The sequence below is a fragment of the Oncorhynchus keta genome, chromosome 31 (assembly GCF_023373465.1).
Source record: "Oncorhynchus keta strain PuntledgeMale-10-30-2019 chromosome 31, Oket_V2, whole genome shotgun sequence".
Lineage (NCBI taxonomy): Eukaryota > Metazoa > Chordata > Actinopteri > Salmoniformes > Salmonidae > Oncorhynchus > Oncorhynchus keta.
This window is the reverse complement of record NC_068451.1, coordinates 858,942-915,288: the sequence shown is the minus strand read 5'-3', so window position 1 is coordinate 915,288 and position 56,347 is coordinate 858,942. Positions and strand designations below refer to the sequence as shown.

The 56,347-nt window shown below is 41.2% G+C and overlaps 1 pseudogene; it reads left to right on the top strand.

The window, feature by feature from the left end:
• The first annotated feature begins 13,812 nt into the window (after window positions 1–13,812).
• Window positions 13,813–39,897, top strand: LOC118364169 (triadin-like; annotated as a pseudogene).
• The last annotated feature ends 16,450 nt before the right edge of the window (window positions 39,898–56,347 follow it).

Here is a 56,347-nt window from a genome sequence, read left to right as displayed (position 1 = left end):
AGAAAAATACAATCATTTGTGTGTTATTAGTTTAAGCACACTGTTTGTGTTTATTGTTGTCAGATCGAATTTTATGACCAATTTATGCAGAAATCCAGGTAATTCCAAAGGGTTCACATCATTTTTCATGCCACTGTATAGACACTACCATTCAAAAGTTTAGGGTCACTTAGAAATGTCCTTGTTTTCCATGAAAACATACATGAAATGTGTTGAAAAATGAATTGGAAATATAGCAAAGACGTTGACAATAATTGCGTCCTTCAAACTTAGCTTTTGTCAAAGAATCCTCCATTTGCAGCAATTACAGCCTTGCAGACATTCTAGTTCTCAATTTGTTGGATTGGCTTGATGGGCACATACAGTAAAGCTGTTCCTACAACAGCTCAATAGGGTTGAGATCCGGTGACTGTGCTGGCCACTCCATTATAGACAGAATACCAGCTGACTGCTTCTTCCCTAAATAGTTATTGCATAGTTTGGAGCTGTTGTAGGAGGAAATTGGCTCCAATTATGCACCGTCCACAGGGTATGGCATGGCAAAATGTAGAGATCCCTTTTACCCTGTACAAATCTCACACTTTACCACCACCAAAGCACCCCCAGACCATCACATTACCTCCACCATGCATGACAGCACTCCTCCAAGCACTCCTCCAGCATCTTTTCATTTTTTTCTGCATCTCACAAATGTTCTTCTTTGTCATCCGAACACCTCAAACTTATATTAGCTTGTCCATAACACATTTTTCCAATCTTCCTCTGTCCAGTGTCTGTGTTATTTTGCCCATATTAATCTTTTTTTATTAGCCAATGTGAGATATGGCTTTTTCTTTGCAACTCTGACGAGAAGACCAGCATCCCAGAGTCGCCTCTTCACTGTTGACATTGAGACTGGTGTTTTTCGGGTACTATTTAATAAAGCTTGCCAGTTGAGAACTTGTGAGGCGTCTGTTTCTCAAACTAGACACTCTAATGTGCTTGTCCTCTTGCTCAGTTGTGCACCCGGGCCTCCCACATCAAATTCTATTGGTCACATACACGTGGTTAGCAGATGTTAATGCGAGAGTAGCGAAAAACTTGTGCTTCTAGTTTCGACCGTGCAGTAAAATCTAATGAGTAATCAAACAATTTCACAACTACAGTGTAAAGGAATGAATAAGAATATGTACATATAAATACCGTGGAAGTCGGAAGTTTACATACACTAAGGTTGGATAAAACTCGTTTTTCAACAACTCCACAAATATCTTGTTAACAAACTATAGTTTGGGAAGTCAGTTAGGACATCTACTTTGTGCATGACACAAGTAATGTAATTACATTTTTCCAACAATTGTTTACAAACAGATTATTTAACTAATCATTCACTGTATCACAATTGTAGTGGGTCAGACGTTTACATACACTAAGTTGACTGTGCCTTTAAACAGCTTGGAAAAATCCATAAAATGTCATGGCTTTAGAATTTCCTGATAGGCTATTGACATAATTTGAGCCAATTGGAGGTGTACCTTTGGATGTATTTCAAGGCCTACCTTCAAACTCAGTGCCTCTTTGCTTGACATCATGGGAAAAACAAAAGAAATCAGCCAAGACCTCAGAAAAACAATGGTAGACCTCCACAAGTCTGGTTTATCCTTGAGTACCACGTTCCTCTGTAAAAACAATAGTACAGAAGTATAAACACCATAGGACCACGCAGCAGTCATACCGCTCAGGAAGGAGACGCGTTCTGTCTCCTAGAGATGAACGAACTTTGGTGTGAAAAGTGCAAATCAATCCCAGGCCAACCGCAAAGGACCTTGTGAAGATGCTGGAGGAAACAGGTACAAAAGTGTATATCCACAATAAAACGAGTCCTATATCGATATAACCTGAAAGGCCGGTCAGCAAGGAAGAAGCCAGTCCTCCAAAACCGCCATAGAAAAGTCAAACTATGGTTTGCAACCGCACATGGGGACAAAGATCGTACTTTTTGGAGAAATGTCCTCTGGTCTGATGAAACAAAAATAGAAATGTTTGGCCATAATGACCATCGTTATGTTTGGAGGAAAAAGGGGGAGGCTTGCTAGCCGAAGAACACCATCCCAACTGTGAAGCACGGGGGTGGCAGCATCATGTTGTGGGGGTGATTTGCTGCAGGAGGGGCTGGTGCACTTCACAAAATAGATGGCATCATGAGGGAGGTAAATTATGTGGATATATTGAAGCAACATCTCAAGACATCAATCAGGAAGTTAAAGCTTGGAAGACTCATTTGTGACCAAATGGACAATGACCCCAAGCATACTTCCAAAGTTGTGGCAAAATGACTTATGGACAACAAAGTCCAGGTATTGGAGTGGCCATCAAAGCCTTGACCTTAACCCTATAGAAAATTTGTGGCCAGAACTGAAAAAGCGTGTGCGAGCAAGGGGGCCTACAAACCCGACTCAGTTACACCAGCTCTGTCAGAAGGAATGGGCCAAAATTCACCCAACTTATTGTGGGAAGCTTGTGGAAGGCTACCCGAAACATTTGACCCAAGTTAAACAATTTAAAGGCAATGCTACCAAATACACTCAATTAGTATGTAAACTTCTGACCCACTGGGAATGTGATGAAAGAAATAAACGATTAAATAAATAATTCTCCCTACTATTATTCTGACATTTCACATTCTTAAAAAAACGTGGTGATCCTAACTGACCTAAGAAAGGGAATTTTTACTAGGATTAAATGTCAGGAATTGTGAAACTGAGTTTAAATGTATTTGGCTAAGGTGTATGTAAACTTCTGACTTCAACTGTATATCTAATGCAAATAACTTTACTTGGCAAAGGAGGGTAAATAGGGGGCAGTTCGAGTTTACCCTCTACTATGTGTGGTCACAGTTCAAAAGGCTGACATCCCCCTAATTAAATGGCTATGGGTTCCTAAGGTTTAGCAGTGCAGGCTACTCATTGAAATTTATATTGCAAGTTGCAACATTGACTGTGGCTTCGATTTGAACATAGTTTGAAGAAATAAACAGGTCATGAAATTAAATTTACATTGGGATGTATGCTATGTATTAATTCCCTCAATACAATAGACTGGAATTGGCTTGACCACAGACAACTTCTCCCATGACAGTGATCAACACTTTGTGTGAAGCGGTTTAGAGAGAGGCATTTCTTTAACAAAGCAACTGGATTCAGGTTAAAGTAAAGACAAATATTTCAAAAATGGTCTGAGGCCAGGGTAAGTCAATCTAAGGTAAAATCCTCTAAAACTACTAATTTGCATGACAGAAAAGGTTTGTAAAGAACACTAAAGTTGTAAAGAACACTGTAAAGATACAACCCCATCTCACACAACTTTGTCAAAATAGTCCTCTTGATAAGAAACCCAACACCAGAGCAACATCTGCACAATAAAGGGACTCCAACTTTCCCCCATAGTAAATTCATGGGAACACTAGAAAACACTCCAACTTGTGTGTACTATCTACTAGTTTGTTTTTTGCAGCTGTCAGAGCTGTGGAGATTGTTAAAGTGGAGGTGTGTCACCACATGAATAGCGCCCTACATGCCATATTCAATGATGTATATAAACACTGGACTGCTATTGGCTACAGTATTTCAATTAATGTTTTTAGGACAAAATTACATTTAAGTATTTTTCTTGTTGTAGTGGGGACAGTAACAGTCAAACTTTATCTAAAAATGTGTTTAGCTCATATAATATAATTTCAAATAATGCATTAAGGTGTCTAATAGAATTTTGTAATTCCTCTTTTTTAATTGGCAGTGGGGGAAGAACGGCAGTGGTAGAACATCAACAGACAAAAGCATAAAGCCTTTCTGATTGGCCGTGTTGGTATGTCCTCTATCACCACATTCTTCAAGAAGGTAGAGCCTTCCCAAGAAGAATATGATTTAGCTGTGCGGGAGGGTGTCCTTGCATACCACACTATGCGACACAATCATAGTTACAGATCTATGGACTGCACAGCACAACTGACACGAAAGCTTTATGAGCCGAAGTTTACATGTGTTAGGACAAAATGTGACGCCACAGTGAGTGGCACCATGGGCAACTACTTTGGTAACACACGACCTAGACCAGGTTGAATTTGTGACCCTGGCCATTGATGTGTCCAATCATGGACATTTAAAGCTGCTGCCAATAGTAGTCAGATATTGTAAGATATATGGTGGCAACACATCTGTGGAAACAAAACTGCTTGATTTTGTTGAATTGAAAGGAGAAACAGCAGAGGAGATTGCAGCTGAGGTCCTGGTGGTCATCCAAAAATGTAACCTGCAAAACAAAGTCGTGGCATTCTCTGCCGACAACACAAATACCAACTTTGGAGGACTGAATAGGCTGGGGAGGGTCAATGTCCATATCAAAGTTTAAAATGCTCTGCAGGGGGAGGTGATTGGCTTAGGTTGTCCTGCCCACATCATTCATAACACAGCCAGAACAGCTTTGGATATGATTCCCCTTGATGTTGAGTACCTGCTCACAAAGATATTTTCACTGTCAAAGTAGAAAGACTGAAGAGCTTTCGTGAGTTTGTTGGCCAGGAGTACCATAACATTTTAGGACACAGCAATGTTCGCTGGCTGTCCATGCTTCCTGCTCTAGAAAGAGTGCTGTAAAGGAATGTGCCATTGAAATCCTTTTTTCTTTCTGAAGACAAATGCCCTGTTGTCCTGCGAACAATGTTCGAAGATCCACTGACTGAACTTTAGCTTGACTTTGTCCATGGAAACTTGACCGTTATTCAGTGACACGATCAAGATGCTTGAAGGCCAGGACCGCTGTGCTGTGGAGTCAGCTGCAATTCTGAGAAACAGAGGCAAAATTGACTGCAAGACGTGACGACAACTTCATTCCAGTTTTGGTCAGAGGACTTCTGAGAGAGCAAGAGGGAAATGGTTCAATGTCTAAAGAGAGCTTTCTCAAACCATCCCAATCATTCTTCACTACGGCTGTGAACTACTTGCAGGCATTGGGGAAAGCACACAGATAATCTAAAATATTTACATTGTCTTCTTTTAAAAAGGAAACCTCAGCGTGAAGAGATCCAGAAGGTAGCAGCCACACTGCAGGAAAAGTGCCCCAATGTGACCATCAATGAGGATGCATTGTGTGACGAGGTTACTGGCTTGCAAGAGTTCCTAAAGGGGGGGGGGGAATCGCTTGAAGAATGGAAAACATCGGAGACACCGCTTAGTCAGAGATGGAGCACGGTGGTTACCCACTTCAAAGAGAATGACATCCCACACACTAACCTGGCTAAAATAGCATCTGTTGTCATGTGCTTACCTGGAAGTAATGCACCAGTCGAGAGCGTGTTCGCCAAAATGAATGATATATGGACATCAGCAAGAAATAGGTTCACTGTTCCTACCATCAAGGCCATGCTTATTGTGAAGACAAACTTCAACCTCCCCTGCCAGGAGTTCATGGAGAAGCTGGCCAAGACAAAGCAATGCTGAATATGATACATTCTTCTGAGAAATATACAGATTAGGTTGGTATAGTTGGTAACTACATAATATAATCTCATCATCTTATTTCTTTATTATGTTAAATATTTCACATAAATTGAAAAAGACAAGTCTTTCTTTTCTGCTCTTATTCTACCCAGACTACCAGGACCACTGAATGGCTGTTCAGATCAGACAGTTCTGTCTTGTCTCTAGTGTTTCTGTAATATAGTTGTTTTCTCTATCAGTGTGCCTCTATCAGTGTACATGTTGTTATTACCATACATGAGATCCCCACATTGTAGCCTGTACATTTTAATAAATTCACTGATCATGTACTCTACCTTGGCAAATAAATGTGCAGTTCAGGTATGAATGTCTTTGAGATTATTTTTGAGTCATATCCAATACCAGGAGTATCAACTACCAGTCTTTGAATGACTCTGTGTTTGCATGTATGTATTACAATTATACACTTCAACAGGGTTTACCAATCTTGGTCCTGGGACATCAATGGTTACACATTGAAACTAGTAGACTAGAAACGGGTTTTAAATAGTTAAAAGCTGATTTGTAATTCATATATACAAAAAACAGTACACTACACTTCCTATGCATTATGTAAATAGTCTAAAACCCGGTTCATCTCAATATCTAATGCCCTTCATCTGCATTGATCTGATAAACACAGGATAGGTGTAGTATTTCATCAAACTAGACATAATTTCAACCAGTAGAGAATGTAAAATGCTTTATTGAAAAGCTCATTATCCAAGTGTTATAAATACATGCATTATAAATATTATAAATTGTAATATTATAAATACAAGTTCAATCTGTACTTCAATGCACATCTGTTGTGCATTATAAAAACAGGAAGAAAGAGGTGGCGGGAGAGGTGTAAAAGACAAAGGGAAAGAGGTCAAACATAAGAGCAGGGAAGGCAGCATATGATTAATGAATCACAGTGCTACCTAAATATTCTCAGTTCATCACAATTACATAACCTTTGGGCTGTCGAGAGATACTCATCTTAAAAGCGGGTGAGATGGCGATGATAGGACTGGGGATTGGCATCTCCATCTGCCTCTGCAGACGAGAGACAGATGGAGAGAGCATGTTTAAGCCTTGCTTTTATTCTAACTGACCTTGGATCATTAACTCTGGGACTACTTTATCTATATTTCAATGTAAAGCATCTCTTTAATAACACTTCCTGTTGATCTGACCAAGTGACCACTCACCTCTGATCATGCTGAGCCCTCCATGTAGCCAGTTCAAATGCAGGAGGGGTTCACCGACACAGCTGATATAACCTAGAGGATTTAGAGAGAAGAAGAGAAAGGGATGAAGTGAAGGAGAGTGACTTATTGAGAAAACAAGGTAGATAAAAGCGACAGTTTTCAACAGGAATCCTGGTGTGGCCTCACCTGGATCACCACACTAAGTGGCTGCAGAGTACTTTATGCTGAAAAACAATCTAGCGTAGTTATAGAAGTAATGAAGTGTCTTACTATTCTCCATGGTTGGCCCTCTTGCCTATTCTTTGAATGTGGAAGAAGCAACAGTTATACACCCGAGTCTGCTTACTGCACAACACCATCCATCAATCAGATTGATACATGAGTGTGGGGGTTATAGGGTGTCTAATTGTAAAAAAAAAGAAATCAATATGGGTGATTTAAAACAGCCTGTTTTGTTTTTGTACAGACATCATACCCTTAGCTAAACAGCACCCTCACCTGAGAAGTAGAAATCAAAAGGGAGAGCAACTGTGAATTCAATAACTGCAATTGACATAGCTAAGTAAATGGAAGAATACTCTCATTGCAATTTGAATGGCTCTTAAAAGAGCCGTTGGTTGTGCATAGTATAGTCTATGGTGTTGCCAGGGAACAGCACCCTCTTCAAAGAATTAGGATGGATGGATTGCTTCTCTTGTTGCGTTGTTGGACCCAATCCTTAACATCCCGCAGAGCAGCAGACTTCTACTCTGGCACACGGCGGCAAGCTGCAGATCCTCTCCTGGTCCTCGAGTCCATCCTCATTAAGTTATGCAGGACACAGGTAGCCTTCACACACCTGAATTCCCCCATGAGGCAGTCCCAGATGGCCCTGGTCACCCAACCTTGCAGTGACCTATATGTTAACTGTAGGCAATCGTTTTGAAGGAATCTCCAGTTACAAGGTCTCTGTAGTCTACATGGTTCTAAATTGAGCAGCTGCTGAACAATGAGCTCCTGTATATATTGAGATTTAAATGTTTTTTTAGAGTGAAGTACATCGAAAAAATCAAGAGAACTGCAAGACTCAATAGAAGACAAAACAAGGAACAAACCAAAAAAGACAGGCTTTTGAAAAATTAACTATTTTTCATAAAATTGTACAGTTATCTTAGCTAGCTGAATTGCTAGCAGAATTGTTTACTTGTTGCTAAGCAGTTGCTCGGGACTCTCCTGGAAGAAGCTAGCTAGCTCACAAAGAATAACAACAAAAATATCTAGTTAACAGAAGAAAGGAAGACAAAATAAGGACAAAAGAAGGACAGAAGAAAAAGGAAAAGAAAGAGGACAACAAAGTGAAACAGTCAGCACTTCTATTGCAACTTCGTATTTCGTCGTCCTAACGTAGTCTACACTGCTATCTGCCCAGCAGCTAGCCAGCTAGCAAACGTCCACCGTCTACCGAATAGCAGCACTGTAGAAACTATTACACTCAACTGAACGACTTGATTAGTGTAGTGTTAGCTAGCTACATAGTTGTCTTTGCTGTCTTCGTATCCAAGATAATTGTGTAGTTTAGAGCGTGTAGTCTTAGAGTGATTCTTAATTTACCGAGGTTAGCTAGCCAGCTATTTGTCGTCCTTAACGTAGGAGACACTGCTAGCTAGCCAACAGCTAGCCAACGTCTACTGAATAGAACTTCCGCACTCAACAACCCGGTCGCATTCCGCTTCGCTCCACAGGTAGTATCACATTTTCATTTCATTTCATTACAGCACAACGGTTTGATTTGTTTGATCGTAGCTAGCTACATAGCTAGCTACATAGCCGTCTGTGTATCAAAGATAATTGTGTAGTCTAGAGCGATTTTCTAGGTTAGCTAGCCAGCTATTGTCGTTCTTTTAACGCAACGTAACGTAATCAACACTGCTAGCTAGCCAGCTAGCCCCGAATAGCAGCACTGTAGAAACTATTACACTCAACGGAACGACTTGATTAGTGTAGTGTCAACAACGCAGCCACTGCCAGCTAGCCTACAAAGTCAACAACGTAGCCACTGCCAGCTAGCCTACTAGTACTGTATCATTTTAATCATTTTAGTCAATAAGATTCTTGCTACGTAAGCTTAACTTTCTGAACATTCGAGACGTGTAGTCCACTTGTCATTCCAATCTCCTTGCATTAGCGTAGCCTCTTCTGTAGCCTGTCAACTATGTGTCTGTCTATCCCTGTTATCTCCTCTCTGCACAGACCATACAAACGCTCCACACCGCGTGGCCGCGGCCACCCTAATCTGGTGGTCCCAGCGCGCCCACGACCCACTGCCGATCTGCGGCCAACAAGGCAGAGTTCATCTCAGCCTATGCCTCCCTCCAGTCCCTCGACTTCTTGGCACTGACGGAAACATGGATCACCACAGATAACACTGCTACTCCTACTGCTCTCTCTTCGTCCGCCCACGTGTTCTCGCACACCCCGAGAGCTTCTGGTCAGCGGGGTGGTGGCACCGGGATCCTCATCTCTCCCAAGTGGTCATTCTCTCTTTCTCCCCTTACCCATCTGTCTATCGCCTCCTTTGAATTTCATGCTGTCACAGTTACCAGCCCTTTCAAGCTTAACATCCTTATCATTTATCGCCCTCCAGGTCCCCTCGGAGAGTTCATCAATGAGCTTGATGTCTTGATAAGCTCCTTTCCTGAGGACGGCTCACCTCTCACAGTTCTGGGCGACTTTAACCTCCCCACGTCTACCTTTGACTCATTCCTCTCTGCCTCCTTCTTTCCACTCCTTTCCTCTTTTGACCTCACCCTCTCACCTTCCCCCTACTCACAAGGCAGGCAATACGCTCGACCTCATCTTTACTAGATGCTGTTCTTCCACTAACCTCATTGCAACTCCCCTCCAAGTCTCCGACCACTACCTTGTATCCTTTTCCCTCTCGCTCTCATCCAACACTTCCCACACTGCCCCTACTCGGATGGTATCGCGCCGTCCCAACCTTCGCTCTCTCTCCCCCGCTACTCTCTCCTCTTCCATCCTATCATCTCTTCCCTCTGCTCAAACCTTCTCCAACCTATCTCCTGATTCTGCCTCCTCAACCCTCCTCTCTTCCCTTTCTGCATCCTTTGACTATCTATGTCCCCTATCTTCCAGGCCGGCTCGGTCCCCCTCCCGCTCCGTGGCTCGACGACTCATTGCGAGCTCACAGAACAGGGCTCCGGGCAGCCGAGCGGAAATGGAGGAAAACTCGCCTCCCTGCGGACCTGGCATCCTTTCGCTCCCTCCTCTCTACATTTTCCTCCTCTGTCTCTGCTGCTAAAGCCACTTTCTACCACTCTAAATTCCAAGCATCTGCCTCTAACCCTAGGAAGCTCTTTGCCACCTTCTCCTCCCTCCTGAATCCTCCTCCCCCTCCCCCCTCCTCCCTCTCTGCAGATGACTTCGTCAACCATTTTGAAAAGAAGGTCGACGACATCCGATCCTCGTTTGCTAAGTCAAACGACACCGCTGGTTCTGCTCACACTGCCCTACCCTGTGCTCTGACCTCTTTCTCCCCTCTCTCTCCAGATGAAATCTCGCGTCTTGTGACGGCCGGCCGCCCAACAACCTGCCCGCTCGACCCTATCCCCTCCTCTCTTCTCCAGACCATTTCCGGAGACCTTCTCCCTTACCTCACCTCGCTCATCAACTCATCCCTGACCGCTGGCTACGTCCCTTCCGTCTTCAAGAGAGCGAGAGTTGCACCCCTTCTGAAAAAACCTACACTCGATCCCTCCGATGTCAACAACTACAGACCAGTATCCCTTCTTTCTTTTCTCTCCAAAACTCTTGAACGTGCCGTCCTTGGCCAGCTCTCCCGCTATCTCTCTCAGAATGACCTTCTTGATCCAAATCAGTCAGGTTTCAAGACTAGTCATTCAACTGAGACTGCTCTTCTCTGTATCACGGAGGCGCTCCGCACTGCTAAAGCTAACTCTCTCTCCTCTGCTCTCATCCTTCTAGACCTATCGGCTGCTTTCGATACTGTGAACCATCAGATCCTCCTCTCCACCCTCTCCGAGTTGGGCATCTCCGGCGCGGCCCACGCTTGGATTGCGTCCTACCTGACAGGTCGCTCCTACCAGGTGGCGTGGCGAGAATCTGTCTCCTCACCACGCGCTCTCACCGCTGGTGTCCCCCAGGGCTCTGTTCTAGGCCCTCTCCTATTCTCGCTATACACCAAGTCACTTGGCTCTGTCATAACCTCACATGGTCTCTCCTATCATTGCTATGCAGACGACACACAATTAATCTTCTCCTTTCCCCCTTCTGATGACCAGGTGGCGAATCGCATCTCTGCATGTCTGGCAGACATATCAGTGTGGATGACGGATCACCACCTCAAGCTGAACCTCGGCAAGACGGAGCTGCTCTTCCTCCCGGGAAGGACTGCCCGTTCCATGATCTCGCCATCACGGTTGACAACTCCATTGTGTCCTCCTCCCAGAGCGCTAAGAACCTTGGCGTGATCCTGGACAACACCCTGTCGTTCTCAACTAACATCAAGGCGGTGGCCCGTTCCTGTAGGTTCATGCTCTACAACATCCGCAGAGTACGACCCTGCCTCACACAGGAAGCGGCGCAGGTCCTAATCCAGGCACTTGTCATCTCCCGTCTGGATTACTGCAACTCGCTGTTGGCTGGGCTCCCTGCCTGTGCCATTAAACCCCTACAACTCATCCAGAACGCCGCAGCCCGTCTGGTGTTCAACCTTCCCAAGTTCTCTCACGTCACCCCGCTCCTCCGCTCTCTCCACTGGCTTCCAGTTGAAGCTCGCATCCGCTACAAGACCATGGTGCTTGCCTACGGAGCTGTGAGGGGAACGGCACCTCAGTACCTCCAGGCTCTGATCAGGCCCTACACCCAAACAAGGGCACTGCGTTCATCCACCTCTGGCCTGCTCGCCTCCCTACCACTGAGGAAGTACAGTTCCCGCTCAGCCCAGTCAAAACTGTTCGCTGCTCTGGCCCCCAATGGTGGAACAAACTCCCTCACGACGCCAGGACAGCGGAGTCAATCACCACCTTCCGGAGACACCTGAAACCCCACCTCTTTAAGGAATACCTAGGATAGGATAAAGTAATCCTTCTCTCCCCCCTTAAAAGATTTAGATGCACTATTGTAAAGTGGCTGTTCCACTGGATGTCATAAGGTGAATGCACCAATTTGTAAGTCGCTCTGGATAAGAGCGTCTGCTAAATGACTTAAATGTAAATGTAAATGTAGTAATATGGAAGACAATGTAATTATTAGACTTTTACATCACCGGGTCATTGTGGATTACTAAAGTATAATATCCTTTATAACAACTCATGAAAACAATGGATATCAAGATGCATGGGCACACATGTGCATGTATAGCATGTGACAATAACAGGATCATATCAAAGAATGAATAAATTAATACATAAATACCACTTGAAGCTATGTAGACAGGCTTTCATAACTCTCTTTATCTGAGGACAGAAAACCTCACAAGAAACAGACTTCATTAATAGTCAAATTATACCATACTGAATATTATGTTACTATTATCTCTGTCCTCACTTCTAGGGACAGGAACTACACAAAAGTACCTGCCCTATCCAGAATAGCCTACTCTCTCACTTTGACAGTTGGGGCTGCTATCCCTTCACCCTCCATGGTTGTTAGCTAGCTACCAACAAATGCATTTTGAGTTCGTTTTTTGCAGTGATAAATACATCAAGATACCGAGCTAATATGAGGTTAGGTAGCTGTTGATATTTAATTCACTTGGCTAGCTATCTATCTATACAGTATGTGACGTGACGTTGGCTGGATAGCTAGCTAGCCAACTAGCTAGTTCATTTAGCAGCTCGTTTGAGTGAGCCTGCACTGTTGCTAGTTAGCTAATAATACGTCGTTTAAAAAAACAAAAACATTTTTGAAATGTATTTACTTACTTGAATTGGTTCTCCCAGCCATGTAGACAATCGGAAACAGGGCAGCAAAGTTTGTTTGTCACCAGAGCGTTTTAGAGGATATTACTATTGAGCTATGTACCCATGTAATAACCAGAACTTCATACAAACTTGCTATTCTGAATTCTTGACGTACAATCGAAAAGCAGCTATATGCTGTCACAATGGGCGACCTAAAAGCGGCACACGGCAATTTACCACTATCTAGTATACATGTACCGTTAGGCCTACTTGTAGCTAGCATTTCAGTTAATGTTAGTTACTTCTATGTCTTGAGACTGCTAGCTAACAATAAACGGACAGGGAGTATTCCAGACCCCCCTAAAAGTGGCTTAGCCCCCCTATTCATGAATATCTAGTGACGTCCCTGGTTGGGGGAGATTGTGCCAAGATGGAGGCGCGGTGGCTTCAAAACAGCGCCCCCTGTCAGTCATCTAATACATATATAAATGATTGCCATATTTCACTGTATTAATCTAACATTAGGCTACATGGTTTACTACTAAGGTATATCATATAACAATTATTTATTATATCTTCAAACTAAAGTGTAGACACACAGAGTGGGGTATTTTACTGTGTGGTTGGATACGCAACTATAGAGAGCAATAGTAATGGGAACATTAATGTTTTTGGGGATAAACGCCAGAAAAAGGTATGTTGTTAACACAGACTTAAGAGATCATATACGTTTTGTTCTGTGAGATAATATCGTCAGCTAACGTCCCTTCCGGTGAATTTTTAAGCATATATGTCATCAAAACAAGCACATAATATCATGACCTTCATGAATTATGAAGGCTTTATGTACTTTATCTCATAGAACAAAACATATAAGATGTGTTATAATCTCAGACCTTTTGACGTTTATCCCAAAATACCAATTATTTCCCAATTCATTTCCCCTATAAGAATTGCTGAACGAACCAGAGTAACTCATTTCAGGTGTTTAGGACTACAAACTGGTGAGCTCTATTGCGCAAGGCCCATTGTCATTTGGGTTCTCTCCAAAGTCCTCTGAAACAGTTTGCATAGCCCACTGTATTAAAGGGCGTTTTGAAGTTATTCAATATTTTTCATATAAAGACGATATTAGTGTCAGACCCATTGCAACGTCTATATTTAGCTGTTGCCATGTGTCTCATGGGCATTTTGACCTGTTGGTCAGACGATCCGACAACTGTCCTTCTGCCTGTAACTTGAGGACACGCCCCTTCGCCGAATGGCATGGATCGCGCCATAACGTAAAGTTCTATCTACGTAGGATGAACATTTACATTTCGTATTTTTTTATTATACAGCATTTTACACACTATATATTATTGTACGTTTAATCCATGCATACACTATGACGCGAGAAGAGGAGTTAATTCGGATTGCAAAAAAACTGGACAAGATGGTGTCTAGAAATAACACGGTGAGAATCTATTTTGACACTTTTTTTTTATGTCGCATGTTTTTCTGTTACCTCGTGCAGTCAAATGTATGAAATCATGTGTAGATGCATGCTTTATTTTGAATTTGCAACGACGTATTCCATTTTATAGTTACCTACATTATTAAAAAGTTTTACATTTCGAGGTTTGGGCTTTAAAAAGTTGTGCACTGTCCCGAGAGGAACAGTTGTTCAAGTAGCAAATGCTGAACAGGTGTTTGGCACAGAATTGTCCAGATTTAGCCTATTAAGCAAGACCGTACGGTATACACACACACTGAATAAAACTACTAATGCAAAAGTGTGAGACTTAAAGCATACTGTTATTCGACAACAACTCCGTGCATGGAACCGAACGTAAACAACGCAAGGTCGTGGCTGTGTGTTGTTAGTATGGGCCAATTGTGAAGTGCTGTTTTCGCGGATTTTAGAATGCAAGTCGTTCACGGATACATTTGAATGAATTTCCTTATTAACAGCGCCTGCTGTAGACTACACAAACACAACTATTTTGACAATTAGGCTACATTACTATTACAATATTTTTACGTAGTTATTGTATCACAGTTTATCGATTGCAATTATGATTAATACAATTGATTACATGTTAATTGTCATTTTAAGTGTGCTCACTTAAAAACCGACTGTAGAAACATGTGCAGCTGCTACAATAGGCCTACTAATTACAGTACAAAATTCTGCCTGCAGCATGAATTTAATAATACTATGCTCCTTAAAAACAGACTGTAGAAAAATGTGCAGCAGCTACAGTAGACCTACTAACTACAGTACAAACCCCGCTTGCAGCATGAATGAAAGAATACTATCCTGCCACCATCACAGGGGTGCAACTTTGGTTTTAGAAGTAGGGGGACGTAACCTGGTGGGGGTCCTCCCTCAGAATGTTTTGGGAATCTAGAGCTCATTTCCTGCATTTCTACACAATCTAATATATCCCTTTTGCGGTCACTTTAATTTTAAGAATATAATATATTTTTAAACACTTCTACATTAATGTGGATGCTACCATGACTATGTATAATCCTAATTGAATAGGGAATAATGATGAGTGAGAAAGTTATAGATGCACAAATATCATACCCCCCAAAAAATAGTAAGAGGGGCATGTCTTGGGGGTATGCTATTTGTGCGTCTAACTTTCTCATGCATCATTATTCACAATTAATTCAGGATTATCCATAATCATGGCAGCATTCACCCAGAAGTATTTAGAAACGTATTCTTATTTAAATAAAAGTGACTCAAATGGGCACAAAATAATCTGAAACAACCAAAATAAACAGAAAATACATCCAACAAATGTGTGGAGTCACAAACTTGATGTCGTCATTGCATGCTATGAATGTTGGGCCAAACTTTTTACTACTTTAATACTACTCAGCACTTTTTGTACATACACCCCCCCATATTGGGACAAATCCCCTTATACTCTACTCTAAACAAAGAACCCTGAGGCACACCACTCCTCCATCCCCCTATCATAGCCATTTCACCAATACCGCCTTCTCTTCTATGAAAATAACCTCAAATGGAAGCTGTCAGTCTGCACTTTAACTTCGTAGTCATTGTTTAATTTTAAATCCAAACTTTTGGAGTATAGAGCCAAAAGAAGAAAAAAATTGTTCAGTCCCAATAATTACGGAGGGTACTATAATTCATATCATGGTATGTAGAGCTCTTTTTACTTGCACACAATATAGCTGGAACGCTCCCTAATGTCCCTAGGGGTCCACGGCTCTGCAGAGCCCCAACCCAACACACCCCACTCAGCTTTAGATCTTAGTGAAAAATGAATTATTGGTTTCAGGTGTGTTAGGCCAAGGCCATTGTCACATCCAAACAAACAGTACGGCAGACCCCCAGGGCCAGGACTGAGCAGCCCAGTAGCTAGGGATTGCCTAAATAGGTATCTCCCCTGATGTGGGCATGTTTTCAATACAGACTCCTTTTGTCATACAGTATTCCATAAAAGTCATTCAGACCTTATGAAAGTTCACAGTATAGCCTTAATCTTGTAAAAAATATAATCTAGTGATACATAACTTAATGGCAATGCATTTCTTAGCCACTATAAATGCTAGGTTACACAGTTTCTTCTGATAAGTCTCAATTATCAACATTTCCAAGCCAACAAAAACAGGGAGAAGAAGACTGTAGAAAGAAAATAACATACTCTATGCCAGAATTCAGCCAGTCTTCACAGAGCATAACATATTCAAATATGTTTCCTTCTGTGTTTTACAACTTGAAGCTTCTGGCTTGTTTGCTGCACAGAGATAATATGTTTATGTTTTAGTTTAATTCATTTGCACCAAAGAAAACAAGTGATAGACAACAATACAGCTGCCCACTGAAGAAAAAGCTTCAAACTGTAACCAGTGCCTGCAACCTGGTTCCGGTTCAGTCAATCTACAACAGCACAGGAATGAAATCATCAACATGTATTGATCACATCTTTACCAATGCTGCAGAAATGTGTTTTTAAGGATTCTTGGAATTTGTTAGTAAAATATATTTTGGGGGATGTCCGAAGTAGGTAAATTTGTTCTTGTACCATTTTGTAAAATAAAATGTGCATCTGCAAAAGTTCACTTCAGTGCCATCACAGACTGGTCTTCCCTGGTTGCCTGACTTTGTTGAGACCCCTGTCACCATTTTGATACTGCTCAGATGAGGCATGACAAACAATTACCTTGGTGTACATTCATACATTGATTCTATTCTTGGATAATATAATGGTTCAATAATTGAAATGATCATTATTCCCAGATCCCAGACTGTAGACTACCCATGAACTCAAGATGGAACTTTGTATCCATTCATTAATTTTGTAGTATATTATAACAATCAATCTGAGCTCCGTAGACTGGTCTTCCCTGGTTGTCTGACCCTGCTGGGACATCTGTCACCATCTGATACTGCTAAGACATGATGAGAATAGTGTTGTGTACTAACTGTGCACCATGACAGTGAAGCTTCTAGAGCTGTTTATTATTGTCAGTGTGAAAAGTAGGGAGTTACAGACAGATCATTAACGAGCCAAGTTAATTTACTTCTGTTGAAACGAGACAAAACAAAAGCTACAAAACATTTCTGCACAACAGCTGTCAGATATTGCTACCTGACAGGTAGCTAGGCTGAACTGGCTGTGGTAGCTACTAGCTAGCTAGATAGCTAGCACACTAGCTAAGTTAGTTCATTCACTTCAGACAGAACTTTAGTCAAGAGGGTATGAAACATTAGCTAACATTACATGTCAGTTACAGTGCTAGCTCAGCTCTGGGAATAAATACTTTTATTCTGTCAAGTCAAACAGCAGTTACCTTGCCAGCTACATCAGTCAAATAAAGAGTAGCCAGTTTCTGCTATGCTTGCTTTTACAACTACGAAAAAAAGCACAACACACACATACAACAGCTGCCTCTGTTCGCATGCTCTGTTGTCTCCGCACGGTCCTAAATCCAGCTGGTTAAAACCACCAAACAGCCTACCTGACCACTCTGAGTTGTCCGCATGGTCCTAAAGCACACCGATGCCGCTTTTTGTATCACAATGCAATGATAAAACTGGGGAGTAACAAAAATGCAATTTCAGAATGAGGGGGGTAATGATCCCCCATCCCCTGTGAAAGTTGCACCCCTGGTACTATATATGTAATGAAAATAAATTATTCTGCTCCTTTCCCTGTTGGCTACAACTTCCAATACCATCATTTCCATGTTTGTGTACATAGGAGGGTGCCCTGGACCTGCTGAATGAACTGAAGAGCTTCAACATGACACTGAAACTTCTGCAGGTAGAGGACCTGCAACAGGAATATCCCACTCACCTGTTATGTATTATTTAGGTGTACAGAAGTTTAATATTTTAGGCTACTTCTACATTCAACATTAAATATTATCAAATGCATGGGGAATACAGTGCAGTCAGTGCAATTTCACACAAACAGGGAATGAATTATATAGTTATGCCTACTCCAAATGATAAGTGTGAACTCGTTATAAAAGTGTAAACTCCTTATTTCAAGGATCACATGCAACAAACCATTCTCTCCGCTGAATAGGAAACGAGAATCGGCATGTCTGTGAATGGAATCAGGAAGCACTGCACAGACGACGAGGTAGTTTCCCTGGCCAAGATCCTCATCAAGGACTGGAAGAGACTGCTGGGTAGGATTGTTGGAGACGCTCCTTTAGAAAGTGGAGCTGTCTGGAGTTGTGTTTTACAGTATGTAGAGACATCATTTTCAACCCTCTTTGCCCCCTAGATGCTGCACGTACTCAGAGTACTGAGAGGCCCAATAAGATGAAGAATGGGGTTGACTCCAACAAATCCACAGGGTCCCCAGTCAGGTCCCCCTTAGAGAAAGACACCAGGTAGGTGCATACACACACACTCACTCACTCAAACCATTGCCTGCGTGTGAAGGCAAAAATGTAAACATAGAAAAGGGGAAGATACGGTATCTGGTGTGGTCTGTGTTTTTGCTCTAGTCACAAGAGGCTGGATGTTTCTGATTCAGAACCTGAATCTGAAAAGGAAGAATACTCTGACAAACGGCAAAAAGAGAAGTACAATGTTGAACACAAAAAAGACGAGAGAGCTGTTGACCTTAAAAAGGAGCGATATGCAGAGGCATTCAAAAACAAACGGCATGCAGAACAATCCAGAAATGGGAAACATACAGAAGATGCCAGAAAAGAAAGACATGTAGAACACTTAGAAGAACCCAAAAAGGAGAGACACTTCGAAAAATCCAGAAAAGAAAGACATTCACCTATACATGACACAAAAAATGAAAGAAATGTGCAAGAACCCAAGAAAGAAATTAACCTCGAAGAACCCAAAAATGAGAGCCACACCGATGAACCGAGAAAGGAAAGACACACAGAGGAACGCAGAAAGGAGATGCCAATGTACGAACCCCCACAAGAGAGACCTGTTGAAAACCACAGACAAGGGTTTGAGAGGTGAGAGGTGCCCCTGTTAATTTGATTCCATACAGTCTAGAGAGGACAAGGGCTGGGCCTCAGGGATGTGTTGTGTTTTCAGGAGAAGCGTCTTGGATGATCTTTACCCCTCTTGTTACTCTCCTCCTCGCCCCCCCCGACCACCCCGTCTTCCTCCCCCTGGCAGACGTATGTCTGGGGAGGTGAATAAAGGGGTGAAAAAAGAGGTGAAGAAGGAGAGAGAGAGGTCAGGATGGAAAGACACTCTGGTGTCAACGCATGGGTCTTTTCTGAGAACACTGTATTACTTTCAGATGCTTTGGTGCACTACTGAATGAGTGGTTTGTACAGATATAAGGGTATAGTTTGAGATGTTTATATTGGAAGCCCTTGAGATGGATTGCACACTAACCTTGTTGTTTATTAACTAACTTGTTCATACAGCATACCACTGGGCACACCATGTAATTTGAACGTGGAAATGTGGGTAATATTTGGTGGAGATGTTGATCAATGCGATTTGAACCTTTATTCACCCACTCAAAAAGTCAGCCGGAAGTGTGTTGAATTGCTAATGCGTTATCGCTATGCTTGCAACCATCTAAAAGCATATCTCAATTCCAATGGGAAAACAATGTTAGATTATTGGTTTAGTTGTCATTTAAATACGTGTTTTATCGGTGTGTTATCAGTGTGCTTTCAACCATTTTAAAAGCACAACAAAGTTCAAAAGGGGAAAATGTCAGGTATTTATACAACAACTTAATGTTTTATCACTGTGCCTCATCTAATTGCACCACCAAATTACCTGAAAGTACATAGTGCACGTGTTCAATGCTGTAGAGATTCTGCACAGATTAATATAGCAATTGGGAAGACCTCTACAGAACTGCAACCTTTGCACACTTTCTATGATTACATAAGAAGACATTTATAGTTACAGTAGGCTAACCTCAACATGTGGCCATAGATGTGCTGCTCATCGTAGCCCTTTCCTGCAGTCAAATGACCTAGTGGCCACATGGGTGGAATGTTATTAATATTTTTCATAATTTCATAATTAATAAACAACTATAATTTATATATCCGGTGTTTCTATGTCAAACGAGTTTGTTATATTTCAGTCTTCTGTGATGTAATATTGGGATGCAAACTAAACATTTTTATACATCTACAGTTGAACTTAGCCAAATACATTTAAAGTCAGTTTTTCACAATTCTTGATATTTAATCCAAGTAAAAATTCCCTGTTTTAGGTCAGTTAGGATCACCACTTTATTTTAAGAATGTGAAATGTCAGAATAATAGTAGAGAGAATGATTTATTTCAGCTTTCATTTCCTTCATCACATTCCCGGTGGGTCAGAAGTTTACATACACTCAATTAGTATTTAGTAGCATTGCCTTTAAATTGTTTAACTTGGGTCAAACTTTTCGGGTAGCCTTCTACAAGCTTCCCACAATATGTTGGGTGACTTTTGGCCCATTCCTCCTGACAGAGCTGGTGTAACTGAGTCAGATTTGTAGGCCTCCTTGCTCACACATGCTTTTTCAGTTCTGCACACAAAGTTTCTATGGGATTGAGGTCAGGGCTTTGTGATGGCCACTCCAACACCTGACTTTGTTGTCCGTAAGCCATTTTGCCACAACTTTGGAAGTAAGGTTGGGGTCATTGTCCATTTGGAAGACCCATTTGCGACCAATCTTTAACTTCCTGACTGATGTCTTGAGATGTTGCTTCAATATATCCACATAATTGTATTTCCTCGTGATGCCATCTATTTTGTGAAGTGCCCCAGTCACTCCTACAGCAAAGCACCCCCACAACATGATGCTGCCACCCACGTGCTTCTCGTTTGGGATGGTGTTCTTCGGCTTGCAAGCATCCCCCTTTTTCCTCCAAACATAACGATGGTCATTATGGCCAAACAGTTCTATCTTTGTTTCATCAGACCAGAGGACATTTCTCCAAAAAGTACAATCTTTGTCCCCATGGGCAGTTGCAAACTGTAGTCTGGCTTTTTTTGCTGAGCGGCCTTTCAGGTTATGTCGATATTGGACTCGTTTTATTCTGGATATGGATACTTTCGTACCTGTTTCTTCCAGCATCTTCACAATGTTCTTTGCTGTTGTTCTGATTGATTTGCACTTATCTCACCAAAGTACGTTTATTTCTAGGAGACAGAATGCATATCCTTCCTGAACGGTGTGACGGCTGGGTGGTCCCATGGTGTTTATACTTGCTTACTATTGTTTGTACAGATGAACCTGGTACCTTCAGGCGTTTGGAAATTGCTCCCAAGGATGAACCAGACTTGACATAATTTTCTGGAATTCAACTTAGTGTATGTAAACTTCTGACCCACTGGAATTGTGATACAGTGAAATAATCTGTCTGTAAACAATTGTTGGAAAAATGACTTGTGTCATGCACAAAGTAGATGCCCTAACTGACTTCTCAAAACTATAGTTTGTTAACAAGAAATTTGTGGAGTGGTTGAAAAATGTTTTAATGACTCCAACCTAAGTGTATGTAAACTTCCACTGAATATATCTGACATGGTACAGGTGTCTTCTTTTTTTTAAAGCCCATAACCATGTGTGTGAGGTGTATACCTTTGTTTCAAAGTAGATTTGAAAGACTGTGTGACCCTGTTTTGCCCACTGCAGTAAAACGGTTGAATAAATACTGTTACTTTAGTTTGTAAAATATCCTTAACTTAACTAGGCTATTTACTGTATTACAAAAATCATATTGAATTGCTTGGTTGTCAACACAATCAAATAACATTTAAAGGATATATAATGCTTGGATAGTTTCATCTGAGCCACTGGCCTAATCCTATTCTTTTAACTTTTTAAATTTTTAATTTAGTTGGAGACAAAATGCCTTAACTTGTCGACAAGTTAATATGCTATTTACTGTATTTCAAAAGTGATATTGAATCGTTTGATTGTCAACTCAACCAAATATCAACATTTGAACATCAACATGTGTATTTTGTGCCACTGACTTTGTCTGGCTTTATTTCCAGTTTGTTTACAAATTAATAATTGTTATGTTGGAATAATTTCTCAATTTCAACCAAGAATCAATGTTAAAGAATACAACTAAATCAGTTTGTGCCCAGTGGGTAGTGACTTGAAGAGTGATTTACCCAGCACCCACTTCTGCATGGTGCACAGTGTGATCATGATAAATTATACATGCTTTCCTTAATCATTCGATTTGTGGTAGTTGTATTAGTTCTGGAAAGAATGATTTTTTTTCTTCTCAGATTTCTTTTGGAATATTTCTATTTCCATTCAGGAGAGATTCTTTAGACACTCTGTCTCCTTCTCATCCTCGTCCCACCCCTCTGTCCAGACGTCCCTCAGTGAAGGTGAAGAAAGAGAGGTCAGAGGGCATGCTGTTTGTAAATAGACTGAGTTGTGTACTATGGTCCATAGTTTGTGTTCGATCATCACCTACCTCTGTTTTATCAGACAGTGAAAACTGCCCTGAAATCCCTGTTTTACTGTTTGTTTTGTTATTCATAGGTTAAACATTATACAGCGAAGTCAAAAACATTGCAACTATGTGCATGTTCTTCCTTTTTTGGTGAAAACTGTCAGCGATACACAGAAAATGACTAAAGTTTTCAGAATCGCAATAGATTATTCAGTCTGTTGGTTTTTCATTTAGGAAAAAAGCTCCTCCTGACCCTAATTCCCCGCTTCCTCCTCTTCATCCTCATCCTTCTATGCCCACTGCAGCAGAGGTCAAGAAGGAGAGGTTAGAGTCAGCTTCTCTTCTGTCATGTCTAGATTTATTTCATAAGACATATTGGACTTTAGTATAAATTGTGCTTCCTGTAATTATACTTGTGCTAAAATGTGTATTTTATTCTACTTTATGTTTGTTTGTATTCTTATATTTTCTTACTTCTTATTGTTGTTGCATTGTCGAGAAGCAACCTTCAAGCAGTGATGAAAAAGTACGTAATTGTCATACTTTAATAGAAAATGACTCAAGTAAAAGTCACCCAGTAAAATACTACTTGAGTAAAAGTCTTAAGTATATTTAAAACCAAATACTTTAAGTATCAAAAGTAAATGTAATTGCAAATATATACTTAAGTATATTTACTTGGGGTGGCAGGTAGCTTAGTGGTTAGAGCGTTGGGCCGGTAACCGAAATGTTGCTAGATCGAATCCCAGAGCTGACGAGATAAAAATCTGTCGTTCTGCCCCTGAACAAGGTAGTTAACCCACTGTTCCCCGGTAGGCCATCATTATAAATAAGAATTTGTTCTTAACTGACTTGCCTAGTTAAATAAATAAAACAGTTATCAAAAGTTGAATTCTACATTATTTGAAATGCTCTTGTATTAAGCAAACCAGACAGCACCAATTTAAATGATTATTATTATGCCAGATACCCAGGGGCACACTCCAACACTCAGACGTGAGGCTATTGTATTTATTGAGTCTGCCGGATCAGAGACCGTACAGATTACATGGGATGTTCTCTTGATACGTGTGTGAATTGGACCATTTTGCTGTCCTGCTAAGCATTCAAAATGTAATTACTTTTGGGTGTCAAGGAAAATGTATGGAGAAAAAAGTGTATCATTTTCTTTAGGAATGTAGTGAAGTAACAGTTGTCAAAATATATAAATAGTTAAAGTACAGATACCCTCAAACTACTTAAGTAGTACTTTAAAGTATTTTTACTTAAGTACTTTACACTACTGCTTACAAGTAAGCCTTTCGTTGGATGCTGCATGTGTATCCCCCATATATGACTAATAAAACTTGAAACATGAGTGTGCTACTATAGTATTGATAGTAATGATGAATAGTGGTGGTGATTGAAAAATAATATTTTACATTTAGAAAAGAGCCTCCGCGGATTTCTGTGGTTAAAAAAGAGCCTCCGGACCCCAATGCTCCATTTGCTCCTCTTCCTCTCCATCTCCATCCTCCCCCTCCTGTGAAGCGCCCGTCAGTGGAAGTCAAAAAGGAGAGGTCGCTGTGATGTTGCATGGTTGTTTTTTTGTGTAGTTACTTTTGAGTGTCCGCAATGTTTGTTCTCTGTGACATTGTTGAACTGCAACTATTGACAGATATGCTTAATGGATTCTATTAATTTCGATACAACGCATTTTTGTTGCCTTTCCTTGTGAAGTTTCAAACATCACTTTCTTTGCTGTTTGCTACCCAGAGAAGAGTCGTCAGATTACAAACCCGTTTCTCTGAAGGTGACGTCATCTGACCATGTGAAAAAAGATAGGTGTGAGATCTGTAAATAAAACTACCTCATTCATGTTGAGTGTGCTCAATTGTGTTTAGCCTTTTCAGTACATGTTTGTAATAAAATGAAAATATAGTATTCAACAGTCAGTTAATAGTTCCTGTTATATAGTGCCTTCGGAAAGTATCCAGACCCTTGACTTTTTAACGTTTTGTTAGGAACTATTTTAAAATCTGTTTTAAATGTTTTATTTATCATCAATCTAGAAATAATGAAGCAAAAACGAGTTTAGAAATGTTTGCTAATTTATTAAGAATAAAAAAATCTCAGTACTTTGTTGAAGCACCTTTGGCCGTGAATACAGCCTCAAGTCTTTAAGGGTATATAACGACAAGCTTTGCATACCTGTATTTGGGAAGTTTCTCCCATTCTTCTCTGCAGATCCTCTCAAACTCTGTCAGGTTGGATGGGGAGCGTTGCTGCACAGCTATTTTCAGGTCTCTCCAGAGACGTTGCAGGTTCAAGTCTGGGCTCTGATGGGCCAAAGGACATTTAAAGACTTGTCCAAAAAAACATCTGGCTTTGTGCCAAGTGTTTGTCCTGTTGGAAGGTGAACCTTCACCCCAGTCTGAGGACCTGAGCGCTCTGGAGCAGTGTATCAAGGATCTCTGTACTTTGCTTGTTTCTTTACCTCGATCCTGACTAGTCTCCCAGTCCCTGCCTCTGGTTGGTGCCAGGTTTCCTCCAGACGTGAGCTATTGGACCATCAGGTTCTTGGTCACCTCCCTGGTCAAGGCCCTTCTCCGACTTCATTGGCCGGGCAGCCAGCTTTAGGAAATAATGAGTCATCGGTGGGTCCAAACTTTTGTACCCTTCCCCTGCTGATCTGTGCCTTGACACAATCCTGTCTGGAGCTTTTCCTTTGACCTCATGCTTGTTTTTGCTCTGACATGCAAATGTCCACATGCATACAAATGTTTCCTGTTGTCCAATCAATTGATTTGTCAGAGGTGGACTCTAATCAAAAAAACATCTCAAGGCATGATCTGGAAACAAGATGCACCTGAGCTCAATTCCAATCCAAAAAGGGTCTGAATACAGATGTAAATGGTATTTTTCAAGTTTGCAAATATGTCTAAAAACCTGTTCTGAAAGGCAGATGTCTGGACTCCTGAGAAATTGTTTGATTTAATCCATTATAGAATAAGTCTGGATGAAACAAAATGAAAAGTCAAGGGGTCTGAATAAAGGCACTGTATTTGTCATGACATTCTGTAAATGCAGAGGATGATAAGGATGTAATTTTGTGAAATTAGATTTAAGATTATTATGACAAAAGTTGCAAAGCACTGCTAACCGTCCTCCATTTGCAGAAAAGACTCCGATAGCAAAGTGCCCAAAAAAACATCTGTTGATGCCAAGAAAGAAAGGTTAGCAAGCCACAGTCCACAGGCCCACATGCAGTGTATAATTATGCATGCACCTATGTGCTTGTTTACATTGAATCCCACTGACATGAGTTGTGGTTGTGTATTTGGTGATATTGGAGAATTTTTTTGTTAACCCCTTCATTGGAGCAGAGGTCTTCATAGGGAAATAATGTGTGTGCATATTTGTCAGTGCTTTCCCACCTTGTCATCTTGTGCTGGTGAGGCTGTTTGATCAAGCATGCCTGCTCCCTGAATGCTGTGTGCTTTTTGCCAATCAGCTATGGTTGCAATACATGCAAATGTTACATGCATACAAATGTTTCCTGTTTCAGAAAGGATTTGTCAGATTCCAAACCAAAACCTGCTAAAAGGCAGAGTCTGGACTCCTCAGATTCCAATCCAAAACGTTCTAAAAGGCAGAGTCTGGACTCCTCAGATTCCAATCCAAAACGTTCTGAAAGGCAGAGTCTGGACTCCTCAGATTCCAATCCAAAACGTTCTAAAAGGCCAAGTCTGGATGACAAGAAAGACAGGTCTGCATAAGCAGGATCATATTCTGTACACAATAATTGGTGGATGTTGTGAACTTCACTCTAAAAACACTTATTGACCTCACTTTTAAACCTGTATGATGTGAACATTGAAGGACAATATATTTTAATGTGTAAAACTCTTTTCTCACACCCAAGGCACTGGAAATAATTATTATACTAAAAGCAGAAAACAATCAATGCTATATACAGGTGTCGTCCGATCCGGTGAACAGAATTATCATAGGTCATACAATAGTCCAGACAGGATAAGATAAAGGTGTGGATGAGCTGCTCAGCTGGAGGCTGTAAAAGTATAGGTCGTAACCTGGCAATGTTCCATAGATGGAAAATGTTTACTTTGGAAACACATTGATGTGGGCCTCTGTCAAAAATCACATCCAGATTGCAAACCTCACTGGAGGGGAGGATCTTGACATCATCAATATTGAGGCTGTAGCTGCCGATTTAGTCTGATGCCAGTGCCAATCAGGACAACCGCTGTCTTTTTGCGGTTTAACTGCAGGAAACTCTGCTGCATCCATACTTTGATGTCCTACAGGCAACTGACGAGGAATGCAGTGGTATTGGAAGTGTTTGTGGAGATATACAGCTGTCATCAGCATAAAAGTTAAAGCCCATTCCACTGTTTCCCAGTGGCAGCATGTAGATCCAAAACAGTAGTTGCCCTAGGACCGAGCCTTCAGGGACCCCCCTGGCGGATCAGTGAGCTTAGGACCTGAACCAGTCCAGGACAGTGTCTGACAGCCCCAGTAGCTTCTCCATGCGGTCTAGCAGAATGGCATGGCTGACCATGTTAAACGCTGCAATGAGGTCCAGCAGTATGAAGATGCTGGCAGCCCCAGAGTCATGAGGAGGTCATTGGTGACCCTTACCAAGGCTGTCTCTGTGTCTGAAACCAGACTGGAAGGGCTCGAGTAGGTTGTGAGTGGCAAGATGTTGTTGGAGTTGGCTAGACATAGCAAGCTCGAGGAGCTTACTCAGGAAGGGCAGGTTTGAGATAGGCCTGTAGTTCTGGAGGTTGTCAGGGTCAGATCCAGGCTTTTTAAGTACTGTTGTGACTGTGGCGAGTTTGAGCTGTGGAGGGACACATCCAGTGGTGAGGGACTTGTTAATGATTTTCTGTGGAAAAAAGGCTCCAGAGCAGGTAACTAGGTCTTGACAGATGAGGTGGGGATAGGGTCAAGTGATCAAGTGGTGAGCCTCATTGTTTTAACCTGCTTGGTTACATCAGCTGCAGTGACTGTGGTGGACATGGAGATCCTTGACTCAGGGGGACTGTGTAGATCAACTACAGGGGCTGGAGAGGACATGATGGTGTCAGATGTTTTCAATTTGGCTTTGGAAGAAACCGGTTTTGATTGCTGAGTTCTGGGGAGGCTGAGTTGTTCACAGGTTTAAGGAGCTTGCTCACAGTAGAGAACAGAACCTGGGAGTTGCCACTGCTGTTGCTGATCAGTTGGGAGTAGTAGTAGTAAAATGGTCAAATGAAAGTAAAAACAGGATATAATTTAAAGCTTTACCTCGTCACTCTCAATATCTAACACTCACTCAGATGAACAGACAGCAGTGTCACAAGGTGACATGTTTTCCTCTCTCTCTCTCGTTGTTGTAGAAAGGACTCCACTGACTCCAAGCCCAGCCATTCTGTGAAACGTCATTCGACTGATTCCAAATCAGACAGGTAGGTACTGGCTCTCATTCAGATTCGATACTATGACTGACACTTCCTCTTGTCATTACTGCTAAATGCCTTAATACGTTGCCATGAGCTACCCAGTGGGCGAAGTACATCCGTCAGCATCTAGTTTGAATTGATATTCGATTTAATAGCCATATAACGTGACATCAATATGAAATCTACATAACAAGCGAAAAGTGGTGGAAAAGTAGTCAATTGTCATACTTAAGTAAATGCTAGTAGATTTATTTTATTTTATGGACAGACGGGTACACTCCAACACTCACATAATTTACAAAATGCAGTATTTGTGTTTAGTTAGTCCGCCAGATCAGAGGCAGTAGGGATGACGACGCATTATGTGTGTGTGTGTGAAGTGTGTGAATTGTACCATCATTCTGTCCTGCCCGAGCAAGTACTTTTTGGTACCAGGGAAAATGTATGTTAAAAGTGCTCATTTTCTTTAGGGATGTAGTGGATTAAGTTGCCAAAAATATACTTAACAAAAATATAAAAGCAACATGTAAAGTGTTGGCCCCATGTTTCATGAGATGAAATAAAAGATCCCAGATATGTTCCATACACACAAAGCTTATTTCCCTCAAAGTTTGTGTGCAAATTGGTTTAGTGAGCATTTCTCCTTTGCCAAGATAATCCATCCTCTTGACATGTGGCATATCAAGAAGTAATGATCATTATATAGGTGCACCTTGTGCTGGGGACAATAGAAGGCCACTCTAAAATATGCAGTTTTGTCACAACACAATGCCACAGATGTCTGAAGTTTTGAGGGAGCGTGCAGTTGGCATGCTGACTGCAGGAATGTCCACCAGTGCTGTTGCCAGATAATTGAATGTTCATGTCTCTACCATAAGCCACCTCAAGTGATTTTAGAGAATTTGGCAGTATAACAAACTAGCCTCACAACCACAGACCAAGTCTCACCATGTGAGCCCAGGACATCCACACCTGTCTTCACCTGCAGGATTGTCTGAGACCAGCCACCCGGACAGCTGATTAAACTGTGGGTTTGCACAACCGAGGAATTACTGCGCAGAAACTGTCTCGGGGAAGCTCATCTGCGTGCTCGTCCTCACCAAGGTCTTCACCTGACTGCAGTTCGGCATCGTAACCAACTTCAGTGGCAAATGCTCACCTTCGATGGTCACTGGCAAGCCGGAGAAGTGTGCCCTTCACGGCTGAATTCTGTTTTCAACTGTACTGGGCAGATGGCATTGGGTGGGCGAGCGGTTTGCTGATTTCAACGTTGTGAACAGAGTGCCCCGTGGTGGGGTTATGGTATGGGCAGGCACAAGCTACGGACAATGAACACAATTGCATTTTATCGATGACCGTGATGAGATCCTGAGGCGTATTGTCATGTCGTTCATCCGCTGCCATCACCTCATGTTTCAGCATGATAATGCACGGCCCCATGTTGCAAGGATCTGTACACAATTCCTGGAAGCTGAAAATGTCCCAGTTCTTCCTTGGCCTACATACTCACCAGACATGTCAACCAATTTGAGCATGTTTGGAATGCTCTGGATCGATGTGTACGAAAGCGGGTTCCATTTCCCGCCAATATCCAGCAACTTCACACAGCCATTTAAGAGTGGGACAACATTCCACAGGCCACAATCAACTCTATGCGAAGGAGATGTGTCTCACTGCATGAAGCAAATTATTGCCACACCAGATACTGAATTGTTTTCTGATCTACTCCCCAACGTTTTTTTAAGGTATATGTGAATGATGGATGCGTATTTGTATTCCTATTCATGTGAAATCCATAGATTAGGGCCTAATTTATCCATTTCAATTGACAGATTTCCTTAGATGAACTAACTCAGTCAAATATTTTTAATTGTTGCATGTTGCATTTATATTTTTTTAAGTGTATAAATAGTCAAGTATAAATACCACCAAACTACTTTATGTACTTAAATATACTTTACTTAAAGAAAAAATCAAAATACAGAAAATTCTGTATTTTGAAAAACGCAGCATCATATGATGCAAAAATGACCATATGAGCTAGATTTCTTAGTTCATTGTTGATCTAGACCCAAAATAGTTTGTCAGCAATCAAGTTTTCAAGATACGTAACTTGAAATATACAACAATCTGGCATCTTGAAATCTTGCTTGCTGACATAAAAACTATTTTGGGTCTACATCAACAATGGACTAAGAAATCTAGCCCGTATGATGGTTTTTGCATCATATGATGCTGCGTTTTGCATCTTTCAAAATACGAAGCTCAATGCATTTGTATTTTGAAAGTTCTGTAACTTGATTTGCTCTATTCTGAAACCAATCTTGCCTGTATGATATGCATTTTGTGTCACATGTTGCAGAACGCAGCATCATATGATGCAAAATGTATCATATGGGCCAGATTTCTGTATTTTGAAAGTTTCATATCTTGAAAAGTATTTTGGGACTATATCAACAATGGACTACTGAAACAAATACTAAGACACATGTTGGGGTACTTTACGCCACTGCAAGCGAGCCATATTGCATTTTTTGTTCAGATTTGGATGAAAAAAGTGTACTTTTTCCACATTTTTGACAAAGTTGTCACATGGATTTGTTTTATTTGTTGAAATTACATTGAATCAATCAGTGGGTAGTAACCCCCTTTTCTCGCTTTCAAATCATTCCTAATTTACTACCTCTCTTTAGGAGGGACTCTGTGGATTCCAAGACTAGCAGCTCACCCTCAGCTAAGAAGCTCTCTAGCGAGACGTAAGAGGGCCCCTTTCTTATGCAGATAGAAAAGCACATTTCCCTTTCTTATTTATTTTACTGCTTCATTAATGCATTTTTTATTTACTTTGCATAATGGAGCACATTAAGATAAGGACGTTAGTTCACTCCATGTCTTTTTCTGTCTGTTTCAGGAAAGAATTTCATAGCTCCAAGTCCTCTCACCCTGGCCCTCTGCAGAGAAAGTCCTCAACGGACAGAATTGAACGGTACCCTTTTTAACTGGAAAATACTATCTACTGTACTACTGAAATCAATATGGATCAGATTTTAAACTCTTGATTGATGTATATGCTGTCTGGCTTGTGTATACGATGACCAGGAGAGGGAAACCAGAGATGCCAAAGATCCCCACCACCCCCACCAGTCCCATGTCCCCCTCCTTCAGCTCAGCAGGGGTTCCCCTGTCCCCTTGCCTTGCCACTGGAGAAACCATCAGGGACAAGTGCATCGAGATGCTGGCTGCTGCTCTACGTACAGATGGTGGGGAAAAGACCAGCCACTAACTGAATGAGTACAAGTACAGACACTCACAGAGATAAGAGATCAATCTACACATAAAGTGACTCATTCAATGCACATTCATTCACACATACAGTATGAAAATTACTAATGATTACATTTACACTCAGATTTTGTAGATGAAAAGGAGGAAACGTGATACCCTCAGTTTTATCTCCTCAGACAACTTCAAAGAATTTGGGACAAACTGTGACTCCATGGCAGCAGAGATTGAAGATCATATCCTTTTAAATCTGCATGTGTTTCTGAAGTATTTTACCAATTTGGGTTGGTTTCAGGTTGCAGTGTGTTTGCAGAGCGGCCATTTGCTCTCTTGGCTTTGAATATAACAAATGTTATATTTGTTTGATCTTTTATTGTCACCGTTAGATATTTCAGTCAGACGGTGATGAACGCTTCCTTAACTACCCTCTGCTGCACATATTTACACGGAGATGGGATCCACAGATATGAAGTATAAAAACAGGGTGCGGAGCCGCATCAGCAACCTGAAGGACCCCAAAACCCTGGACTGCGGAGGAACGTCCTGGCTGGAGGCATCGAGCTGAGACGCTTCGCCATCATGTCTGCTGAGGTACTGTAAACTTCTGTCATATCAACCCAGGACGCACCCTTGCCTCTTAACATATTCCTAAGATGTTGTATCAAAGAGAGAGAGAGTCAAGAAAGTCAAGCACCTACCAAAATATTGAGTAGAGTAGACAAATTTCCCTCAGAGATTGTCTATCTATCGACATTTCAAGTCGAAAGTTTACATACACTTAGGTTGGAGTCATTATTACTCGTTTTTCCACCACTCCACAAATGTATTGTTAATAAACTATAGTTTTGGCAAATCTACTTTGTGCATGACACAAGTAATTTTTCCAACAATTGTTTACAGACAGATTATTGCACTTATAATGCACTGTATCACAATTGCAGTGGTCAGAAATGTACATACATTAAGTTGACACAAGTATAAAAACCATGGGACCACGCAGCAGTCATACCGCTCAGGAGGGAGACGCTTTCTTTCTCCTAGAGATTAACTTACTTTGGTGCGAAAAGTGCAAATCAATCCCAGAACAACAGCAAAGGACCTTGTGAAAATGCTGGAGGAAACAGGTACAAAAGTATCTATATGCACAGTAAAACGATATCGAATTAACCTGAAAAGCAGCTCAGCAAGGAAAAACCCACTGCTCCAAAACCACCATAAAAAAGCCAGACTACGGTTTGCAACTGCACATGGGGACAAAGATCATACTTGGAGAAATGTCCTCTGGTCTGATGAAACAAAGAACTGTTTGGTCATAATGACCATCGTTATGTTTGGAGGAAAAAGGGGGAGGCTTGCAAGCCGAAGAACACCATCCCAACCATGAAGCACGGGGGTGGCACCATGTTGTGAGGATGCTTTGCTGCAGGAGGGACTGGTGCACTTCACAAAATAGATGGCATCATGAGGGAGGTAAATTATGTGGACATATTGAAGCAACATCTCAAGACATCAGTCAGGAAGTTAATGGGTCTTCCAAATGGACAATGACCCCAAGCATACTTTCAAAGTTGTGGCAAAATGGCTTAAGGACAACAAAGTCAAGGTATTGGAGTGGCCATCACAAAGCCTTAACCTCTATCCCATAGAAAGTTGGGGGCAGAACTGAAAAAGTGTGTGCGAGCAAGGAGGCCTACAAACCTGACTCAGTTACACCAGCTCTGTCAGGAGGAATGGGCCAAAATTCACCCAACTTATTGTGGGAAGCTTGTGGATGGCTAACTGAAACGTTTGACCCAAGTTAAACAATTTAAAGGCAATGCTACCAAATACTAATTGAGTGTATGTAAACTTCTGACCCACTGGGAATGTGATGAAAGAAATAAAATATTAAATATATCATTCTCTCTACTATTATTCTGACATTTCACATTCTTAAAATAAAGTGGTGATCCTAACTGACCTAAGACAGGGAATTTTTACTTCGATTAAATGTCAGGAATTGTGAAAAACTGAGTTGAAATGTAGTTGACTAAGGTGTATGTAAACTTCCGACTTCAACTGTATCTATCTATCTATCTATCTATCTAGGAGATGGCTAGTGATGAGCTGAAGCAGCTGAGGAACAATCTGACTAAGGAGGCCATTAGGGAACACCAACTGTCCAAAACCAGCGGTACCATTTCTGACCTGTTTCAGTGCAGCAAGTGCGGCAAAAAGAACTGCACCTACAACCAGGTAAACATACCGTACTCTGCATACACACCCTATTCTGCTTATTACCAAGTATATACTGTATTTTACTTAAACAGATACACACGGCTCACTGCACTGAAAACATACGGACCCAATATCAGTTTTATTTTGTTCGCTCTACCAGTTCCAGTTCCATTTTACACAGCGAGATACAGTGGAGACGGCTATGTGCTGTTTTATGAAAGCTGACGTTGAATTTCTTGGGGTGTGTGTAGATGCAGACCCGCAGCGCTGATGAGCCTATGACTACTTTTGTTCTGTGTAACGAGTGCGGGAACCGCTGGAAGGTGAGACATTTCCCTCACCAGTTCAGATAAAACCCAGCACATAGTGGTGTCTCTGAGGCACAACAATGGTCCACAGACATAAATGATCTATAAATGTACTTATATTAATTTGTTTTCTATTCTCCAGTTCTGCTGATGTGGCCCAGCTCCAATGACGATGTTGCAGACCACATTTTTCTATGAGGGGTTCTAATGTTTAGCAATGAGTAATTTTACAAAAATGAATACCGGTACTTCCGATTTATAATTGACATTTTAAGATGGACTCCCGAGTGGTGCAGCAGTCTAAGGCACTGAATCTCATTGCAAGAGGCGTCACTACAGTTACTGGTTCAATTCCAGGCTGTATCACATCCGGCTGTGATTGGGAGTCCCATAGGGCGGTGCACAATTGGCCCAGCATTGTCCGGGTTGTAAATAAGAATTTGTTCTTAATTGACTTGCCTGGTTAAATAAAAGTTTACATTTAAAAAATAATAATGATAAATGAATGGAAGTTGAAAACATTTGTGTAAGAGGCAGGGGTTGAGAGTCTCCAGATTGATGGCTGTGTCATTTAATCTGTCCTGGTTGAACACAGGTAATTAATTCAATGGTGCTGAGGAGATGCAGCAGCCTTTTATGAATTTCAGACAACAAAAATGCGTCTTACATTTTTTTTGTATATTCTATTTAAATCTGCAAAGACCACAGAACAAATCAGAAATACAGTATGAAAGCTTATCATGCAACCCATTTCAATTAAGACATTTATTGTTAATATCTCAAGCCCCAACTTCTTTATTGTCACCGTTTGGGCTTCAGTTTGGGCTTAAGGGAATCATATAATTATTTTTTCTAGATAAGTTAAAGACCAAAAAACTATTCGACATTTCAAAAGAGCAGCTAAAATGTCTATAAATATTTGTGAATAAGTGGAGTTGGTTATTTTCATAAGTACAGTATAATATATAGAATAGTAACAACATATTTGCCTACGTATTGCTTTGCAACATAAACAGTATTGAAATTATGCTAATTTATCCAAAATTATGTAATTGTCAAATTGATCAAACAGGTGAAATGGAATGTCAATATACTGTACCACTAAGAGTAGCCACAAGATGGCAAGGAAGAAAAATAACAGCACCCACTTGACATATCATTTAGGGAGTGAATGTTATTTACATTACCAGTCAACATTTTGTACACACCTACAAGGGTTTTTCTTTACTTTTGCTATTTTCTACATTGTAGAAAATGAAGACATCAAATCTATGAAATAGCACATGGAATCATGCAGTAAACCAAAAAAATCTAAACATTTAGTAGGCACCCTTTGCCTTGGTGACATTCTCTCAACCAGCTTCATGAGGTAGTCACCTGGAATGCATTTTAATTAACAGCCGTGCCTTGTTAATTTGTTGAATTTCTTTCCTTCTTAATGTGTTTGAGTCAGTTGTGTTGTGACAAGAAGGTCAGTCAATACGGAAATCAAGAACTTTTGAAAGTTTCTTCAAGTGTACTCGCAAAAACCATCAAGCGCTATGATGAACCTGGCTCTCATGAGGCCGCCACAGAAAAGGAAGACCCCAGAGTTACCTCTGCTGCAGAGGATAAGTTCATTAGAGTTAACTGCACCTCAGATTGCAGCGCAAAAAATGCTTCAGAGTTCAAGTAACAGACACATATCAACATCAACTGTTCAGAGGAGACTGCCTTAATCAGGCCTTTGTGATTGAATTGCTGCAACGAAACGACTACTAAAGGACACCAATGAGAAGAAGAGACTTGCTTGGGCCAAGAAACACAAGCAATGGACATTAGACTGGTGGAAATCTGTCTTTTGGTCTGATGAGTCAATTCTTTCGATTTTTGGTTCCAGACGCAGAGTAGGTGAACGGATGATCTCTGCATGTGTGTTTCCCACTGTGAAGCATGGAGGTGTGATGGTGTGGGGGTGCTTTGCTGGTGACACTGTCTGAGATTTATTTAGATTTCAAGGCACACTTAAACAGCATGGCTACCACAGCATTCTGCAGTGATGCCCCATCACATCTGGTTTGCGCTTATTGGAACGATCATTTGTTTTTCAACAGGACAATGACCCAACACACCTTCAGGTTGTGTAAGGGCTATTTGACCAAGAAGGGGAATGATGAGAGTGCTGCATCAGATGACCTGGCCTCCACAATCACCTGACCTCAACTCAATTTAGATGGTTTGTGATTAGTTGGACCGCAGAGCGAAGGAAAAGCAGCCAACAAGTGCTCAGCATATGTGGGAACTCCTTCAAGACTGTTGGAAAAGCATTCCATGTCAAGCTGGTTGAGAGAATGCCAAGAGCGTGCAAAGCGGTCATCAAGGCAGAGTGGCTACTTTAAGGAATCTAACATATTTTGATTTGATTACAATTTTTTGGTTACTACATGATTCCATAAGTGTTATTTCATAGTTTTGATGTCTTCACTATTATTCTACAATGTAGAATATAGTAAAAAATAAAGCCCTTGAATCAGTAAGTGTGTCCAAACTATTGACTGGTACTGTATAATGAGGGTTACATGGAGAAAAAGGAACCTCAGAAATTAAAATTGATAGCCCTTCAGCAAAATATATTTTACTTAACACTTAAAAAAAACAAGTGACCCTCCCCTATAACCAAAATAATAAAGTATAAAGTGGATAGCAGAGAACATGTCTACCATTTAGCCTCACTTTCTTGGACAGAACAGAGCTTTAGATATGCAGTTTTAGAAACTTTTCTTTGTGGTTTAACCATGGCATTGCAGAAATGTTGATAGCTCACGGGGCTGCAGGCCAGAAGGTTGTGGGTTCGCAGACCACCATGGACAAGAGTAGGGGTGGAAAGATCTCCTTTATAGTAAAAACATTGCATGAATCTATCAAAAAAATGGCATGTTATACACATTTTACACATTAGCAGAATCTTTAATACCACACAAATTACCAAAATTACAGGCTAAGAATGGACAGAGAGCTTGCGGAGAGAGCAGAGGATGTGTCCCGCAGGCGGACAGGCCAAACTTTAAAGCTTTCAAGTGTGACTTTGGTCAAGCAGAATATCATTGCCACAAATCAAAAATCAAAATGAATAAAATAATATAGAACCATGAGCTAAGAAACGTATTTGAAAGCATCAAATTGTCCACCAACAATAGTTACATGTCTTTGTCAAGTTTTCACTCTCAATTTCTCAAATTGCTCTCTCACAATCTATAGAGGACAGGAAGATACAGAAAATGGAATTAGTAGTATGAAGTCTAAGGGTTTAATCCCAATTTAAAATCATTGTTGCTAAAAAAAAATCCAAATTACATCAATTCATGATTTTCAAAAGCCTCAGTGGTGTTTAACAGTGTGTGTGGGAACTAACCAAGTCGATGAGTGTGTATTAGCGACTGGACATCACTGAGGGTAGAGTAGAGGGGTAAGCTCAGACGAGTTTACCCCTCCAGTGTGGGCAAACAAAATACAGGCATGTAATACAGGGTGTGTACAGAGAGTGGAAAATAAAGAGGGCCAGAAAAGTAATGTTTTGGAAATATTTGGTGAAGTGGTAAAAGACGGATAGCAGTGTTATGTGTGATGATTGTGAGGAGCTATACATATTTGACAGTCACAAGATGGGGACTTCAAATAGACCTATGGCACGTCATGGGAACTGTAGCCTGCTGTTCCGATATGTTAAATGGAAACTGAAATCTGGACAATGACTGCAGGTCTATAACCTCTCACATAGCCTCAGTGGTGTGTATTCATGGGTGCCAAGGGAAGCCAGGCTTCCACAAAACATTTACCAAGAAAAAAAACAATTATTTGATCTTTTGTCTCTCTGTGTTTCATAATTTTCCTTCAATTCACAAGAGGCTGAATGTACTGTATTTCACCGGAGAAAGCATTCGAGTGAAATGGTGCCCCTGTGTCTCTGTATGTGTACGCCATCTATCTGATGCTGTCTGGTCCAAAAGAGTATGACATTGTTGCCACATGTAGCATTGAAAGCAAAGGAAGTCAGCAAGCATTTGGCCTCCCTTGATAAAAAAAGAATTGCCAATCAGCGTTGAGCTAAACTGAGTGTGCTCAACAGCGAATGATCCTGGCTCACCAAAAAAGTGTCAAGAGGCGTCACTCCTATGAAATTGCATTGAGAGCATGTGACCTGATTCAGGAAACCAGGCAAGTCACATTTTTAAAAATCAAAATGTGTTTTATTTGGCAGAAATGCTTTCTCAAACGTGAACTTTCATGTGGCTTAATAACAAACTAGTATGCCATCTGTAATATGAATAAAATTGTTGTGCCTTGTTGGTTAAGCCATAGAAAAAGCAAGCAACCACTAGACATGATTGGCTGAGATAATGAGTGGGCTGGACATGCTGAGAGATGAGTTCAGATTGGTCTGCCATATAGATCTTCTGGCTATTTGAGCTCATCAGTCTGTGTTGGTAATCTTGTCGAACACGGCTTTTAAAAAAAATAATGTATTGTGTAGTGAAGCTGCATAAGTGTTGTTCTCCACTTTCTGGAAAATCAAGTTTTGAAATCAGTGGAATTAGAGTATGATAGCTAAATATGGGTGGCAGGTAGCCTCGGGATTTAGAGTGTTGGACTAGTAACCAAAAAGTTGCAAGATCGAATCCCTGAGCTGACAAGGTAAAGTATGCCATTCTGCCCCTGAACAAGGTAGTTAACCCACTGTTCCTAGGCTGTCATTGAAAATAAGAATTTATTCTTAATTGACTTGCCAAGGTAAAAAAAAAAAAAACTTTAACTGGAGGCAAGGCACCTCTCTGCAATAGAAAAAAACAGGTTGGTCGCCACATTAATTCACGGCATTCATTGAAGGCATTTCACAGGGCACAAGTTAAGAGAACTCGTCTCACATCAAAGCATTATTGGAAAAAGGAACACATTTACTGTTTTTAATGTACTATGGACAGATTGAATTCTTCTTTGCCTCTGAGGAATCAGGTGACAAATGGGCACTTTATTAGCAAATTTGAAAGTGCAGGTTATTCTTTGCCGCAAGATATAACACATGGTACTTGCTTTCATGTTGTGCCCCTATTGGAAACCCCTGTCAACAGTTGTAATTGCCCTTGAGCATGTTTTGGGCAAGGTTGTTTTCCGTGACTTGACATCCATGCCCGGTATTGTGTTTGCAGCTAATTTCTCAAACCCACTTGAGAAAAGCTAGGTATACTCAACAAATTACTTGTGTTGGAACAGTATGAATGTATATTGAATGATGAATTAATAGAAATAAATCATATCTGCTCCACTTTTGTGATGATTTTACACTTCAGCAACACTTTGAGATAATGTAGAGATATCTCTGTGATTACATTTGCCCGAATTGATCAGACCTGTAATAATTACTCTCATATATAGTTCATAGTGAGAGAGGTCCAAGATAATGTGTAAATACCACTGAGATCTGTATGGGATAAATGTAAGAGATATGAGAAAGAGCATCTAATTGTACGTATTAAATTGAGACTCATTTAAGATCTTGTACTACTCATTTATCTAGTAGCTGAGACTGAGAAAAGAGACGTGTGAGAGTTCGGAGAACTCATACAGTGATCACTGTGAGAGATCCATGTCTACTTCTCAGGAGTGAAAATTGAGATGTATTAGAAAATGCACAACATCTCACTTTAGTATTGACTCGTGCTCTTTTTTGTTTAGGAGATGGACAGAGGTTATAAAGAAGATCTAATCTTGGATTTTTCTTTCCTATGGTCAGCACTAGCATTGTTGGCACTGTTCATTATTGTTTAACTAGCTAATGTTAGCTGGCTGGCTCATTAGCTAACGTTCCGTGACGTGTACCCATGGACGGTGTCAGTAAACGTCTGCAAAAAAAGAGTAATGAAATTGTTGCAGGCAGAGGTGGTTCGGCTGTTTTCATGTTATCCAATCATCGACCAGAGCGTCGAGTGTGCGCTCAGAGAGTGAACCGAGTTGGGTGGGGCTAAAGCTTAAGAGGGTGTGAATGATCCTGAATGGGTGTAGACAAGAGCTCTTCACTAGATACCAAAACATTCAAAGGCCATTTTCTCAAAAGTTACTTTACAAGCTGATCAACTTTCAAAGCAGAATTACTTTCCCATTGTTCCTCAAATAAAAAGTGTATGATATACAATTTTGTAGCTCTGAGTCTCTACTTTTATCCAATGTAAAAAACACTTTCAAATTCTGCTACATAAGACCGAATCCAGGTGGTGAGTCACATATGTCATTGACAGGAACAACCTGAATTGTTGCATCTCGTTGTGTTGTCATCCTCCAGTGGCTGTCTAGCTAAAATAGTCAATTTCCTAAATTAAGATTAATTAATATTAAGTTGCACCCCCTCCCTTTTGCCCTATGAACAGCCACAATTCCTCTGGCCAAGGACTCTACAACGTGTCGAAAGTGTTCCACAGGGATGCTGGCCCATGTTGACTCCAATGCTTTCCAGTTGTGTCAAGTTGGCTGGATATACTTTGGGGGGGGTGGACCATTCTTGATACACACAGGAAACTGTTGAGCATGAAAGACCCAGCAGCATTGCAGGTCTTGACACACACCGGCACTTACATTTTTGTCATGCCCATTCACCCTCTGAATCAATACAATCTCACACTCAGTTTGTGCAAATATGTACAAGAACTTTCAGCAGATTTTGTGCATTTTTGTGAGTTTTGGTGTGGCTTAATTAATTAATGTGAAAAGATTTTTGTGCAATTTATTTCGTAGGAAGAGACATTTTTGTGCGACTTATTAAATATTAAAAGTTAAAGACGTTAATATTAAAGATGGCACCGGAGAAGGCGGCTGATGTTTCACGTGTCCCCAACCAATTGTGTTTAAATTATTTTTCATTGTAACTTTTTTATTCAAACTTATTTTGTACGTAATGTTGCAGCTACCGTCTCTTGTCCAGAAGTTATTTTCGGTCACATCAGGACTGCGATTACTCACCACGGACTGCGATTACTCACCACCCTTTTTTCCCTTTAACGAGTCTGACGAGCCCGACTGCTCTCCCGGGAACAGGCCCAGATCCCTGAGATTTGCGTGAAGAGGCGTCAGTGAAAAAGGGGCCAAAGGGCGGGCTGCCTTCGGAGAATAAACTCCCAATTCCTTCCATTCTGCTAGCAAAAAAAATCTGAGGTTTGTAGTTTTTCAAAGCTTGGCCTACCGAATACACATTGAGATAAAGTTGCACTTCCTACGGCTTCCACTAGATGTCAACCGTCTTTAGAAACTTGAATGAGGATTCTACTATGAAGGAGGGGCTCATGAGACCTCTGAGTCAGTGGTCTGTCAGAGTGCCTTGGTCTCATGACGCGCGCTCCCGACTGAGTTATCTCTCGTTCCAGTACTTTTCTTCAGACAAAGGAATTCTCCGGTTGGAACATTGATGTTTTATGTTAAAAACAACCTAAAGATAGATTCCATACATCGTTTGACATGTTTCTAAAGGACTGTAACGAAACTTTTCGAGTTTTTGTCTGGACGAAGTGCCTGCGCCTCATGAAGATGGATTACTGCGCTGAACACGCTAACAACAAGTGGCTATTTGGAAATAAATGGACTTTATGGAACAAATCAGTCATTTATTGTCAAACTGGGATTCCTGGGAGTGCCTTCTGATGAAGATCAAAGGTAAGTGAATATGTATGGTGTTATTTCTAACTTTGTTGACTCCAAAACAGCAGATATTCCTCTGGCTGTTTTGGGTTCTGAGCACCGTTCTCAGATTAGGATTTTTCTGTAAAATCTTTTTGAAATCTGACACAGCGGTTGCATTAAGGAGAAGTCTATCTTTAATTCTGTGAATAACAGTTGTATCTTTTATCAATGTTTATTATGAGTATTTCTACAAAATCACCGGATGTTTTGGAATCAAAACATTACTGCACGTAACGCGCCAAAGTAAACTGAGATTTCTGGATATAAATATGCACATTATCGAACAAAACATGCATGCATGTATTGTGTAACATGATGTCCTGTGAGTGTCATCTGATAAAGATCAAAGGTTAGTGATTAATTGTATCTATATTTCTGCTTTTTGTGACTCCTATCTTTGGCTGGAAAAATGGCTGTGTTTTTTTGACTTGGCTATGACCTAACATAATCATATGTTGTGCTTTCGCTGTAAAGCATTTTTGAAATCGGACACGATGGCTAGATTAACAAGATGTTTATCTTTCATTTGCTGTATTGGACTTGTTAATGTGTGAAAGTTACATATTTCGGAAAAATATTTTAGAATTTCGCGCACTGCCTTTTCAGCGGAATGTTGTCGAGCGGAACCCCTGCCCTAGAAAAGGTTAAATTGAAGAAGTTTGGAACCACCTAGACTCTTTCTAGAGCTGACTGCCCGGCCAAACCGAGCAATCAGGGGAGAAGGGCCTTGGTCAGGGAGGTGACAAAGAACCCTATAGTCACTGTGACCGAGCTCCAGAGTTCTTCTGTGGACATGAGAGAAACTTCCAGGACAGCCATCGCTGCAGCACTCTACCAATCAGGCCTTTATGGTAGAGTGGCCAGACAGAAGCCACTCATTAGTAAAAGGCACATGACAGCTCGCTTGGAGTTTGCCAAAAGGTACCTAAAAGACTCTCAGACCGTGAGAAACAAGATTCTCTGATCTGATGAAACCAAGACTGAACTCTTTGGCCTGAACTGCCAAGCTTCACGTCTGAAGGAAATCTCTATGGTGAAGCATGGATGTTTTTCAGTGGCAGGGACTGGGAGACTAGTCAGGATCAAGAGAATGATGAATGGAGCAAAGTACAGGGAGATCCTTGATAAAAACCTGCTCAGGACCTCAGACTAGGGTGAAGGTTCACCTTCCAACAGGCCAATGACTCTAACCACACAGCCAAGACAACGCAGGAGTGGCTTCGGGACAAGTCTCCGAATGTCCTTGAGTGACGCAGCCAAAGTCCGGACTTGAACAGATTGAATATCTCTAGAGAAACCTGGAAATAGTTGTGCAGCGATGCTCCCCATCCAACTTGACAGAGCTTGAGAGGATCTGCAGAGGAGAATGGTAGAAACTCCAAATACAGGTGTGCCAAGCTTGTAGCGTCATACCTAACAAGACTTGAGGAAGTAATCTCTGATAAAGGTGCTTCAACAAAGTACTGAATAACGGGTCTGAATACTTATGTAAATGTGATATTTCAGTTTATTTGCAAAAATGTATAGAAACCTGTTTTTTCTTTGACATTATGGGGTATGTGTGTGTAGATTGATGAGGGGGGAAACGATTTAATACATTTTAGAATAAGGCTGTAACTTAACAATATGTTGGAAAAGTCTAGGTGTCTGAATACTTTCCGAATGCACTGTACAACATGATTGACATGACCGTAATAATCATCATGAAACGGCCTTGGAAGTGCCATAAGTGTAAGCCAACAGTTCATTATTTTACATTAACCTGTTTAACTGCATTAATAAGGCTTACAGTTTTTCTCAGTCGCTTTGGTGCATTTCTTAGATCAAAAGTGCAATTCTTGATACTATTTGTACAAATTTCAAATCATCTAGTCACTTGTGCACATCATTAAAGCAATGTTTTATTCCTTTGAACAAATTGCAATTGATAATGTACAAGTGTCAGCTTTTTTTCCACATTATCAATTGCTCATGTCATGTTGATTAAAATATAGTAGATGGTTCTCTGTTGAATATTCTTAACCCTCAAAACATCTAGGCATTAGTTCCTTGCATAAGCCATTACATGATCAGTTGCACCAGGGCAATTTAAAGCAAACAATTTTTTTCAGTTCTACTGTTTCCCCACATTTATTGATGAATTAATCCCCATTCCCCAATCAAATACCTTCATTGATTTCACAAAAAAACTGACAAATACAGCTTTTACTCCAATCTGGGAACCCTCATAAAATCCGACATAGCACTAGAATCCCAAAATATTAAGCAAAAACAAGCATAGAAAACAGCATTGGCATTAATAAATATAAACGTATGGCTATTATATTATACATTTTTCAGTGACAACCTGCATGATTAACAGTTATTTCTTAACATAAATGTGGGACACAAAAAAAGAGTGTAGAACACCATTGCCAAAAATGCATTATTCCAATAACTTTCATAAGATTGTTCCAAAGTTTGCCACCAGAAAAATAGATTTTCCTATGAATGAAGTCACATTAAAATGTGTATTTTCCTACGAATTAAGCCACAGTAAAAACACACCAAAAAAAAGAACGAAATCTGCTGAAATACTTTTTGTACATGTTTGCACGAAATGAGTGTGAGATTGTGTGGTCTGAATGGTGCACCTACACAATCCATGTCTCAAGGTTTAACAATCCTTCTTTATCCTGTCTCCTCTTCATCTACACTGATTGAAGTGGATTTAACAAGTGACATCAATAAGACTGACCAGGTGAAAGCTATGTCATGGAAATAGATTATTTTTTAAATATAATACATAAATATCTATTTTGTCTCAAATAAATAATGAAACGTTCAATTTGGTTTAAATAATGCAAAAACAGTATTGGAGAAGAAAGTAAAAGTGCAATAAAGTGGGGCAAAAAAAGTATTTAGTCAGCAACCAATTGTGCAAGTTCTCCCGCTTAAAAATATGTTTTTTTTTTAATCCAGAAAATCACATTGTAGGATTTTTTATGAATTTATTTGCAAATTACGGTGGAAAATAAGTATTTGGTCAATAACAAAAGTGTCTCAATACTTTGTTATATACCCTTTGTTGGCAATGACAGAGGTCAAACGTTTTCTGTAAGTCTTCACAAGGTATTTGCTGGGCAACACGGACTTTCAACTCCCCCCAAATATTTTCTATGGGGTTGAGATCTGGAGACTGGCTAGGCCACTCCAGGACCTTGAAATGCTTCTTACGAAGCCACTCCTTCGTTGCCCGGGCGGTGTGTTTGGGATCATTGTCATGCTGAAAGACCCAGCCACGTTTCATCTTCAATGCCCTTGCTGATGGAAGGAGGTTTTCACTCAAAATCTCACGATACATGGCCCCATTCATTCTTTCCTTTACACGGATCAGTCGTCCTGGTCCCTTTGCAGAAAAACAGCCCCAAAGCATGTTTCCACCCCCATGCTTCACAGTAGGTATGGCATTCTTTGTCCTCCAAACACGACGAGTTGAGTTTTTACCAAAAAGTTATATTTTGGTTTCATCTGACCATATGACATTCTCCCAATCTTCTTCTGGATCATCCAAATGCTCTCTAGCAAACTTCAGACGGGCCTGGACACGTACTGGCTTAAGCAGGGGCCACGTCTGGCACTGCAGGATTTGAGTCCCTGGCGGCGTAGTGTGTTACTTTGGTCCCAGCTCTCTGCAGGTCATTCACTAGGTCCCCCCGTGTGGCTCTGGGATTTTTGCTCACCGTTCTTGTGGTCATTTTGACCCCACGGGGTGAGATCTTGCATGGAGCCCCAGATCGAGGGAGATTATCAGTGGTTTTGTATGTCTTCCATTTCCTAATAATTGCTCCCACAGTTGATTTCTATTGCAGATTCAGTCTTCCCAGCCCGGTGCAGGTCTACAATTTTGTTTCTGGTGTCCTTTGACAGCTCTTTGGTCTTGGCCATAGTGGAGTTTGGAGTGTGACTGTGAGGTTGTGGACAGGTGTCTTTTATACTGATGACAAGTCCATACAGGTGCCATTAATACTGGTAACGAGTGGAGGACAGAGGAGCCTCTTAAATAAGTTACAGGTCTGTGAGAGCCAGAAATCTTGCTTGTTTGTAGGTGACCAAATACTTATTTTCCACCATAATTTACAAATAAACTCATTAAAAATCCTACAATGTGATATTCTGGAGAAAATAAATCTCATTTTGTCCATCATAGTTGAAGTGTACCTATGATGAAAATTACAGGCTTCTCTCATATTTCTAAGTGGGAGAACTTGCACAATTGGTGGCTGACTAAATATTTTTTTGCCCCACTTTTTTGCCATGTAAAAAAAGCTAACGTTTAAGGTCCTTGCTCAGAACATATGAAAGCTGGTGGTTCCTTTTAACACGAGTCTTCAATACTCCCAGTTAATAAGTTTTAGGTTGTAGTTATAGGAATTATAGGACTATTTCTCTCTATACCATTTGTATTTCATTTACCTTTGACTATTGGATGTTCTTATAGGCACTATAGTATTGCCAGCCTAATCTCGGGAGTTGATAGGCTTTGAAGTCATAAACAGCGTTGTGCTTCAAGCATTGCTAAGAGCTGCTGGCAAAGGCAGGAAAGTTCTGTTTGAATGAATGCTTATGAGCCTGCTGCTGCCTACCACCGCTCAGTCAGACTGCTCTATCAAATATCAAATCATAGACTTAATTAGAAAATAATAAACGCACAGAAATACAAGCCTTAGGTCATTAATATGGTCAAATCCAGAAACTATAACTTTGAAAACAAAACTTTTATTCTTTAAGTGAAATACGGAACCGTTACGTATTTTATCGAACGGGTGGCATCAATAAGTCTAAATATTGCTGCTACATTGCACAACCTTCAATAGGCATCACTGTCCACGTAAATCTCTTATTGAGAAACGTGAAGGTGAACCAGAACTGAGACTCTGGTGCCTCAGGAATACTGAAAAACGCATTAGCCAAATCAATCACAGAGAACCACTCTGCTGTGGTTGGTACTGCCCCCAACAGAGAACATTAGGAACCACCAGGGCACGGGCAAAAACTGCAGTGTTCATAGGCCTTAAGTCCAGGACAAATCTCCAATCACCTGAAAGTTTTCAAACAGGCAAGATAGGGGTGTTACAGGGTGATTCTGGACAGGGAATTAAAGTGCCATGAGCTAACAGGGATGCATGAACAGGAGTAATAACCGCTATTGCCTCCCTAGTGGATACTGTGCTCTAGATGGGCGCCTGGTATCTTCAGGAGTGACTACCATTGGCTCAGATCCCTTCATCCTCCCAAAATCATACTTGTCCCCTTGCCCATAGGCATTCAGTCTTCACTCAACATGATTGGCAGAAAAATAAACCTGATCAACACCATGCACACCCCTCTCAGTTGGCATTTCCCAACGGTGTGGGTAACAACTTGTCAGTGTGCTCGGTGAATACGTTGAGCCATCAGGGCGCATCTCCCAGTCAATAGCATCAACCAAGCATTTCATCCATATACCAGTATCCGCCCATTCTACTCTGATTTTGCCAGGGACACACACGGTGCGCTATCGTCAAACAGGTAGGGCTCTTTCTGTGCAGGGGTTAGATTAACCCATAAGGCACAGAAATCACCGCTACAGTATAAACCCTCACACTGCACTGATTCATCCTGTAATGTAGCACACAGCCATTGTTTCTCATAATGGTGAAAAATGGGAGGTGCCATGTAGGCCTGCTTCAGACATGAAAATGCCCTTGTGGCCCAATGGGTTTTAGTCATTGAGAAAACACAAGCAATATTGGGCACCTCATTATCAACGTCCCATGCGTAACGTCACAAAACTCACACATTAACATCAATTGCTCCCCCTCTTCCTCATGAATAACGGTTAAACCGGTTTGGCCACATGTTATGTTGATGCCCAGTTTACAAAGGAGGTCCCTGCCCATCAGATTGACAGGACAGTGGTTAGAGTAGTGATAGAGGAATTCTAAATTCCTTTGTTTTAATTGCCAAAACCAATTTCGCACTCGTTTCTAATTCATTAATGAGGTGTAAGTTCATTAATTATGCATGAAGTAGATCGAGACCAGTCTTAAAAGCCAGGTAAGAGCATTTAATTCCAGAGAGTACTAACTACATACACAGATGTCCACAGGTTTTAAACTCAAAATGACATCATCAGTTTCCCACGATAGCCCCGTTGTTTTTTGTTTAGGTCCGGAGATGCTTTCTACTCCCCTCATAAACCAGACATTCCAATCTGTCTAAAAGATATACTTTTCTCCCACCAATGGAACATAACCCAAACATTCTTATCTTGTCTGAAAAGCTATATCATCATCTCTCCCCCTAAACCCCCCAAGAGGCATAGACAATTAATTTTCAGTAACAGCTTAACCAAGAACTCATAATATTATTAGAATAAATGGTTCTAAGTAATAATGTATACATAATTAATCATTTCAAATATAATTTCCTCTAACAATCCTCCCTTTGATCAAATATTATACATTCAAATCTACATCTAGTTTTATTTAACCATCTTATAATTAACCTTATTGTAAAGGTTTATCAGATTCTTCACACATCATTAATCAATTCTAACCTTAACTCCAACTGTTTTTAAACCTACATCAGAATCATAACTCTTCTTTCCGGATTTTCGTTACGACCTTCATTAAAAAACAGTTTAATCATTGAAACAAATTACAATCTAATTCCCCTTCATCTCAACACTAGTCTCATCAAACATAAATTCCCCACAAATGACAGATCTAGATTTGTCCACTTCCTCTGTAGACATGCCTTCAGTCCTCCACAGGTCAGAACCTGGAATCGGCCCATAACGCACCATCTGTAGTGTCATTGATCTCTCCAGAGTCCTGGAAACAAGGCCTCGCACACAGGGAATTAGACAACAGCCGCATAAAATTAAAACAGTCATGCAGGTGGATGTAGCCCATAACACAGTGATTATAACATATTTCCCTTTTCCAAACGTACTATCAAACCAATTAGTCAGGGAAGTATCCATCCCAGAGTTTTCTGCCAACTCGTGAGCCAGGGTGGTCAAACCAGCTAAGGCTTTAGTCACAGATCCGTCCGGAGCTGTGTTATTCGGGATGAAAGTACAACACATGTTCCCGAAGATCACACATACTCCTCCCTTTTCAGCCAATAACATATCGAATGCAATTCTATTCTGCCAAGCCATCAGGCTGGTTGCTTCAGTCTGTTCTGCCAAACCTTTAATCGCATCTCTGGAATAATTGATAAAGCACTGTTGATTATAATAAATATAATTAATCCAGTCTACATTCTTATTGAGAGTAGACCACCAGAAAATGCTTGACTCTAATCCTGCTAGTATCTGATTTCTTGCCTTGAACTCATCCGGCACACCTCGTGGAACCCCAATGTTATCAATATATACTCTGTCGTCAAAAGACCCAGATGGAGCATCTCTTCTCTCTCGTTTGGCTAACTTCATGTCTTGGTGTTGTATGAGTGTAAAAGGCATTCCTAAATGTACTAGGGCACATAGTCCAGTCCAGTCCAATCAGTCGGCAATACTGGCCACAAACTCATTCCCCCGCACAACCACCAGATGTCCGCCCTGGCCCACTTCAACATATTGAAATCCCCAGAGTTCAACCAGCCTGTCAAATCAGACATGGTCTCGTCAGTGGTAATATTCTCTGTCCTATTGCAAGTACTAACTTCCCCCACGTATTTCCCATGTGTACTGTATCTGTCCAAACAGTAATATTCTCCTCTCGTCACGGTAAAGGGAGGAAGTCTTGATTTAAGGGGAACCTGGGGATATAGATAGTGCAAATCAATACAACTGTCATTATCTGGCATCCCTGCTTTCATGAACAGCTTCACCATACATGCCATTCCCTTAGGGGAATTAATTCCATTAAGTGGGAAAGGGATAGTTGTTAACTGGGGTTTAGCGTTTGCACAGGCATAACATTCATCTTTAGCCACTGATCTGCTGGACATAAAACTTTTGACATACGGATTTGATTAATGAACAACCTCCTCATGTGTTCCACCATACTGCTTTCTATTTCTACATTTGCTTCCTCCAATCGCCCTAATTGGGGCATTCTATAGGGTCTACCAAAAACCTTCTCAAATGGAGATAGCCCCTCCCTATAAGGGGTTATTCTAATAGTCATTAACACTATGGGCAGGAATTTTACCCAGTTCATTCCAGTACTTAGGTGTGTTTTCCTTAATCGACCTTTTACCGATCGATTCATGTTCTCGATAAGGCCAGCGCTTTGGGGGTGATAAGAACAATGTTTCTTCATATTTATATTCAATTTCTGACCTATATGATCAAGTACTTGATTAGAAAAATGGGAACCATTGTCGCTATAAATAGTTTCTGGTAATCCGAATCGCGGAATTATCTCCTGACATAATGCTCTAGCCACTGTTTCTGCGTTTTCTGAGGATGTAGGAAACGCTTCTACCCATTTGGTATATTTATCAATTATTGTTAAACACCACTTCTTGTTTTCACTCTTAGTTAATTCAATAAAGTCCATTTCCAACTGTTGGAATGGGTACTTAGCTGCTGGGTAAACTCCTTGTGGTACCCTTACTGCACCTTGGTTGTTACTTTGTGCACATATAGTACACCGTGAGCAAAAGTTCATAAAATAGTTAGTTATTCCATATGCTACAAAGTGTTGTTTAACCATTCCTACCATCCCCCCTGTTGATACATGGCTTTGCCCATGTATCAATACAGCAGCATATTTAAACAGTGATTTAGGTAAAACAGGTAGATTCCCTTTATGCCAAATACCTCCTCTATCTACAGCTCCCATTCTGACCCATTTAGTAACTTCCTTAACAGGGGCTCTAAGCTGACTTTCCCTCAGTATTTTGGTGTCGATATGAACTTCCTCCTTTAAGTGTGAGTCTATGTGTGAGTTTGGTTTCCCCCCCACTCTCTTCGCTTCCTCATCTGCCCGTCTATTTCCAATACTGACGCTGTCCATGCCCTTAGTATGTGCCTCACATTTACAAATGGCTAATTTTTTAGGTAGTAGAATTGCCTCTAGTAAATTCAAGATTAGTTGCGCGTGAGTAATGGGTTTACCTGCTGTGGTTATCATGCCCCTGTTTCTCCACTGTGCTGCGAATACATGAACAGTGTTAAATGCATAAGCGCTATCAGTATGTATCGTTATGCATTTACCCTTTCCTAATATACAAGCCCTGGTAAGGGCCACAATTTCAGCTTGTTGAGCCGAGTGGTCTGAACTATTCGTACTGGTCCTTTACCCTGGATGATTACACTAGGAATTGCCGTTGTTTTAGAGGGATTGGTTGAACTTCGGCCAATCATATTCTCATATTCACACTTCTCACAAAAGGAGACAGGCAGAGGCATAGTTACATGCTCTCTGAATGGGAGGCCTGAAGTCCCTACAGTTTTGACTGTTTCACTAGACATGGGAGGTTTTGCAGTTAATGACAAACATGGCAGCCCCAGTATCAACAAGAAATATTATTGTACAGGGTCGTCTGTGCAGGCAGACCCATCTGCCATTGCCCAGATTGGCTCTGTCTTGGGTGCCCCCTTGTGGTCCCCACGGTTGCAGAGGGCCACCCCCACCATTGGTTGGGTATCGGCTGCCATCGGCTGCCATGGCTGTTGAGCAGGGGGATACTTGTCCTCCGGGTGGACCTCCTCCTCTGCCTCTTGGCCCGCCCCTGCCTCTTCCCCTCACCTGCTGGGCTTGATTGCACTGTGTAGCGAAATGGCCTGGCTTGCCACAGGTGAAGCAACTTCCAAGTTTGGGTTTTCCTCCACTTGCACCACCATCCACTCCAGCAGGCACCTACCTTGGTAGAATGTCAACTGGGCAGCTTCCAATTTCTGAGTCTTCACTTTTTCATATATTTTTTTTCTTCCTTCTGAGCACATTGTCGTCGGTCAGCATGTTTGCAATGTTGTACCACAGTGGCCAGGGGTTCAGTTTCCCAACTGATATAGGTGGTTCTCACCACCTTCTCCAGGTCTGGTGTCAGGCCCCTCACCAGAGGTTGACCGATTAATCGAAATGGACGATTAATTAGGGCCGATTTCAAGTTTACATAACAATCGGAAATCTGTATTTTTTGTCAGAAACCTCATTTCTGCTGCAAACTTAACCACGTCAGGCAGATCCTCAACAATGTCTTTAATTTCATTGTGTCTCCATGTCCTCTGGATGTACACGATTGGTTGCCAGGCAGCCAAATCAGTGTGGCCTGCCACTGAATGTGGCTGAGTGTTTGGCATGCCATCAGAGGGTACTGTTGATACATATCTGGTGCTGGCTCATATGGTGAGGGTGTCGGCGGGATTATCTTCCTTCGCAGACGGCTCTTGAGTGGAGGAGAAGAGAGTAGGGGAGCTGCTGCTCCATTCTGAGAGGACGTATCACTGCTGTCGTCATCATCCTCCACAGGGGTGGCTAGGGGTGGTTGTGAGAAGGGGTTGCTGCTCCTCCTACCCGCTGCTCTGGCTCCTACAGCTGCACCCTTTCTGATTGGTTTTGGGGTTGACGTTCCACCCAGTCTAGCCAGTCCAGAGAGCATTTTGTCCACCGCTGCTGCTAGGGGAGATTCATATGGGAGGAGAGGCACAGGAGTGAACTGTGGAGTTGGGGGAGGAGACAGCAGAGTGCAGAGCAAGGACATCCACTGGGTCGATTGGATCAGGCGGAGGCAGGAGAAGGAGGCCGACAGCCGCAGCAGGCACCGGCAACACTGGGTGGAGATTGTGAGGAGAAGAATAGGGAGCGGGGAAATCTCTCTCATCGTCTTGCCTATTCTTCCTTACTGTCTCATCTGTCTGTGTTCCCTTCTTCCTCAGTCTGTACTAACATATTTTGACGGGGCTTTCCCTGAATGGGTTAAATCAAAGTTTATTTGTCCCGTGCGCGGAATACAACAGCTATAGACCTCACAGTGAAATGCTTACTTACAGGCTCTAACCAATAGTGCAAAAAAGGTATTAGGTGAACAATAGGTAAGTAAAGAAATAAAACAGTAAAAGGACAGGCTATATACAGTAGCGAGGCTATAAAAGTAGCGAGGCTACATACAGACACCGGTTAGTCAGACTGATTGAGGTAGTATGTACATGTACATACGGTTAAAGTGACTATGCATATATGATGAACAGAGAGAAGTAGTAGTGTAAAAGAGGGGTTGGCGGGTGGTGGGACACAATGCAGACAGCCTGGTTAGCCAATATGCGGGAGCACTGATTGGTCGGCCCAATTGAGGTAGTATGGTCCTGCCTTTGTGTGCGCCTGTCTGCCTCTCTTTCCCATTTCCGAAATTTAACCCAGTCTACCTTATCTTTCTTAGTTCCCTCATGAGCTGTTACTCTCCCTCTCCCTGTTACTCTCTCCTCATCCAACAGTGTCACACTCAGTGTCCCTGTCAAAGGAAAACCTCCTTCGAAATGCCACAATTTCATCTTGTCCAAAATATCCCCCTTCCACTTATCTACTATAACCTTCAGGGCATCCGTTGGGGGATGGAAAATGCTGTGTCCTGTGCTCCCATGGTTCCTGCTCTTTCAATCATACACACTCACAGAAAACACAAACATGGACACACAGAGGACGAGACAGACAAGATGAAAAAACAGTTAGCGCTGTTTTTAGATTTTAAACCCTGTCTATATGAGCAGGATACCCTATACCATTTATCAAAATGATTGCCTAATTAGTGGTCTCAAATAGAGGTCGACCGATTAATCGACGTATTTCACTGAAAGAATAAATGTTATGTTTTCGTTATAGTTTCTGGATTTGACCATATTAATGACCTAAGGCTCGTATTTCTGTGTGTTTATTATATTATAATTAAGTCTTTGATTTGATACTTGATAGAGCAGTCTGAGCGGTGGTAGGCAGCAGCAGGCTCATAAGCATTCATTCAAACAGAACGTTCCTGCGTTTGCCAGCAGCTCTTCGCAATGCTTGAAGCATTGCAGAACCACTCCTTTATATCATTGGAAGATTGACCATAAGAGACTACATCTACCAGGTGGTCGCTTGGTGTCCTCCGTCGCAATTATTGCGTAATCTCCAGCTGCAGTATTTTTCCGTTTGCTTCTGATGAGAAGCCAACTGCCACCACTGATAGATTATCAAATAGATATGTGAAAAACACCTTGAGGATTGATTCTAAACAACGTTTGCCATGTTTCTGTCGATATTATGGAGCTAATTTGGAAAAAAAGTTTGGCGTTGTAAGTGACTGCATTTTCCGGTCTTTTTCTTGGTCAAACGTGATGAACAAAACGGAGCTATTTCGTCTACACAAATAATCTTTTTGGAAAAAACTAAGAGTCTCATCATTCAAAACATCCGAAGTTCTTCAAAGGTAAATTATTTTCTTTGAATGCTTTTCTTGTTTTTGTGAAAATGTTGCCTGCTGAATGCTAGGCTTAATGCTATGCTAGGCTATCAATACTCTTACACAAATGCTTGTGTAGCTTTGGTAGAAAAGTATATTTTGAAAATCTGAGATGACAGTGTTGTTAACAAAAGGCTAAGCTTGTGTTTGAATATATTTATTTCATTTCATTTGCGATTTTCATGAATAGGAAACGTTGCGTTATGGTAATGAGCTTGAGGCTATGATTACGCTCCCGGATACGGGATTGCTCGACGCTAGAGGTTAAACAAGTCATAATAAGGCTCAATAGTGTGTGTGGCCTCCACGTGCCTGTATGACCTCCCTACAAAGCCTGGGCATGCTCCTGATGAGGTGGCGGATGGTCTCCTGAGTGATCTCCTCCCAGACCTGGACTAAAGCATCCGCCATCTCCTGGACAGTCTGTGGTGCAACGTGGCGTTGGTGGATGGAGCTAGACATGATGTCCCAGATGTGCTCAATTGGATTCAGGTCTGGGGAGTGTGAACCTGCTTTCATCTGTGAAGAGCAAAGGGCGCCAGTGGCGAATTTGCCAAGATTGGTGTTCTCCGGCAAATGCCAAACGTCCTGCACGGTGTTGGGCTGTAAAGCACAACCCCCACCTGTGGACATCGGGCCCTTATCCCACCCTCATGGAGTCTGTTTCTGACCGTTTGAGCAGACACATGCACATTTGTGGCCTGCAGGAGGTCATTTTGCAGGGCTCTGGCAGTGCTTCTCCTGCTCCTCCTTGCACAAAGGCGGAGGTAGCAGTCCTGCTGCTGGGTTGTTGCCCTCCTTCGGCCTCCTCCACGTCTCCTGATGTACTGGCCTGTCTCCTGGCAGCGCCTCCATGCTCTGGACACTACACTGACAGACACAGCAAACCTTCTTGCCACATCTCGCATTGATGTGCCATCCTGGATGAGCTGCACTACCTGAGCCACTTGTGTGGGTTGTAGACTACGTCTCATGCTACCACTAGAGTGAAAGCATTCAAAAGTGACCAAAACATCAGCCAGGAAGCATAGGAACTGAGAAGTGGTCTGTGGTCACCACCTGCAGAACCACTCCTTTATTGGGGGTGTCTTGCTAATTGCCTATAATTTCCACCTGTTGTCTATTCCATTTGCACAACAGAATGGGAATAGACTAAATGTATTGTCAATCAGTGTTGCTTCCTAAGTGGACAGTTTGATTTCAAAGAAGTGTGATTGACTTGGAGTTACATTGTGTTGTTTAAGTGTTCCCTTTATTTTTTGAGCACTGTGTGTATATATATATATATATATGTCACAATTCTGTAGACACCTTGGGGAATACGTAGAAAGCGTAAGCTCGTTGATGGTACATTCACAGCTGAATAGGGAGTCATTGGAACGGAGCGCTTTCAAAACCTGGGGCACTTCCGGATTGGATTTTTTTCATACTCACAGACAATATCTTTACAGTTTTGGAAACGTTAGAGTGTTTTCTATCCAAAGCTGTCAATTATATGCATATTCTAGCATCTTTTCCTGACAAAAATGTTTCCAAAAATGAAAATACTGCCCCCTAACACCAAGAGGTTAAGAACACTTATCAACTCAACTCAGTCCTGCTAGCTAACCCAGCTGTGGCTAAAGCCTCTTAAGGATCATGCGAATTTTCGCAGCTTTTTGTTAAAAATCGCGCAACATTTCAAAGTCCTGCTACTCATGCCAGGAATATAGTATATGCAAATGATAAGTATGTGTGTATAGAAAACACTCTGAAGTCTCTAAAACTGGTTAAATCGTGTCTGTGGCTATAACACAACGTGTTTAGAAGTCAAAATCCCTCGAAAAACTTCTCCAAAAACACAAAAAATATATTACTCCGCCAGTCAATGTATTGTTTAAGGCAGGGGTGTCAAAGTCAAATGGACGGAGGGCCAAATAAAAAATTTAGCTACAAGCCGAGGGCCGGACTGTTCGAATGTTCATTGAAAATTTTTTAAATGACGCATATAGTCTAGTGAACCTAATTGAACCTACTGAAAACCTAACAAATATATTCCAATATGATCAGATAAATAAAGCAATATTTTCTTATGGCTCTGTCAGTAATCTTTAATTTTCAACAGACACAAAAGACAAATTTCCTTTATATAAAAATCCCCATAACATGAACATTAAATGAAAGAAACCGGTATTCAAGGCACCATCAGTAGCCTATATTTTCTATTTTAGCAAAAGTGGGCTAAATTTACTTCAAAGAAAAAAACAATAATAGCAATTTTCTATCATCCACTCAACTGAAATATTTTTAAAATATAATTGGATTGAAATACAATAAAATAAAGTGCAAAAATCTATTAATCAAAAACAACACTTTGTTTAAGGAGAAGTAACATGCAGTGAAAACAAATATTAAACTTTAACTTTTAAACTTGAACTGAGTAAAAACTCTAAATATGTGATTGCACAGTAA